This window comes from Marmota flaviventris, chromosome 16, assembly GCF_047511675.1.
Source record: "Marmota flaviventris isolate mMarFla1 chromosome 16, mMarFla1.hap1, whole genome shotgun sequence".
NCBI lineage: Eukaryota > Metazoa > Chordata > Mammalia > Rodentia > Sciuridae > Marmota > Marmota flaviventris.
Genome location: NC_092513.1, coordinates 12,557,581 through 12,629,669, shown reverse-complemented (window position 1 = coordinate 12,629,669; position 72,089 = coordinate 12,557,581). Strand labels below are relative to the sequence as shown.

The window sequence follows — 72,089 nt, the reverse complement described above, 5'->3', positions numbered from 1 at the left end:
CCAATAGGATTTGTAATTCCATCAATTATTAACTGAGGATTTTGCTAGTTCTGACTATTGTAATTTAGTCACTATTTAATCAAGAATCATCTTTTTTATTGTTCACCACACTACATGTTTCAGGTACACTAAAAATGCAAAAATGAATATAGTCATCGAACTTCTAAGGAGATTAAAATGAACAAGGAGATGGTCACCTAACAATTAATTAATGTAGCAAGTTACTGTGATGATGAAGAATCCCAAGATTATGACTGCATTTATATAGCTACTTCTTGTGCCAGACACTGAATAGGCACTCTATGTATTATGCCAATTAATTTCCATATGCAAAAGCTATATGATGGTTCATATTAAAGACCATTGTGCAAATAAAGATAACTGGTTAAGTAACTAATAGGTTCCTCAGGTAGGTCAAAGGGGGTATTTAAACCTGGTTGGGGTCATAAGATGCAGTAGTTAGAATTGGGCTTTCAAGCCAGGTATATGTTACATGCCTGCAAGCTTGTGATCCCAGCAACTCAGGAGGCTGAGGCAGGACGATCACAAGTTCGATGCCAGCCTTGGCAATTTAGCATGACCTTGTCTTAAAATGAAAGACAAGAACTGCCAAAGCTTAAGGATTAACTAAAAGTAATTCTTAAACCTGGGATGTGAAACCAGAAACTGGGAGTGAGGAATAAAAACGTGTTGAAACAACTCAACAGTAACTAGGTGGGGTAGTAATAGTGAGAGCAAATATTTTGCAGAACAGTGCGTGCTCATGGATGGATTTATGACAGTTACATAACACTTTTTAATTAAGACAATGTCAATCTTCACTTTAAATCAAATTAAAATTTATTATTTTATGACATTGAATGAATAAATTAAATTAATAAATGATTGATAAATGAATGAATGTTCATGATGTCCACCAAACCTCTGTCTCTCTGTTCTCTTTGCTCCTGTCCTGTGGGAGGACAGAAGCTGTGAAATGCATATGACAAAGAGGACATTACAACAAACCAGAAGGAAAATCAACTGACAATGAAGAGCTGATAAGGAGGAGGGAGGAGGCAGGCAGGAGGCATTGGTGTAGGGTGAGGCACTCCCTTGTCAGAGAGTGGGAAAGCAGAGGTCAAAGAGTGAGAGTCCAGGATGGGTGGGTGGAATAGCGGTGAGAGAGTTAGACTTGCAATGGGATGTAGAGGTAGCATATTGTGGATTCCCAACTGGACACCCTTCAGTTTTCTTACAAGAGATGAAAATCAAGATGGGGGATTGCTTTCTGATTATTTCTGATTTGTTGGACTATCCCAACAAAGTGCAGTATAGGCTGTATATTTCTGTCGGTGTTAACAGTAGAGCTCAGCTGGGCTCTGTATGGTAGGATCAGGGGAAATAGGTGTCAAAGAAAGACCCAGAGATAAAAACTTTTGGAAAAGGACATACAACGTTAATTTCAGACTTCGGAAAGAAAAAAAAAACACATGTACAAAATTACCAAGGTTTCTAAATTTACATTCATCCTTTCATGGTGGAAAAATAACTTCCATGGACCATTGTCAAGTTCACAGAGCATTACATAGCTTCAGCTGTCAATAAAGCAAAAGTCAAAAATACAATTGTTTCTATTGGGAAATCCAGGTTTATTCAAAGTTTTATTATTTGAAGGACCATAACTAGATATGATGACCATGTTATTAATTATATCAGCATGCAAAAATTTCCCCTGTATGTAAAATGCTTAACCATATGAGAAGCAAAGATAAGTGTCAGCTTTCATTTCTACACATAGGAAGTTTCATAATCCGTGATAAAAGCATGAAGTAATAAACAGAAATGTGCTGGAGTGGGCCAATGCTATGGCAAACTAGGAAACAAGAGAAAACTGTGTGAAGAATCACCAGAGGCAAACAGCAACACAAAACATCAAAGAGACCCCCTTGCCACTCAAGTACATAGGAAAGAGTTTCAGGAAAATGTCCTTTGTCATCAGTTTCACTCTTTGAAAGACAAAATAAGATGCATCAAGCCTTCCTCAGATAGAAATTGTTGCTTGAGCAAAACTTTTGTTTCACTTTTTATATCTTATATTTGTGTATTTCTGATATCAATTGCATCTATAATTCTATCATTTTGCATGTGTCCATAGGGACCATAATGCATATTCGGTTTCTCTTTCATTTCTTGATATGGAATAATTTGAAGGAAACAAAACCATAAAAAATATGACGCTGTGAACGTTTTCTTCATAATGCTCCATATGAACCTATTGCCCTTCCAATGATGAAACTTCACACCACATTCATTTGTGCTGAGTCTGCAATTCCAAAAAATGGTGCAAGAATATGTGCTGGATTGGATTGCCACATGACATGGCAGGAGCGTGATATGCTGCCATGACAAATAGGCAGGAAATGGAGTATGCGTGTGGAGTGGTCTTCCTGTCTTTCCTCATAATTGGGAAAACATAATGTTAGGGAGGAGTGTTGGGTCAGCAGTTCTGTACTGATGTGGCAATGACTAGATGTCCTGCTGTTCCTTCCTGGAAGCAGGAGTGGAAGGCAGGTCATAGGGAAGGTGCTGGGTGCCTACAGCTTATGTCTGGAGCACAGATCTTATGGGTAAAGAAGTGGGACCCAGGAACATTAAGCCTGAACCTTCTGGACCACCTGGCAATCCCCAAATAATATTGGGGTGATTGAGTGGTGAAGGAGCAAATGGCTCAGCTCTGCTTAGGCTGGTGTTTGATGAGGGCCCAGGTCTTGCCATGGAAATCAGATCAGGGTTTAAGTCAATTCTATCAAGAAACTGGATTCCACTACCCAACCCGCCATTAGGCTAAAATTGATGAATCCCTTACTCTGTGTTAGGCACTAGACTGGGGGCTGGGAAGCAGCAGTAAACAGCTTCTGAATGTAGCATTTGTCTTCTGTACTCCCTCTCTTCCTACATTCCTCTAAACTCAAGAATCACTTTGGCCACATGCTTTAAGTTTACTTCTCTCAGAAGCAGACCTTATGCCAAGGATTCATGTGACTCGTTAAAAAGTACCCCCAGGAGAAACCAGGAAGGGCATAAGGAGAACAGATGACTGAACAGGAGGCAGAATGTGATGGAGAAGAAGCCAAAGAAGTGTGTAATTTCAGGTGAAGTTCAGACATGGATCCTCCAGCTCTGAAGGGTAATATACTTCTGGGTTGGCACCAAACCAGAACAAAGGAAATGGGCTTTTGTACCTTCACACCATCAACCATTGTCTATGAGCTCACAGTGACAGACTATTCACAGGCTCCTCTAGCTTCCATTACTGGAGGTTTTACTCAAGCACCCAGTGGAAAGTGTGTGAGTGCTATGGATTGAAGCCACCAGCTGCAAAGCAGACAGAAGCTGGGGGATGAGCATGTGGGCAAGGCACAAAGAGTGTCCACGACCAGCTTCTGGTGTGGGAGGTTGTAGCAGGATAAAAAGAAGAGTGGCATACCCAGAACCAACTCCTCAACATGTGCTCCTCAGACTGGCAGCAGCTGGTTGATGGTGACCCATTGTGTAGGAGTTTGCTAGAAACACACAATCTCAGACCTCACCAAAGACCTTGTTTTTCAGAATCTGCCTCTTACGATTTCCTGGAGGTGTGCATGCACATTAATTTTTAAGAAGTTAGCCCATGGGATGTTTGATAGGAAAAAAAAAAGATTTGTTGGCTTGCTGCACTGGCAGGAAGAACGAACATGCAAACGAGAGCTACAGCGGGATGGATTTGGGAGGTGTCAGTGCAGACCCCTTGGCCCAGCGGGTGGAACTAAAGAAAGAACACATTACCTCCTGAAAGCAGGGTGGGCCCACTTTCCTTCACAGGGCTATCAGCCTGGGTTTACAGATCTCGTATTCCCAGATTCTGCAGAGTCCATTAGTTTACTGGGCACTGAAGTCTTTTGGGGTAGTGAGTGGTGGGTGAGGGGTCTGGAGAAAGAGAGATGAGGAGGCATAGGCATAGAAGAGGAAAATATCAATTAAGGCAAGATTCAGAGTTGACCCTACAATTTGAGCTTGAGAAACATTATGAAAAGTCACAGGTAAATCATTTGATTCAGATATGCATCATAAGAAGTCATGACACAACTCATATATGAACGGAAACCTCTGGGGTAAGATACTTTGGTTACCAAAAGGTCCCCAACTGTACAAAAATGTCTTCTACAATATTGAAAATTCCAGACATTAGTCACGACATGGCCAGTCAGTGAGCAGGAATATCATTGTCTTGGGAAGGCTGCTGTGAGGAATTTTTATAACCATCTGATTAAAGATGACAGATTGAACACACTCATCAAACTCTGGGTTCCTCCTAAAATTACACAAGAGCATAATGAAATTTTCTTATTCTTATCACTCTTATTCTACAACATTATCTCAGGAAGAGAAAGGGAATTGAAGAGAGTATAACACTTAACTTTCCAGATGCTGAAAAGTAGATCCATTATGATGAGTGGGGATGGACTTATTGGAACTAAGAAGGTTGAAGCTTAGAAAGTGAGCTATGGCAAAGACGAGATTCAACCTGATTTCCTTATAGAACATCTCTAAAGTTGAAGAATCTGGACTTGGTAGTTTAGGAATGGAGGATGGAGAACAAGTAGAAATTAGAAAGGTTGGTGGTCTGTTGGGGAAGCAGCTGGACTCTCAGGTTCCCTCCAACGCTGCACACACAGTCAGCATCCTGCCCCCACCCCACCAAGAAGGCAGGTGACTAAAGGTTGATTCCTTGGAAAGAGTAAGACAGAGTAAACCTTTGGATGACAGTCTACCAGACATAGATAAGATCAGGGATGCCACAATGAAAAAGGAGGGGGAAGTAGAAGTTCAAGTTCTGATTTTATAAACCCTGTAGGGCCCTAGAAATTTAACAGCTATTATCATTCGGGGAAAAGATCATAAGCTTCTTTGCAGGTGTTTCAGAGGTTGGAGCCACAGGTTAGATTACAGTCACCCCCAAGAAACAGCCCAACTAGGTCATTCTTCATTCAACACTTTTCACCCCTCCTCCTAGGCTCTCTTCCAAGAAGAACTTGCAAATGGCTTTCTGGTGCTCTGTTCTAAAAAGTAGGTCCACTGACAAGTGTCCACAGACACTGACAGCACACATCTAAGATGCAAGAAGGACATTGAAATAGTTTTCCAGTGAGAGAGGCTCCTACCAGCAGCTACACAAAGGGGCTGGGAAATGAAAGGCAGAAGCAAGCGTGGAAAGATTAGTTACTGCAGAATAAACCTGGACACATGAGACACAGGAGATTAGAATAAACCCATAGGCAGATTCCTTTTTGTTTCTGAAGAACTGTTTCAGGGTCTCTATTTCTCTACAGCTTCTCAGAAATAAACTGTGTGAAAGAGTATTCACATATCCAAATAAACATTTCACAGAAAAGGAAATCCACATCACATCACCGTACATTGTGGAAGGATGTTAGATCTTTTCAGTAATCAGGGAAAAGCAGATTATGAGAAATCATTTTATATGTACTAGATTCTTAAAAACTAAGAAATTTGACAATATCAAGTGCTGGCAAGGTATATATTAGGGATGTCTTTCTATATTGTTGGTGGGAATATATATTTGAAAAACCACATCTGAAAATGAAAGTTAGAAACAACCTAAGTATACATAGACAGAGCATGGGCAAATGCATTGTGATACTTTAGTTCATCCAATAGAATATCAGTGAAGATATGAACTATGGGCTGGGGTAGTGGCTCAGCGGTAGAGCACATGCATAGCACATGGGAGGCACTGGGTTGGATCCTCAGCACCACATAAAATAAATAAATAAAATAAAGGTATTGCGTCCAATTAAAATAAAAAAAATGGATATGAACTATACCTATAAGAAATAACTCCGTTGAATTTTAGTATAAACATTAGAAAATGCAATGATCAAGATCCAGAACACTACATAACTGTAACACACAGTTTACCAGGACTGGGATGTGGTTCAGTGGTAGAGTGCTTGCCTGGCATGCCTGAGTCCTGGCTTCAATCAAAATAATGAACAAACAAAAATTGGTTGTTTTGTATATAGCCTGGAGAAAATTCTGCATTTTTGTGCATATGTTAATTTTCCCTGAAGGAGGAGCCAGCAAACTACAGCATGTAGTCCAACTCCTGTTTTTTGTAAAATTGTATTGGACTTAGCCACACTGACTTTTTGATATCTGCCTGCCAACCTACTACAGGGCAGAGTAGAGGAAGGGTGACAGAGATCTTATGGCTGCAAAGACTAAGTGCATTTCGTAATCTTGTCCAAGCACAGATAAAAAGCAAGTTCACTGGCCTTCCCATGTAACACCAAACACCTATTCTGTCTCTCAGAAATGATTGACTGCTACGTCTTTTCCACTTACAACTCTGTCTTCGTTGTAGTCTTTTCTCTTTGTAGATGAAGTATATTGAGAAACCAGTTAAAGAGTTACCCCTAGTTTCTGGCAGTTCCCTCTTCTAGAGTAAGCTCTTCCATAGTGGGGATGGGATGTTGAATAATGACTTGGCTGAGGCAGCAAACTCAGGGGAAGATTCAGCTTAGTACATGTTTTGAGGGCTGCCACTTGTTAATTCCATTTCTAGGGTCTGGGAAAATCAGGAGTATGGTTCTTTCTGTTCTTGAGGTTCTAACCATTCCTTGAGCAACGACAGAAACAGAAGCATCCCTTTCTAAACTGGAAAGAGCATCAGAGGTATTGTCAGGGAAAACAGTGTTGGCCTCAAGCAGGTGGATTTAATTTGATCCTTCACCATTCATTACTAATGAGCCAAATCCTTTGACTATCTGTTTTCTCAGCTGTAAAACATTCATTTATCTTACTCAAATAATTGTTGGGAAGATTAAATAAGATGATGCACATTGGAGTCTTTAATAAATTAGAGGGATCCATTACAATGGAAAGAATGGAAATTCAAAGAACTGAAGTGACCTCCCTGAGACTGCATATGGTTATTACCAGATGTCAGTGTAACACTCTAGTGGAAGTAATTACTAGAAATATGTTTATAATGTTAACAAGTAATAATATCAAGTGCTTATTATGATGAAATATTCTAATTAACACTGTACCTACATTGTTTAATTTATAACAATAATGCTTCAGTTTTACATATGTAGGGTAAGACTCTTCAAATCTGCCCTACTCCATTATTTTATCCAAGGCTGCTGGAACTCATGATCACTGTTATATTTTAAAAAGGTATATCAAAATTTTGGAAATGCAGTATGCGTGCTTATCTTTCTGTTATCAATATGATAAGAAGAAAGAGGATCTTACTTCAGTATTATGATGCCATCTTAGAAATTGGGCAATGCTGTTTCAATTTAAGTCACAGACCAGAGGTTAATTAAGTCACATGACCAGAGGTTCTTCATTGATGCTGAAGTCTTCTGGAAAAAAAAAAATTTAAGTGGGTTTTATTGCACTCACATCAAGGACAATAGGAATTCATTGTGAGATCAGTGTGGTAAGGCATCCATGACTCAAAGAGATGGTCACAAAGAAATGTACAGACTTGAGCACTGGGGAAATCTACATCCCATCTGAAGTTAATTTTTGATTATTCCCTAATTCCCCCCTCATTTGGGGTTCTTAACACCACTTGAAGATAGGTGAGACTAATACAATGTGTAGTAATTTCTGATGAGTCAAAGAGACATTGAACACAAAGTCACTGCTGCAAAAATGTTGAACTATCATATCAGTAAAGTGCCTTGCCTGCTTGTGAAAAGAGGGAGCAGCACTTTCACAAGGCAATAGGCATATGGGTGTGGATAGTGAAATCACCCAGAAATAGGGTTGAAACAGGGTTCCAAGATGCTGAGAGCAAATATCCCCGAGAAATAATTCACATTGGGGATATTCATTCCTTTGATTAAGACTTCAAGTAAACAAGAGCTTTGAAGGGAGAGATTAAGTATCCAGAACCAGCTAAAAAGAAAAAAGAAAAAGTTGTCACAAGTCCTGACCTGATTGGAATCTGAGATATTCTGATCTTTGCATGATCTCATTAGCTAGTCACTTCAATGCCAAGCCAATAAATCATCTGCACTATTTCTTTCTTTGAGGCTAATGATCTTACAAATCCTATGTAATTTATTACCTGGAACCTGATGTTTAGCAGCATTTTAAACTTTCTTTTCCCATAAAATATTTATTTACTTTTGTTTGTAGCCACATGTTCAATACAGAACTTAGAAATTTAAGGCACATGGAAGAGCCTTCCTCCCTGTGACAGCTCCTCAGGAGCCTTTGACCCTTGCCATCAACATCTCTGCCTCCTTCCTCAGGACTTGCTCTCTGCTTAGACTGCTTGGAGTCCCCGGCTGCAGCCTGAGGCCCTCATGCCCATTGCAGCAAGCCACAGTTAAGACTTTTGTTCCTTTGAGGAGGAAGTCCTACCCCAGAATCTGCCCCTGATGCTCCCCGAGCCTTCCGGACTCAAGATCTCAACATTCCTCTCACAGCTAGTTTATGGGACCCATCCTTAATTGTTTCATGTCCTAAGAAGAGATTCCTCTATCCTCATAGCAAAGGGGATGATCAGGAAGGCCATGCTGTGAGACTCTCTCAGTAGTGTGAGGGAGCATCAAAACTGGGATACAAAAATTTGTTTTCAGTTTAGTTCAAAATAAATTAAGCAGGTGTGCCCAGTGAGCATGTGCTGTGTTTAAGTCTTTGGGCATAAAACATGAAATTTGGGGACTGGGATTGTAGCTCAGTGGCAGAGCGCTTGCCTCACATGTATGAGACACTGGGTTCCATCCTCAGCACCACATAAAAATAAATAAAATAAAGATTAAAAAAATATGAAATATACAGCTCCTTACAGAGGAACAAAGAAATAAACAGGTAAAAGTAAAATTTGAGGGCTGGGGCTGTAGCTCAATGGCAGAGCACTTACCTAGTATGTGTGAGTTACTGGTTTGATCCTCAGCACCACATAAAAAAAAATTAATAAATAAGTATATTTTAAAAACTTGCATACATTTTTCTAAATATATTAATATAGGTAAAAGTAATAGTGATCATTAAGGCTAACAATTTTTGAGTGTCTCCTATGTTCCAGATATTATGATATAAACTTTAGATTATCTGGAATATTTAATGAAATTGGAGAAAGGCCAGCTCACAGATTGCCTTGGACTCAAATGAACCCAATTTAGCCTTCATCTTGTATTTAATGATGACATATTAAAGGATATTAATAAGTCAGAGCTGTGTTAGATTTGCACTGTGAATAAATCAAATTTATGCACTAAGGGCCAACACTCTAGAGATCTGTAGACTATGCCAAAGATGATGAAGACTAGGGCCAGGGAAATAATGTTAGGCACAAAATAGGAGTACACTGACTCAAAACATATTTGAAATAAAAAGCAGTGGGACTTGATAAATAAAGAGTAGATATAAAAATGGATTAAAAATTGTGAAGATTGTTGCTTCAATTTTAGTACATCATTTCATTTCATTTTTCAGTACTGGGGATTGAACCCAGGAGTGTTTTACACTGAACTATAGCCTCAGCCCCCACCTTTTTTATTTGATCTTGAGGCCCAGGCTGTCTTTGAACTTGTGTTCCTCCTGTCTCCACCTATCAAGTAAGTCACTTTGATTTTAGCCCAGGTGACTCATTGATAGTTGGGAAGCACATAAGGAGAAATAGGCCTGGGAAAAGGCTGGGGACATAATGTATCCAGCTTGGGACAGTGGGAACTGGAGTAGCCTGGGACAGTAAGTGGAGACTCCTCGGAGGAGTTTCAAGATGGCGGGCGAGGTCAAGACTGGGGATAGAGCAGCAGAGTATTTGCAGAGCCTTTCCTTTCTTCCTCCATCGCATTCATCTTCCTGCCTGTGTACTTAGTGCACGGTGACTAATCAATAGGGGAAGAGCTGAGTAATCATTTATTCTCCCTCCTCGTTTTTACTCAAGACTAAATAAGGCTGTAGTGAATGCAAGGAGATGCAAATTCTCTGGTCCAACCCTAAAATAAAATGCATGACTGCCTCACAATTCATTAAAATTTCTCTTTGACATTTCCTTCCTAGAAATCGAGGGATTCCCCCAGTGAGTCCATAGAGGACCAAATCCAAAATCTGTGTGTGTGTCATGTTTGTATTTCAGAAGCAAATATTGAATAGTCAGGTCTTTTATCTACCCTTAATAAAAAGAGAGGCAGAAAGCCACAAAGAGTCAAACAAAAATAATTGACATCTGTATTTGGACTGTATCCTGGCCTTATTTGATTATGTATTTATCTTCTGAGTATGTTTTATGAAAGTGAACATCAAAAGTGCTGCTTTTAACATGAAATGTGCTACTTTTTCTAAGCATGATGGGAGGAACTAGAAACATGCTAGATGGAACAGAGATTAAATTAGGATTTGTTAATTAACTGATATAAATAATTCACTTATCCATAAACAATCCACAAAGACAATGGAGTGAGGCATGCCATTAGGACTATCTGAGTCTCACACCATATTGTCAGACCCTTAAGGAAACACGTGGCGGTAAGCACCCAGTTCCACGTGGTGTAGTGAATAAGTGATCCACACGGTGTGCTAAGGCTGCTCTGGAAATGGCAATCTCTCTTGGCATGTTTTGGGTCTGACAAGTCAGGAACTTTATTGGCTTTCTTCAAATAGCTGAGTCATATGAATACTGGGTCTTTGTTTCCACAGCTTACCACAGCTTCTGTGTTGGAGTTATCACTTGGTAACAGGATAAATAACTCGGTCACAGGTGTTACACTCCCTAATGAAGCTTGTTTGTCACACATACTTTCTCACACTCATGGGTGACCTAGGGCTATGTCTATCTTAAAACCGATGAGACGTGCTTTCTGATTTGGGGATGTTCCCTCTCTGTGGCCTGGGCTCACCTGCATTCAAAGCCTTCTCATTCTTTTTCTTATTCTCTTCACACGCCCCGGAAACTCCTTGCCTGACCATTTCTCCCCCACCCAAGCCCTCACTGTAGGAATTTAGATTCATGAAACACTTCTCCCAGAGCCATGAACATGCTGAGTTTCACTGGTAATGTAAAAGTAGATGTTTCTGCTCTGATCAAGATATTTTAAGTAGAGGATGTTTTAGCCAAGACACCCCCAAATTCACAGCATAGATGCAACTGCTTAGCCTATTCCAGCTTCCAGCAAGAGCTTCTTAAATTTCCAGAACAAACCATGCCAAATAAATACTAAAGCTAATTAATATTGATGATCTTTGTTCTAAATTAACAGCATTTCAATATATTTAACTGAAAGTCATTAATAAAATAAGGTTATTGTATGGAATTTATATACTTCTTTTTTTGTGGTACTGGGGATTGAACCCAGCGGTGCTTTACCACTGAGATACACCCCCAACCTTTTTTATTTTTTATTTTGAGAAAGGGTTTTGCTAAATTGCCCAGGCTGGCCTTGAACTTGGGATCCTCCTACTTCAAGTGTCCTGAGTCACTGGGATCACAGGCATGTGCTACCACACCTGGTTTATGCACTTCCTTTTTGACTGATAAATGTATCCTATTTGGATTTCAAAACATGACACTTTGATAATATATTATCAAAATATACTTTTATAATGCATTTCTGATTTTAAAAGTAATGCATATCCATTAGGGAATGTGTGGGGACACTTCCCCCCCTTAGTACTGGGGATTGAATCAAGGGGCACTCTACCTCTGAGCTATGTCCCCAGTTCTTTTTATTCATTTTTTAAATTTTAACACAAGGTCTCAGTAATTTGTCCAGTCTGCCCTCAAACTTGCATCCTCCTGCCTCAGCTTCCCAAGCTGTGGGATTCAGGTGTATGCCTCTGTGGCCAGCGCAATGTATATAAAATCACCACCCAGAGATAAACACTGCTTACATTTTGATGTATTTCTCTCACGTCATATTTACGCTTCTGTTTTATTTACATAGCTGAGGTCATACTGCAAATATAATTTTATACCCTTTCTCCTCTTAACATTATCTCATTCACTTTTTCCTAGGAAACGGGAAATAAAGACAAGGGACTGTGTCGCTGAGGTCATGCTGCAAAAGTAATTTTATACCCTTTCTTCTCTTATCATTATCTCAGCAGTTTTTTTTCCTAGGAAATTAATTGGAAAGTAAAGAGGAGAGACTTCCTGTGTCACTCGTCTCAGTTTCCCTAAAAGTGATCTGACCTTCAATGTGGCAGGTAGTCCACATTACTTGGGGAAACTTAATCTTATTTATTTATAATGGTACATAAAATTTCATGCAACAGCCCTTTTGGCTGACTCTGCTCCTTCTCCTAGTGACCTACTAGCTAGCTGGGTCGCTCCTCTGATCTCCTAGTAAGTCTCCCACCCTTGGAATTTTCCCTCTTCCAGATAGTTTTGAAAATGCCACTTTGTACAAGGCACTTCCCTTCTCCATCACGTCCAGTGGTCTGTCTTTAGATTAGAACTCAACACAGCTGGAATCAGAGGCTCCTCTGTAAGATCTGACTCTTTTTCTCTCTTTCCCTCCCCTAAATCACACTTAGCTCCAGATAGACTTCAAAAAGGTATTCAATCATTTATGCTTCCCATTTGAGTCATTTCCGTGCCTTTTCCTTCCTTTTTTCTTCATATATCTCCATGCTTTCCTGAAGTCCCTAAAAACATTTTTAATCCTTTCCTCCCTCTCTCCTAAGGTAACAGTCAATTTGGCTGTTAATTCTATATTGTCTTTTACAACTTCCTCTAGTTGTTTAATGTGTGAAATTCTTGCCTTCTTATTCTAAGCTTGTGAAACCGCTCTAATTTAGGCAGGAAGACAACTCTCAAACATGATCACAAAGAGCCACTTGGTTATCTGGCTAACAAATGGTGCACTTACCATAGAAAGGACAGTACACCAAGTGCTGAAGGACACCTTACGGGTTCCTTAAAAAATCCTGTGTCATTGAGGAATGACCTGGCTGCAAATGACAGAGGACCCAGAGTGCCTGACAATGCTTAACCAATAGAGACTTATTATTTATTATCTCACATAACAGGAAGAACAGAAACTGGTGGGTAATTTCCGGCATTGGCTTAGGAGCTCTCTGATGGCAGGGCTCTGGTTGCACGTCTCTGAAAATTTCTTGGCCTTCCTCCAAGAAATTGTAACATGTTACAATCCTCCATGATTGTAACATGGCTGTAGTATCTTCTGGGGTCACATTTTCACGCAACCATGCTCGAAATCACGTAGGAGGGGATGGTGTAGGATGTGGAAGTTCTTGCATGCTCCTTTCTTATCAGGAGGAAAAACTTCCCCTGATTTCCCCAGCAAAAGTCTCCCATAACTCATTGCCCAGAACTGGGTTTATCAGTCTGTCCTGTAGGATCAAGTCTTCTCTGAATAATACCAGAACAGAACCAGATAGATGGATTGAGAATGAGACTGCTTTTGTGTAGACCATCAACAGTACCTTCTCTATAGAAGGGATCAGGAAATTAAAGTTTAGAGAGGCTGATAAATACGTGCAAGATGATCTGACTAGTAAGTGGCAAAACAAGATTTAAACCAGACATTTCAGAATCCCAGTCCTTACTCACCACATGGAACAGCCTCTCCAGAGGGTCTTAGCATCTTACTCAATTCACTAAAACACATTTAGCAAGAACCCAGTGGATGCTTACTTCACATTGTTCTTGCTACTGAAGGGGAGCCAAGGGTATTACCTAGTTAGGGATAGAAGCCTAACGCAGTGAAGCAGCTGGGGTACATCGGATTATTACATTGAAACGCAATGACTGGCGCCGCACCTCCACGTGGAACGAGCTCACTGAGGCTGTGAGAGTCAGTGGAGACTTCCCGGAGCCCTGGGGTACAGAGAACCGCACAGATTTGGATGAGTGGGGAGAAGGATGGCACTTCCTTTGAGAATAGCTTGAGGGAGAGGAATAAGTGGGGAAGCGGCACCACTGAAGAGTGACTGGAGCAAAGGGTTGCTAAGTTCTGCCAAGTCTGAGGAAACCGCGCAGCTCCCAGCACCTGGTTAAACACCTTGTCACACAGACATGAGGACAGGTTGAAAAGGGAAGCAGACCACCAAGCAGTAGCATCTGCCCAGCTTTCTGCAGGAGAGAACTGAGTACGGAGGGATGATAAATCTTCCAAAAGGGTCAGTAGCTTCCTAAAAGTTTCCTTTGGCCTAACGGAGCAATGTAAGAACTGGAAAGATCTTCCAGAAATTACAAAAACAAATGAGATACATGGGCTGTCACACACCTGGATCCTGGCTACTCCGGCACTGAGGTGAGAGGATTGTGAGTTCAAGGCCAGCCCTGAATACCTAGGGGTCTCAAAATGAAAAAGTAGCTGGGAATACAGTTCAGTGGTAGAGTACCCCTGGGTTTCATCCCTAGTACTGAAAGCAAAAAACAAAACACCCACAGATAATTTGGTTCTTGGCTGCCAGGGAGATTCTGAAGAACATGCCTATCCTATCCTGCTGTTCTTCCAATAATAGAAAGGGTTTGAATTAAGTCATCCCACTCCTGTGTGATCAGAGACTTACTTAAGTGTAATATCCAGTGCTGTGGACCAAAGCCAAGCTGAGATGCTCACGCAGGTCTCAATCCCAGTTTTGGCCTCAGGGACACCCCAGTGTCATACGGCTCTCTCGTGCCAGCTGAGGAGCTCAGTGATAATACTGCCCTTCTACCCTGTCCACCAAAGCAAAGCCTAGGGAAGAGAGGCTTTCTTACGAGGTGTTACTGACTCTAGCAAGATGAACATTTTCAGATTCACAATTATATTTACTTATATGTCGTTTTCTAAATCTATTTTTTATTCCAAAATTCCTTTTGTTGGATCTAAATATCTGGTGGTTTTCTTAATCAAGTTGTTAAGATCATAATTTCCAACCAGCATGTCTGATCTATCCAGAATTATAAATCAACATGAATGGTGAATTGTCTCTGTTTGCAACAGGATAAGATCTATGATCTAATTAAGGGAAAGTTCTTTGGGTGTGGCTTGTGACAGGAGATTAGGATAAACCCCAGAAATATTTAGAATATTATAGCTTGAGAAATGTAAGAGTAACATTTCTAAGAAGAAAAAATTGTGGCTTTCTCTTCCTTTTCTTATCCAAATTGTCATTTGGTTCTGCCTAGACTCAAAAGAAAAAAATGTGTTGTGTCTATTTCAAAGAGCTCATGGATCATGATTTTCCAAAGGTGGAAGGAGAGCTGTGGGATTTGATACTCAAGGAAAAAGTAGAGAACAGAAAGACTTGAAGCTGGAGGTTGGGGGTTTAAGCCAATTTTGACAGGTTTCTGTAGATATTGCTAAATTCTGACATTTCTGAATGATGTCATACCCCCAGATAGTTTCTTCAACTATCTTTTATAAAAAGCATATCTATTATAATAAGGTCTGAGTAAAATGTTGAATCACACAAAGGATACAAATTAAAGAGAGAGAGAAAAAAAAAAGTTGTGTGGGAGGGGCAGAGCCTTATAAAACCAGTCATTACCATGTCTAAACTGTGACAACTCTCCAAGGAGCATTTCCAGTCAGACAGCAGCTTCGAGAACAAGGTATTTCAGCTCTTTCCATGACCATCTCTATGGGATACATGATTTAATTTTTTCTCTTCTTATAACAGGCATTATTTATGTATTGAGAATTCAGGTGTAGGATGTTTCTACAGGGTTAGTTAAAAAATGTAGTGCTATTTTATTGATTAGTTGTTTGTTTAACTAAAAATATGTTAGTTTAAGATTTGAATTAAATTATAATAGCACTTGATTTTGAATCTCAGAAGCCAGCAAATGCCTTTGTAGCATTAACCAAACCAAAATGAGCCTTTATTCAAGTTTGATGTCATGTTATTGCACAGGTTAGAATATGTATATTCTGCACTGGCTATTATGTTGTTGCTGAATATGATGGACATAGCTGCATATATTAAAATATTTTCTCTTAAGCAATGAAAATATTTTTAAATAAATAAAAGGAAAAGAGAGTTCTGTTTTATTCTAAAATTAACTGTCAGAAGCCACAGAAATAAGGCAGGGATTTGAGCTGGTTCCATCCAACATCAGGGTATGTTTACTGAATTTAGTTCAATAATGGACCAATTTTGTGAAAGAAGAAATCAGCTGAGCGTGTTGATGGGCTGACTAACTAGGTAATTTTATACCCACAAACAGATAGTTATTCATCATGAAAATTATCAACCTACAGAAACTGCTTTTAGTTTGTGGGCAGAATAAGTGGTAATTTTTGATGGGCTGTTTCCTCCTATTATTTTTTCTTAGTTTTCTTTTTTGGGTGGTCAGTGTCAAAATATTCGCATTAGAAAGTCACACAAAAAATTGTTTAAAGTGCTGCAGCAAATTGCAGTCTGACATCCAGGGTCCGTGAGCAGAGGGACTGTGGCAGTGTGCCTGTGGCACCTCCCAGATTCTTTATCATCTCAGCCGAGTTTCAGTGGCACAGTTGACAACCTGCATTTCAGGAACCAACACAAACATCAGGAAGTCCAGCCCTGCATATGAATTCCATTCACTTGTCTCAGTGGTAATATTAAATAAACATTGATGGGAGCATGTATTTGGAGGTTAATGTGGTGAGACTTATTACACTGTCAAGCGATTCACGAGAGGCTACCTGTTCTGGGAAGCTCTGGAACTGACACCACTCCTTGATTTCCATTTTGCATTAATTGTCTTGGTAATTCCCATCATATTAAGCATAAGGTGTGGGCTTGTCTGAGAGTCAGAAACCGATATGCAAACACCATCCTAGATTTCTAAATTGTGAGCCTCTCAAATCTTATTTAAGAAATTTGTAAAGAAATCACTAGATTTGTAATCAGAAAGCTGGGCCAGCATTGCGCCGGATCAGCCTTGCGTCGGACCAAATAACCAATGTGCAATCTTCATTGTTATGTTTTCATTAATTTAACAGGAATTCCTAAGCTTTATTGGGCAAGTAATTGTGTAAATTAAACAACAACAACATCAACAAGTTGCTGAAGAAATTAGGTAACTACAACATAGACATAAAATATTATTATTTATTTTTATTTTATTTAATTTTGCAGTCCTGGGGTTTGAACAGAGGTGCTTTGCCACTGAGTTACATCCCTAACCTTTTTATTTATTTATTTTTTATTTTGAGACAGGGTCTCATTAAATTTTTCAGTCTGGGTTTCAACTTGTAATCCTCTTCTCTTAGCCTCCCAAATAGCTGGAATTGTAGGTATATGCCATTGCACCTGGCATCAAATATTATTTCTATGTTAAATATGATAAATTGAACCTAGTTTAGAAATAGAATTCAGAAGAATTTTTAGAGAAGAAAATGAATCTGGGACAATTTGATTCTATTCTTGTTAACATTTTGATATTTATCAATTTATCTTAAATCCTAACTTAGAATTAACAGCCCTTCTTGATAGTTTGTATCAACACTTAAATTTTACTAATGTCAAAATGACTAAGCACATTATTACAAAGAACTACTATTCTGGTTCTAATCTCTTATTTGAATTTTCATATGGAAACAGAGAAATACTTTATTATGTTTTTAAGACCCAGCTTGTTTCCAAAATACGTTGGGGATAATATATTTAGAAAAATCTCTACATGAGTCTAGTTATAAAATGTTTTAATCAGTAGAAGGAAGAATAAACAATCTACTGAGCCATTCAAGTCAAACGAGGTGATGAAGCAAGAGAAAAGAATTAGTGGTTTTTTTTAAACGTGATAAACTTTCTAGGAGCTTTCTAGATTTTCTACTTTCCTCTTTTTATTTCCTCTTTCCAGCATTTCTCAAGCTATAACTTGCCCAACTCTGACGCATTATAGTGGAGCTACACATCAGCAAGTGAGGGTCACCAGGAAGGGTGGCCTTCTGAGTGCAACCTGGACTTGGAGCCCTGCTCCGCTACAGACTAACTGTGTGACCTTACCTGAGTTATTTAACCTCTATGAGCATCAGCATGCAATCCAGGCACTAGGGGTGTGATTACCTCATACGGATACTATAAAGGTTGAATGAGGAGACGAAAGGAGAGGACAAGTTTTTATTTAATTTACTATTTTGTCTTGACAAACTAGAACTGAATCATATTTCAAATGAGAAACTTTGATGCAAATTTCAATCACTTTCTTAAAAAAGAGGGACTTATCCATCAAAGTTTCACACAAGACACACATGGATTAGAGAGACAAGGGATGACTGACTGGTCCTGGTGGGAGCCCTGGCAGGTAGGGGGACAGCTGCAGGAATGGCTCATCCCAGGGGGCTGCCCAGCCCCTCTCAGTTCTGGGAAGTCATTGTCACAAGAAAGTTTCCCCAGAGAGGATGAATGTCAGAGTCTTTGATGTGTTTATGGATTTTGGTAATTATAGGGTGTGGTATAAACTATGATGAAAGAAAGACAACTAGAAAGATGATTGTCCCTTTGAACACACACACACACACACACACACACACACACGCACACACACCTTGGGAGTTTCCAAGCATTCACTTGCACACAGAACCTTAGGTCATGGAGGTGTGTCTGTGATTTATTTTCAGGTGGCAATAAATGGAGTGTATGTGTGTGTTTCGTGCACCTGGGATTATCCCTGCATTCCTGCCCAGGTGGCTTTCCTGGCAGTGGGGGACCAACAAAAGGGAGCCCTTATTGTATTTCCAATTATGAATTTCCCAAAACAGAAAGTGCTTTTAAGGCAAAGCTGTGGTTATGTGCAATGTCGCACGCATGTGCGGGGAGTGGGGGAGGCATTTGTAGGACCTGGGTGACAGTACTGACTCTCAAACATAAGCCATTTCTAGGAATGGAAACTTGAAAGAGCATTGTACATCTCAACTGGAGCCAACAGGAATATGTGTGCACGTGACATATCTTTGAATATGTATGACTTTTCCTGCATGTGTGTGCCACGTGGTTATGCATACGGTGCACGTGAGTGAAGTGTATCATGACCCTGGAGGCCACCTATCTGGCTGCAATTCCTACTCCTGCCCTTTATAGTTGAATGGCAAAGGTCACTTAATCTCCGTATTTCCTTTGTTAAAAGAAATAGCCTGCCTTATTGCCTTCCTTATAGGATCCCAGTGAGGATGATAAGATTAGTGCAGGTAAAGTGTTCAGAACACACCTGTTAGACAATAAGAACTAAATGAATGCTTTTGTTACTGCAGTTATTATCAATATTCTTATATAGTAACATAAAGCATCACTGCTCATAATAAAATTGTTCATTGTATCTCAGAATTGCAACATAATTCACAGGATCTGGTGAAAAGTGAGACTGCAGGCCAGGTTAAAGCATTTCCAAGATGGACACAGGACAGCTTTGCACCATCATGGGCCCTTTGTGGCAGCACAGATCACATGACCTTGAAGTTTTCCCTGTCCTCCCTCATGTTAGTCCATGGAGGAAGAACAGAGTGGGAAACCCTACCCTATGCAGGGAACATCTGCCGACCTCACCCAAAATGCCACACCATCTTTTGGATTGTTTTTCCCATCTTTATTTTCCTTCTAGATTGAAGCAATGGAAGACCTTTATGTGGCAAACACCATCTTTGCCCTCAATTTCTTCAAGCATCTGGCAAAAGTGAGTCCCACCCAGAATGTCTTCTTCTCTCCATGGAGCATCTCCTCCACCATGGCCATGGTCTACCTGGGTTCCAGGGGCAACACTGAAGACCAGATAGCCAAGGTAAGTTGGCACTGAAGCTTCACATTAGGCCTGAGTGATTCCTGAACTGAATTGTAGAGTTCTTCTTGTTTTAAGCTCAGGTCATCAATCCTAGAAGACAGAGATCGTGCGTGCTAACAAATAACCAGCTTTTACAACACAGATTCCTTAGACTTAAATGTACAAAGCAACCAGGAAACCCCTCAAGCGTAGATAGCAGAAGGCATATCAGAGTTTATTAGCTTTCAAGGCTGAAAATGTTAAGTGACATCTTTCATTTTAATTTCCACATTCATACTATTCAAAGTGAGTGTTTTGCCCACATTCTCTCACTTGGTTTTAAGATAAATATCACCTTATAGATGACAACATTGGCAGTGTGAATGAAGAACCTCTCCCAAGGTCACCCACAGTATTCTAACCCCCAGTTCGGGCTCCTTCCCGTTGCTCTCCCACTGTGGAGCAGCTGTTCCCCTTTCCTATGAAGAATTCCTAATGGCTTTAGGAGAATCACAGAGAGAAAAGAAATGCACCAGGAGAGTGGTCACCAAACTCACAGAGACACATAGGTAGACGTGGCTTCAGAGGACCTCATCATATCATCCAGCCTGGGAGCTCATGTCCACACCATGGGGCTTGGCATCATGAATGGCCAGTCTTCAAATTCAAGGTGGACAAGTGTGCAACAGCATTACTAGAGACTCTCTGTCAAGGCCTCTGCTTTCCTTCCCTGGTGAAAGGACACAGATCCAGGCAGGGGACCCTTTCTGCGGTGGCTGAGGTCTTAATTTGCTGAACTGCTTCAATTGCACATGATCATAGACTTAAGGGTTTCATTCAGCACTTTAAAATTCTCATGATCCTGTTTTTCCTAGACCAGTGAGCGATCTGGACGTGGTTATCATGTAATTAAAATTCCTTTCTGTTCGCATCCATGCTGACATTAAAATCAAATTGCTTTAAGTACACGCAGGCATTGTGCTTTCAGTCACACCAAAATGCCACCGGCTGGTTTCTGGATTCCCATGAGAAATGTACCTGAGAATTAATACATCCCTTTCAGGAACACGGTGACCCATTTAGGGTAGAGCACATTGGCCAATCCCACTGCAGGAGGAGAGGAAAGGACTTATCACTGTGCTTGTGGCAGTTTAAACATCAAGACTATGACAAAACCCTTGCTCAACTTGATACCAGCAGGATTTGGCAACATCCCTTCCCCTTTATCTTCTTTCTCCTGGAAAATAAAGAGAGTAAACTGCATTGAAAACCTTTAAAGACATCAGGGGTTTACGTTTTTGAATGTAAAGGAATCAGAAGCAACACATTTGAGGGCAAATGCTAAGTAGATGTTCCAGGTTGTTAAAGTAAAAAACTTGGTTTTGATACTAAAGGAAAAATGAATGCATTGGTCACTCTGGCCTCAAGACACCTTTTCTGTATATCAAGGTGCTTTCAGAACTTGGGACTCTGCAGATTTTATATAATCTTTTTATAACTTGGTTGCATGTGCAGATTTTCAAATTCTAATGCTTATTTACTTTCTAAATTATAAAAAAAAAATAAACCATGCAGTTCCTTGCTTGGATGAGGAAGCCATGGACTTCAGGGACAGGCCCATAAGTGTTTGAGTCCTGGCTTTGTCACTTACTGCATATGTGCAGGCATGGAAACCCTTGGAGCTGCAGTTTTTTTTCTTATATAAAATGGGAATGAAAATGTGTAACTTGTAAGACTGCTGAAAAGATTAGAGAGAACATGTGGACACCTAGCAGCAGTAGTTGTAACAATAGTTCCCACTGGTTACTGCCATAGCCCGAGAGCTCTCTAGGAACGTCTTCAAAATTCTATGAGGTAGTTGCTGTGATTATCACACTCATTTTGCAGATGAGGAAATTAGGGTAAGGAGAAACCTTCCAGTTGGGGACAGTAGCAGCTGGAAGAGGTGGCAGAGCTGTAATGAAGGAAACTCCTAGAGAGCAGAGGTCCATGTGAAATCAGGGTGCCAGTGAGGAATGTCTTTGCAGCTCTTAGGGTGAGGCCATGGACCAAGGATCTGTGCAGGCCAAGCTGCATCGGTGGGTCTCATGGTGGCCCAGGGTCACCCCACATCCCCACTTCTGCAGGGACATTGTATGAGTGACTTTGCAGTGAATAAGGGTCAATTGTCCCGGAAGGGAGGGAACCAGAGAAGCCATTGTAGGAAACATCCTTCCCTTGTGTAGGGACAGAGTGGGACCTCTTCTTTTCAGAGAGTGTGGCAGGACCTATGACATATGCTGGAGGGGGGGGGGGGCATTTTTAAGGTCCCTCAAGTGTTAACTTTGCCCTCCAGTCCAGGAATTTACCAGCTGGCCAGGCATGGCTGCCCTTCCTTATCAGCCAAGCCCCAGTCATGAGTCCATTTACAGGATCAGCTTCTTACCATGGGTCCCACAAGGAATTGCAGCAGGTCTTGGGGTGGGGACCCTACAGGTGCTGAGACTGACAGGCTGGACAAGTGTCAGTGCTGTGGGGAGGGGAGGTTGCTTCTTAGAGGCTGGTCTTTACCCGCCAGCTTCACTGTGTGATCTCAACTGCCCACTTGCACTATAGATCCATCTTGTGGTCAGATCCTTGTAATCTGTCCCCCCGCCTGGACTATAATCTCTCTGTGTACATATGATTTATGTTAATATTTTGGATGATCCCTGTTTACTACCGAGGATCTGCTTTTATGCTTAAGCTTCTTTTGACTCTTAGTTTTTTAAAGATAAGAGAGAGAATGATATGAGAGAGATAAAAAGTTCTGAGTTAGTTGTATTATTTTCTTTAAAATACTGGCACTTTTTCAAGACAATTTATGGGCTGGGTGATAATTTATGTAAGTTAGGGAACGGGTTATAAATTGTCTCATAATAACAAACATCTTCTAAAATGACCAGTGTGTGAATTAATACAACCGCCTCAGGTGGTTTCCTGTAAGGGAAATTAAATTGCGGACCCTTCCGTGTCACATAGAAGGGGTATTTGGTGGCTCCCCCTACACAAGGCAGGGAGCCAGAGATACTTGAGTCCAGCAGGAGACCGTCTCCATTCTCCCTGTTTCTGATTGCAGGTGCTTCAGTTTGACAAAGTTGGAAACTACAGTATGGCGTCAGGGGCCCCGCAGAATCTCACTGGTTGTGACTTCATGCAGCAGATACAGAAGGGAAATTATCCTGATGCCATTTTGCAGGTAACTGACTCATTTCTTCATATTTCTTTTGAATTCTATTTCTAGGACCTTTTTTTTCAAAATCACAGTGTTAGGCTGGGAAGGAACCTAGGACAGTTTCCTCCAGCCACAGAGAGAAAAGGAAGACTCAGAGTCATGAAGTAAATTTCCCAAGATCAACTAACAACCAAGGGCAGAGCCAGGGCAGAGCCAGGGCAAAATCCACACTCACGACTTTAGACCAAGGCAGTTTCTCAATTCTACCATAACCCTCTACCATTATATATTTATTTTTAAACTATTCTTTACTATAGACACCTACAATACATATGCGTGGGTGGAAATTTCCAGAGGAGAGAGGGTGTGGGGGTGTGACAAATAATTGAGCAATGGTGAAGGCCATTCCCAGTTAGTGTGTGAGAGGCTACTGACTCTCAGAGATCTGTATGTCTGTCTGTCTATCTGTCTGTCATCTGTTCTCAATACTCCATTTCCTTAAAGATCATCAGCTGTCAGGCTACACTCTAGGAACTGGGTAGCGATGTGCTCCTCTTGGTAACCAGCTTCCATGCTTATGCTCATGAGACAGATTACGGGGAGGTGTCTCATAGCTTTCTTCCTGAACATGGTGATGCTCCACCCATCCATCCATCACACAGGACATGGTGGGCTAGAGGAGGTGGAGAAGGTGCCTATAACCTGGAGCTTACACTGAGTGTCCTATAATACCTGGAAGTCCATCTGGGGGGCTCCTTCTCTGCTCCATCTCGGCTGCTGCTGTGATTGAGCCCCGTGTCTGTCACAGTGCTTACAAGCTTTCTGATTGTAGGTGCTTACAAGTTTTGGGTTGTGTACTGGAATTCCCGTTCACTTTTGTGGTCTTCTAAAACCCAGATTTTCCACTGTGTAGGTCACCCTGTAAAATGGGTACTTATAGAAGCCAAGTGAACCGTGTTAGATCATTTCTAAGGTAACATGTCCCCCCTAGCTTTATCGACAGCTTCACAATTAACAAACGTGACAAATAAAAATTGTAGACATTCTAGTTATGCTATGGTGTGATTTGATCTCCCTGTACATTGTGAGATGATTATCACAGTCAAATTTACACACCACCACAACTAGTTACCCTGTGTGTATGGGGGGAGTGAGAACATTTAAAATATACTCTCTTCACAAACTGCAGGAAGCAATATGGTATTTTTAACTATAATCAGCATGCCATACTTTAAATCCTCAGAACTTATTCATCTTTTAAATATAATGAAAATTTCTTACAGAACCTGAAGTTTAGAAACTCAAAAGAAATCTACTTTTCTTGGAGGTTATTGGTGACTCTTGGTTGAATCCAATCCATAAAAAGGGTAAACTTGAAACAAATTAAGTTTTATCTCATTGGCTTTAATGAACCACATCTTATCAAAACCACTTCCTCAGAGATTCCTCTAAAGGACCAAAAAGATATATGCATGATTACAGTGTTTTATTACTATGTTGAGAAAAGCTACCATTGCTTAAGAAATATCTTGCTTGCCAGTCCTCTTTTATAAAAAGAAAATCCCACTCTTCTGTTTAAGGCGCAAGTGAGGGACAAAGTCCACTCATCCTTCCACTCCATCAGCTCAGACATCAACGCAACCACAGGGGATTACTTATTGGAAAGTGTCAGTAAGCTGTTTGGCGAGAAGTCTGCAAGATTCAAGGAAGTAAGTGAAGCCTTTGACTGAGATGACTGGGGTCCCCAACCAGCAGCAGGGCCTCTGTCCAGGGGCCTGTCTACAGTTCATGAAGAGTCAGGATTCCATGCATCCTCCTTGAGGCTGGCCTAATATCTCCCAGTGGCCTAATATCTCCCAGTCCCTCCTGTTTCCTCTGTCAGAGTTTTCCTCTTCCTATCACAAATGTCCCTGTTGCAGAGTACTAATCAGGAGGATGAAGCCAACTTTTTCCAGAGTCACTGTTCCCCACATGAAACCTCTCTGCTTTTGTTTATTGTCTATTATGTGAATAATGCAAGAGAGTAGACAGAGTTTGTGCTGGAACGTGAGGAGGGGGTTACGGAGAACTTGTAATCTGTTCTATGTCCTCCTTCAGCACCACTCCTGCGAAGTTCCATCCCAACTCCTCCCCCAGGCCTCCCAGGCTTGACAGGAAACCCATAATTTAAAATCACACCCTGGCTTGTTCATGATATATTCCATGTAATCCTTGGCATTTTCTTGCATTAAAGGAATACATGCAACTCTGTAAGAAATATTACTCAACAGAACCCCAGGCAGTAGACTTCCTGGAATGTGCAGAAGAAGCCAGAAAAAAGATTAATTCCTGGGTCAAGACTCAGACAAAAGGTAACACACCGAAATATTTTCTTTTTTCCAGGTTGGTCTTTTAAAATCATCCTTGAACTTATGCTTCACTCCCTTAAAAATTGTCCAACTTAAATGATTTTTGTTAAATAAGTTTATTCATGTTTAGCTCAATGATGTTTTAAGAGGAAAAGATGAGACTCAATAATAGAAGACATGTCCAGTACTTAAATGTTCTGCTTTTAGATATTATCAGAGTATAATATCTAAAAATTTCAAACAGGAAATATTAGAATTGAAATAATTGTGGTCTGTGCTCTCTGTGCACATAAACAAAGATAAAAAAGACTTGCCCCTAAGCTTAGTATGAGCCTATGAAGAACACTGACCACGGAGCAGGGAAGAGTCATGAAATTCTTTTCACTCTTTCTTCTTTCCCTATGCAAAGCCAGTACATTGTCAAGTTCATTGGTTTTCTAAGTCACCTGTAGCATTTTAACTCCAGTCCATGATTCTTCTCATAGGCATCCCCTTTCCTTTGCATTTTTTACAAGGACTCAAACTTGATTAAATCGTTCATTCTTTATTATTGAATGAATTTGTTAAGTCAATAAATATTTATGTGTCACATATTATATGCCAGGCAGACAGTGTACAGAGATGAGGATAAAAATGGTCAACCTAGCCATCATCCACCTATAGTCTAACACAGCAGTCGTGAGGTTAAATGGCACAATGCCTTTGAGTGGTGGGGAGACTTCAGAACAGGTGCTCGTTACAGAGACTGCTCCTCACACTGTGTTTTTAAAGATCAAGCCAGAGGCCATCGTTTCTAAGAACCCTCTCTGGCTCACTCCTTTGCAGCCTTCTCAACATTATCAGAAGACTTTTCATTTTTAGCCCAATTAGAGCATGTGGTACAGACTGTTTCACAACGGATTTTGAATGCTTCTTCCAGCCTTCGAGCCTCTTCGAGATGCTTCTTTCTTCTCATCCCTTACATCGGTACTCCTCCTACTTTATGTCCACCACAACTTAAAAACATGTTTTGGAAAACCCGTTCAACTTTCAGATCCAAAGACTGTCTTGAGCAGGTCTAAAGGGACTCAATGGCGAGCTGTAGGTGACCACTGTTACATTCACTGAGCCCCTTTCACTTCCTTCTGGGTTCAATAACTGTCAGAAAACCATGAAACATTGAGCAAACAGTATAAAGAGAAGTGAAAATCTCCTTTCCAAATTTGACAGTAATTTTGTACTTGAAATGCATTATTCTTTCATTCTCTTGGATTTCACAAATATTCTAAGCTTCAAGTAAATTTAGAGGAAAAAAAAATTGAGCATGAAGATCAACATCTCCGCAGAATTTGACAAATGGGGACACTCAGTGTGACAGATACTTACTTGAAAGTTCCAAGAAATCCTCTTCTATGTTGAAGGCTCTCGATTACAAACCCTAACCCCATGTTATGTTTCCTGTAGGCAGAATCCCAAACCTGTTACCTGAAGGCTCTGTAGATGCGGAGACCAGGATGGTCCTGGTGAATGCAGTCTACTTCAAAGGAAAGTGGAAAATTCCATTTGAGAAGAAACTCAACGGGCTTTATCCTTTCCGCGTGAACATGGTATGAGACAACAGGATGCACTTTTCTAATCACATACTTTAGGGCTTTAGATAAGACAAAGATGGAAAAATCAGACACAACTCATTGATTCTCCTCCATGACAAGTTGGTTACAACTCATGTGTGTCAGACACTGACTTTTCCAAGTTACTGAGCTTCATTCAATAATTTCTTAGGAGGCAATATCCGTGGTGGTGAGGACCAGGGATTTTCCAGTCACACATGCTGGAAAGAGTCAAATGCTGGCTCTCCCACTTACCAGCTATGACCTCACTGATCTTTTATGTACCTAGTTTTAACCTATAAAACTAGGGTAACATAATATCAATTTTAAAGGTTGTTGTAAGTATTTAATGAGACTTTACAGAGTGGTAGGTACTGAACAAACAGTAATTCTTTTTTCTTTTTCTTTTGGTACTGAGGATTGAACCACCAGGGACTTTAATACCGAGCTATATCTCCAGCCCTTTTTATTTTATTTTGATTGTTTTTGAGACAGGGTCTCACTAAATTGCTTAATGCTTCACTAAGTTGCTGAGGCTGGCCTAAAACTTGCAATCCTCTTGCCTCAGCCTCCTGAGTCGCTGGGATTACAGATGTGCACTACCATGCCCAGCAAACAGTACTTTATTAGTATTATTAGGTATTCTTGTTATGATCGTTATTGTTGTTTACCTTACTGAATAAAAACTTATCTTGAAAAAGCTAATCAGAATACCCACTCTAAGTGTATACAAATAATTAAAGTTTGTTTTTTTTTTTAAACTTCATTTCTTCGACACTAGAGGAGGGTTCATTCTCTTTTAGGTTTGTTTGTAAATGGCATTTTAGGATTCACCTTCACACTTCACTTTTGAATACTTTCAGACTCAGCATGTACCGGTACAGATGATGCACTTGCACGAGAAGCTGAACATTGGATACATAGCGGACCTGAAGGCTCAGATTCTGGAACTCCCATATGATGGGGATGTCAGCATGTTCCTGTTGCTTCCAGATGAAGTTGCCAATGAGTCCACTGGCCTAGAGTTGGTGAGGCAGTACAGCATCAACCATGCTGAAACTTCTGAGGCTGAACCTACATAGTGTGAGATAAAAAGTAGAAAATCTACACATAAAAATGATTTGCAGTTTCTCCCAGAAATATGTGAATCAATTGATAGTCCACGTGGCATGTCTCAAAATTTCACTCAGAGCCTTCATCATATGTTATACATGTTACTTTCTTGAAGAATTTTGACCAATCTCTTAAATTTTTACATTCCCCACAAGGTGGGAAGTCACAGATTTTAACATTAGACTTACTCAGCGGGTCTTTTTGTTTGTTTTGTTCTGTTTTGCAGCTGGAAAGTGAAATAACTTATGACACACTCAACAAGTGGACCAGCAAAGACACAATGGCTGAAGATGATGTGGAGGTCTTCATTCCTCAGTTCAAACTGGAAGAGCGCTACAAGCTCAAGTCCATTCTGAGAAGCATGGGCATGGAGGATGCCTTCAACAAGGGCCAGGCCAATTTCTCAGGAATGTCTGAGGGGAATGACCTGTACCTTTCTGAGGTGTTCCATCAAGCCACCGTGGATGTCAATGAGGAGGGCACTGAAGCAGCAGCTGGCACTGGGGCCATTATGACGGGGAGGACTGGTCACGGTGGCCCACAGTTTGTGGCAGATCATCCTTTCCTTTTCTTTATCATGCACAAAATAACCAAGAGCATCCTGTTTTTTGGCAGATTTTCCTTACCTTCTAATTGAAAAATTCTGTTTCCGCACAGGATTTTGTAGCCTGAGCTATCAGCTTCAGAATTGCTATGTCAAATGCCAAAAATTTAGAGACTTTTTCTTAATATTTCTGTTCTTCTGAGCAACTTCTGCTGCACACTGAATACAAACTCAGAGATAATTACACAACTGTCAATCATAACAACAACTCTATTCATCATTTGATCTCCTAAAATGAGATGATATACATTTAGTTCTTCCCTGTGGTTAGTTTATATCATAGCAGTAGCTTTTTCTGTTATTTATTATTTTATATAATAGTGTTTTTTTAATTATTATTCAGTCTATTTAATATAACTGATAAAGTTACAGAAGCAAGGGGTCAGTCTATCTAAAGAAATGCATTCACTTGTTTTTATAATGAAGGATAAGTTTGTGTCCCTACCATGCTCTTCCATAAAAATATCTGGGAGAAATCATTGAACAAAAGGCAGATGGTGGCTGGGGTTGTGGCTCAGTGGTAGAGTGCTTGCCTTGCACATGTGAGGCACTGGGTTTGATCCTCAGCATCACATAAAAATAAATAAAGATATTGTGCCGATGTGTACCTAAAAAGTATTTTTTTAAAAAGGCAGATGTTTGTTATGCACATTTCTAGCATTATGTATCACATATGTGTGTGCAGCTCATGTAAAATTACAAACATGCAATAAATCAACATGTTTACGCTCAATTATTCATTTGTTGTCCTTCCAATAGGTCTGCAGATCATAAGACCTTGCATACCTTGCATGTCACTCAGCATTCCATTACTGTGACAGAGTACTTGTTGGTTACAACTCAGTAATCAACTTTAAAAGGGAAAGGTTTATTTGAGCTCACACTTTCAGAGGCTCTGGTTCATGGCTAGTGGCCATGTTGCTTTTGGCCTGTGGTAAGGCAGTGCCTTAGGGCAGGGAGCATGTGGTGAAGTAAAGGTGCTCAGTTCAAGCCAGGGCATGTAGCTCAATGGTAGCACACCTGCCTAGTACACACAAGGCCCTGGGTTCCATCCTCAGCACCACAAAACAAAAATGTTGCATAGTCAGGGTGCCAAAGAAAAAGGAGAAAACAGCATCCCATAATACCCTTTGAGCACATCCCCTCAATCACCTAAAACCTCCCACTAGACTCCATCTTTTAAAGGCTTCCACTGCCGAGGTGGTTTTCAGTAGCACTAAGCTGAGCACCAAGCCTTTAACCACATGGGCCTTTGGGGAACATTCCAGATCTAAACTATAGCACCTCGATGCCCAGGAGTTGAGCATCATGACTCCTTTGCAGGAACCCTGAAGGTACAGGCAGGATAAAAGAGCTGAGGGCATAACCACCCATCTTGCAGAGAGACCCAGCGTTGAGGGTGAGGGAGATGGGGTCCTGTGAAACATGCTTTAGAGCTTCTCACAGCAGCAAAAAGCAGAGCAAATGAGACGAACAGTCTGGGTGAAAGTCCTTTGGTGGCACCAGTGTCTAATCTCAGTGACACTAGGGACAATCACCAGGTCCAATGCTCCAGACACAGAATCAAGGTCACAGTCATTGAGCTGAGAGTTGAGAGCAGAGGAGATGGACTGGGTGTAAGAGCAGGAGGGAGACAAAAGGGACTCCTTCTGAGGGCGATTCTCTGGAGCAGCACTGAATGCTGCTGAGGTCAAGGGCAGAGCAGGACATAATTCAAGACTTAAGAACTAAGCAAATCACAGGTTTGGGGGCATCTGACTGGCAGCAAAGCCTGGCTGCAGAAGTGGGCTGGATCCTGGAAGTGTATTCCAGGCTCCACTCCCTGTGATGTTGACCCTTAGGAAGGAGACTTGGGACTTTGACAATCTGCATCCAAATCCCAGTTCTAACCTTCGAGGACTCTAACTGTGGGTCAAGTATGTTTTTTTTTTTTTTATTTCACTTTGTTTTTCTTTCATTGCAATGTTTTTCATTTGGTTGCTATGAACTCATAATTAAATAAGTGCATACGTATTATGCAATTAAAATAGATATGACATGTAGTGTTTAATAAATGTTAAATGCATATTTAATAAATAATGATCATGATAATTGTTGCTTTTATAAGTATGTGTACCTTGTCAGATAAATCCATTGAATTCCAGAAAGCTGTTCAATAAATTGTTTTTTTGGTCCTGGGATTCAACCCAAGGGTCCCACTAATTTGCTTAGGGCTTTGCTAAGTTGCTGAGGCTGGCTTTGAACATGCTATCCTCCTGCCTCAGCCTCCCAAGTTGCTCAATTAATTTTTAAAACTTGACTTGTACATTCTTAAAAATTTAGGGGATATATATAGATATATATATATATATAGATATATATATATATATATATATATATCTGGAGTGTGAACTCAGGGATGCTCTATAACTGAGCTACATCCCCTATTATTATTATTATTATTATTATTATTATTTATTTTGAGACAAGGTCTTACTAAGGCTGGCCTTTAACTTGTGATCCTCCTGCCTCAGCTTCCTAAGACATTGGAATTACACCAGTTTGTTACTGTATCTGGCTTCTCCTATATACTTTTTGTATCCATTTTTCTATGTATTTATTTTAATAATCCATTCAGCAAAATGGTAGGTACTTGCTTCCCGAATAGTTTTGGTGAGTGTTAAAAGATCTTTCACTACTACTACTGAGGACAGAATCCAAGCACTGGATTCGAGGTTCAAAGCACTCCAGCACTTTGGGGATATGATGTCATAATCTTTTGGCTCTCGAGGTATTGATGGGAAAGTTTATGTCAAGGTAGTTCTTGCACCTTGTACGTCTTATAATGCCCTTTATGGTTCTTGTTTTCCTTTCTATATTTTTAGTATTTTGTTGCATTAAGATTTATCATTTTTAACTGAAGTAGTATTGCTTTGCTTTTTAAGTTGTCCTGTTCATCTCACCATCGGATTTTGCATCTGTAGACCTGACTCTTGCTCCAGTACTCAGAAGCCTTCAGCCAGGGCTATGGACTCAATGCTTGCACTCCCAATGCTCAAAATTCACATATTGAAACTCTAATCCCCCTAACATGATGATGTGTGAAGAAAGGGGCCTTTGGCAGGTGATTAGAGTTAGGCTAGGGCATTAGGGTGAAGTCCTGTGATGCCACTGATGCCCTCACTCGGAGATGAATGGATCAGAGCCTTTTCCCTGCCCTGTGAGGATATACAAGAAAGGCAGCCACCTGCAGCCAGGGGGAGGGCCTCCGCCAGCATCAGCAATGCTGACATTGAGGCTTCCAGCCTTTGCAGCTAAATAAATAAGAATAAATTTATTTGGCAAGAAGACTGCTGGAGTTCCTTATGTGACACGGATGTATGGATATGGATTCTACCTGATCAGTCAAGAAACTGTTCCCATCTTCTTAAAGTCACAGACTGAGTGTGGAAGGGGACAGACAGGCAGGACACTGAAGATAGCAGGAAACAGTTTTATTTGGCTGCAGCCAGGTTCAGAGGGTCTAGCTTTCACGGTAATCAATCAATCCCCCGGAGCCTTGAGTTCAGGCAGTTTCAGAAGTTCATACCCAGCATGTAAGCGGAGGGACTCGGAAGTTCACAGTCTGCAGAAGTTCACACAAAAAGCAGTTTGTTTCTTTTATTCCTCTGGGCAAGTTTTAACCCTTCAAGGACAGCACCTGAGAAGGGGGGAGCTTCTTCTCCCCTTTCTTCCCTCCCCTGCCAGCTGTTACCAGGGGACCCAGTTAGTAACCTCTGCTCTTATCTTTGAAATGTAAACATCTCTGTGAGGCTTGGGCAGAGGCCAGAGGCTAGTTAAGAGAATCTGTGTTTCTTATCACACCCTGCATCTGCAGATGCTTCCCTTGAAAACCTTTACAAATTATAAAGTATATATGTATATTATACACACACACACACACACACACACACACACTAGATAGTTCATAGATGTTTATGAAAAAAATAGTAAAGCGGTGTTCGGCACCTGGAGTGCTTATCTCTTTCAGGTCTGTGGCCAAATTTATTGATTGTAAGAAAGACCAACGGGAAATAAGAAGTTTAACTTTATTGAACTCTTTTGTGTTTTGTATTGAGACTCTTTTGCTGACAGTCCTAAGATCAGTTATGGTGAAGATTTTTGGAGAAGCTTAATTAAGATTTTCTGTGGAGGAGAGGGTGCCACTACATAAGTTTTACTCGTTTTCCCCCAAACCTTTTCTAGATTTGATTAAACCCCTATTTATAGAAATACTGCTTGTTAGAGTCTGTAAACAAGTCAAGATGGCAGCCTGGCATTTTGCGAGAGGGAGTGGTTTGTGAAGTCAGAGAGCCATTTAGTGTGGAGATTCCTTATTGGTTGACTGCTGTATCTAGTTTATGTTAATTAGATAAGCTGTGTGGAATGTATATATACCCCTCCTGTCCTACAATAAACGCTCCCACTCCTGCTGTATCAATCTACACAAGTTGCTCGTCACCCCCGGGTTATTTTGCTGCAGCCGGACTGCAGCAATTGCTTATATCAAGAAGATCATGCATGTGTGAGAACATGATCCCATGGGAGAACAGATGCTTGCTGGTTAAGCTGCCCAGCCGTATTCAGTTATAGCAACCTGCACAGACCAAGACAGCCGTCAACAACTCCACCGCCACTGCCCACTCTGGCTGTCCTCTTCTCCCATAGAATGACTTGATGCACCTGGAACTCTTTTCTCTTTCTAAAGTTTTTTGAATACCGTATAAATCCACACTGTCCAATGCATCGATACCATAAAAACGTTAGACCCAATCTCTCCTTCCCCCCTATTTCTCATCCACTTAGTTCTCTCTCTCTCCCTACCAGCAACACACTGCAATGCCACCAATACAACTGAACAGAGGATCTGATCACCTCTTTCTCTTTTCCCGCCCCCTAACAGACAACGAGATAAAGTGTGAACACGACACAGGCAGTATTTCCATAAATAGGGATATTTATAGTCAAGAGTGGGGAAACAATCTAGAATGGGTTTGGGGAAAATGCGAGTAAAACTTAGTCCGTGACTTTAAGGAGAGAAACAGTTTCTTGGCTGATTAGGCAGAATCCACAGTGATGCCTTGAGTGTCAGTCACCCCAGGACTCCAGAAGTCTCCTGGCTGAGCAGCCAGGGAGCTCAGGCCACTCTTCTGAGCTGCTAAAGCAAACCGCCCTTCCATCTGGAGCCTCCACAGGACACTTCCAGCTAAGAATAGCCCTGGGGCCACCCATGCATGCTCATATCTGCCCGCCCTGAGCCAAGCAGACATCCTGAATTTCCTACCACAGGTTTCATGCCCCTGAGTAACACTCCACCGTGGGCTCCACGCCAACTTTCAAATAGCAAACTTGGAGCCCTTTACCGGAAGGTGTGCGTGCTCCTGTGAAGAGAAAAAAGGAAAGAGCATCTCAAACAGAGAGCGTGCTCCTCTGGATCTCTCCTCCTGTTCCTGTCCTCTCCTGCTTCTCCTCACAATTCCTCCTGCACATGCGCATGAAACAACGGGCCTGTTGTTTTTCCCTTGTAATAAATACACACACGCCATCACTGCCCACAACACTGATACAACCCCCCTGTTGCTGCTGGTGGGGGGCACTGACACCCCACTCACTGGTGTCACCCTTGGGTTCCACACCAACCCCTCAAATACAGAGAAATTTCCCAAGTGCCCACCACATACTATTCTAAGAACAACTTTAACACATTGACCAGGAAACAATTTGTGAATGAGAGTTTCTCTTTCATTACTCATAGCAATTCCAGTAATCTGAAGGCTTCTGTTTTCATTTTTATTTTCTAAGTCTACCAGGGGAAACCATGTTAACTGTCCTTATTTGGCAGGCGTCGCAGGGGATTAAGCAAGAAATTCTGTCAGGACTCAGGCCTCTACATGCAGACCACATGGAAAATGTGGGTAATTAAATAATGCAGGCAAGGCCTCAACTGTCTCTTTGTCCTTTTATTTAAACTTCCTGCTAAGATAAGCCCAAAAGAAAGAGCGAATCAAAGGGTGGGGTTCCAAAGAAGGAGGTGCAACAATTTTTTTTAAAAAAATTTCTTCAGTTAAAAGTTCCCTAATTCTTCAGCCACAATCTCTTACTAAAGGAACAACTTGCCAATTCTGCTCTGGCAGAAGAAAATAAGGTACTGTAAATATTTCTGTGATTAAAAATGTTTATATGTGTTTTTCTTCTTTGTCATAGAGCTTAGATAACTAAGGATATAGACTATCTTGCCCCCCCCCCTTTAAAAAAATCCAGAAATAATTAATTAGGCTCCATCCCCTAAGATTTTTTTCTGTACAAGTCAAAGAGTCTTAAACTTGGGCTGGTTCAGTTTCTCTTCCTGTTAGTCCTCCTTTATCACCCAATCTCTCTTACCTTTAAAATCTTAAAGGCAATAAGCTGCATTGGTTATTAAAAAAAAAAAAAAAAAAAAAACATTGGGGAGTTGGGGGCTGCAGTTTTGGCTCTGTGTTAGTTAACTGTGCATCCTCAGCCAGCTCATTAGCCTCTTTGGTCATGAGTTTCTTAGTGAATAAATGGAAATATGTTAGGAACTTTAAGGTTCTTTCTAACTCTGATATGTTAGAAGTCTGTCTATCTATGATGAGACATTTTTATGAATGACACTATTTTCTTACTGTCTTATTTTTCTTCAATGTGTGTGTGTGTGTGTGTGTGTGCGCGCGCGCACGTGCGTGTGCACCGAATGCATGCAGTCAATTTATAGCTCCTGAAGACTATAAAAGAACTATTCATTTTGAAAATTATTTCTGGTAAAATCTAATCACGAAATCATGCACCTTTCAGAAAGTGCTTTTGACTGTTGAATTAGATGTTTGGCTTATTATTTCCTAAATTTCTTAAAAGAAGCAGGGGTAGTTGTCCTTGTCTGTTCCGGATTAGCCTTGATACATGATTGAGGTTATTGGTAAGGATAAAGATAACTGGAGATAAACTTTTCATAAGTAGTTGGCTCTTTCTTTAGAGAGCCTTATTGTTGTCAGGAATTTGTTGGAGGTGAATGACTAGAAAAAACATAAATTGTAGGTAGAATGATAAAAATCCCAGGCCCTAAAATATTACTTTCTCTCCCCTTCATGGTGAACGTTGTTGTTTGGCCACAAAGCCAAATGTTTTCCATGTTAATGTAATTCATGAATTTTAAAAAGATAAAGCTTACTATCTTGGCAGTAGCCAAAACCTCATTTGAATGAATATACTCTTAAAGGAAGTAGAGAAGTTATTTCTAAGATGGCATTTTGTTTGTCAAGAAAAAGTAAGGCAAGTTTCCAATATTTTAGGAGGGTGTAGAAATACAACAAATCTAGAGGGTGTGTATGTGTGTGAGTTTCTTTTAGAATCATATTCTTTGGCTTGTGATCATCAGGAGCCTTGGGAATAGCTGGAAGCCACACCTAGGGCGTGATCGAGAGGCTGGGAAGCTGTTTGGTTAAGTGAAAGCGTCTCTGGGAGGGATCAACAGTGTCATTGTTAACTCCAGGTCACAAAACCAAAACTCTAATAAACCTCACCCTTGATTCCATTACTTGACCATACAGAAGGCTGGCAAGTTCTTGTTCTAGTTTCTCAGAGAGCCAGGAAACTGTCATGGCAGGACCAAATTCCACACATCACTGATGCAAGTGGGCATTCCTAGACCTAGGAATCTGAGTTATTTTTAGAGAAATTATTTGTTCATAAATTGGCAGTAGATTGAACTTTGCTATGTCTTTGATAGAGATTGCTTTAAATTTTTAATTTTAATTTAATCTTAAAATATCAGGGTTATTGAGGTGAAATTTTGTAGTTGAATGTAATACCAAAAAGTTAAGAAAAATAGGAGTCCCTTGTTCAAGGACAGTAGTGAGAAGAAAAGCAAGCTAGTCTTACTTTCTCACTTCTCTAAGCATTTTTCACTTAATTGTGCCTGATTTCCAGTTTCAGTAAATAAAATCATGGCTAAAGCCCAAACACTGAACATTGCATTTATTTTTTTATCTCTTTTTTTTTTATTAGTTGTTCAAAACATTACAAAGCTCTGAACATTGCATTTATAAGTACCTGTTTTGTGCAAGGTCCTGGACAAGGTGCTGTTGGATGTACAAGGCTGTATATGAAGAAGATTTTATTCCCATGGTAGTTGGAAAGATTAGTTATAAATACACCAATGGTGCTGCTATAAATGTCAATTAATCAAGTGGAAAAAACTATGCTCTGAGACTTAGCTGTGAAGTGATCAGAATCAGTTAATAATGATGCATGTTAGCACCAAAATTCAAGGCAAGTCTCTGGACTTCATTGTTTTAATATATAAAATAATAATCTGGATTAGAATTTCACTAAAATTCATTCAGCTCTAGTGAATATAGGTATACACATACATATATGGAAGAATATACTTACAAAGGTTAAATAAATGAGAAGGATTTAACATTAGAATGTTCTCTATCTTTTGCTTTATTTTTCTTAGGGCTTCTCAATGGACTCTCTAGCAACATCCATCAACCAGTTTGCCCTGGAATTTAGCAAAAAGCTAGCTGAATCTGCTGAGGGTAAAAATATCTTCTTCTCTCCCTGGGGCATCTCAACCTCATTGGCCATGGTGTATTCGGGCACCAGAGGTTCCACTGAAGCCCAGATGGCCCAGGTGAGTGGGAAAGGTCAATGGTCCCCCTAATGCCCTTAAATTACATGCTTTCTTTGTATTTTCACTTTTCTTCTGAAAACCCAATAACCCTCATTTTATAACACTATTGTCCAAATTAAGAGATACACTTAAAAAAAAATCTTAGAACACAAAATGAAGCCCAGTGAAGGAAATCATTTTGAAAATTATTGCTAGAAAAACCATTAAAAAAAATCTGTATCCTTTGGCAAAATGAAATGGAGAAATGATGAGGTTATCAATTTTAGTTCAACACAAAACCAATTTCATTTTGATGACTAAAAGGATTTAAGAAATGAGTCAAACTTTAGATAATAGAACTATTCAGCATGCGTTTACTCTCAGAAGAGTTTTTTACACACACAAACACACACACACACACGAAGAATCATTCTGTTCCTCATGCCTTGTTGGCTGTTTCTTTAATTACTGGTTGTCTAAATGAATTTAAAGAGCCCAACAACAACATTAAAGTAAGAAAACAATATTAATGTACAAAAAAAAGATTGTTTTACTGTAAGCATTTGTAGAGCATATACATGTATATATATACATATGTCCAGCCATAGATAGCAAAATACCTGTTCATGTGTGTATACAATCACATATATATGAATAAACACATAAATAAATATGAATATGTCATTATAAATTGTCAATAAATAAGTGTATTTTGTTACTAAAAATTAAAAAAAAAATAAGTTCAGCCTTAAATATTACAATAATCAAAAGGACAAATGATAGAATTCTTCTCAAAATGGTTTTCTCTGTGCCTACTGTGGAAGTGGGTACAGCCAGTCGTGTGTTCTGTGTACCTGGCCTAGGATCCCCCTGACTCTTGTAGCTCACAAGACATTGTGTGGTTTGAAAACAACCACAACGACAGGAGCACCTTGGCTCACCTCTAGGTAATGACTGGTTTCCTGGTTAGAAAGGATTAAGTGACAGGCTTATTCTCAAGTGAATTCCAACTTGGGGACATTTCATGTAAGTACATCTCTGTGTGCTACTTGTCCTTGCTTTAGATATTAATAGCCTCATTTGCAAATGAGCCTGATTAATTGGCCCTGCACATTTTTTTCTAAGGTAGTTGTTCCTTGTTCTGTTACTATGTGTCAGTGTGATCCTCCAAAAGATACTCTTTATTTCTTACTGTGAGCTGGGCCCAGGATGTGGGCAATGGAATTATCTTTTTTGCCTTCTGTTCTCTATTGTATAATTTGGGGGAAACAGGGATGGCCATATCCTTCCTGTTAACTTTCAAAGGAAATGTTGGGGTGAATGCAAAGTTTATGTCTCTGTATCTTAAGATGTGTTAGACAATGAGAAATGAAACATTTATCTAGAAAAAATAACTAAAATCCCTGAATTTTCAAGATGATTTTGGCAATGATGGCTTTTGCTTACATTATTGAAGTAGTGGTCTCAATTTAACACCTAGCCTGCTTTCTTTTTCTATTTTTGTATTTTAGTTGTCTATCCATTATACGTGTTGACGATCTATTGAACGTATTATACATTAGATATTAGACATATTGTGATAATTTTATACATGTCAACAATGTGTGATGGGCAAATCAGCATAATTAGTACTTTCCTCTCCTTAAGCATTTATTGTTTCTTTCTGTTAGAAAGCTTGGAACTACTGTCTTCTAGTTATTTTTAAAATGTGTAATAAATTTCTGTGAACCAGCATCCCTGGACTATGCTTCAAAACACTAAAATTTCTACTTCCATTCTAACCAGGTGTTGGCAGTTATGCAACCTCCCCACTCTCCCACCCCCATCTAAGCCTCTAGTCACCCTCGTTCTGCTAAGGAGAGAGCAGAAACCAACTCCATCTCAGTTTCTCCTGCTGACCCTCACAATTTGTATCACTTGTGACAACACCAGGTGCATGGGGTTTTCCCCTACACACCAAGCAGTCAGTGTGGCAGTGAAGGCCAGCTGCACGTGGTCTCATCTAATTCAATTCCTACATTGTATCTGGAGACAGTCTCCGATCCCACAGGTTGAAGGCTTAGTCCCCAAGACTGCCTCCTCCACCCCAATTCAGATGGCAGTTCTGGCTGCTGCCCTACACTTTTGACCATCCGGCTATGAATCTGCATTCCCACACCCCCTCCTTGGGGTTCTCTTAATTTGCCAGAGTGGCTTTCAGAACTCAAAGAAACACGTCTATTGGTTTATCGTAAAGGATATTACAAAGGGTACAGGGCAAGATGTGGCGCCAGGGCACAAGGCTTCCACACCTCGCCCAGTGCCCCACCCTCCAGGAACCTCCTCGTGGTCAGCTGTCAGAAGTCTCCCACCCCTGTCCTGTCTTTGGGTTTGTAGTGGAAACTTCACCGTGCAGGCATGGCCGCGGTGTGGACAGCTTGTAGAAATGCTATTGGACAAGGAGTGTGATCCGCTGCTCTTGGACGGAGGGGAGCCCAGCCAGGCTGGCTGCTGAGATTCCTTCTGTAGGGACAGGGGACCCCTTTGATTGGGGTCAGGATCTGCTAGGCAAGGTAGACCAGAGAATTTCTTTATGGACAGCTCAAAGACAGAGAGGTGAAGGGAGGTGAGAGTGTGTTTTTGGTTTCTGTGATTCATCTGCAGGAAGAGGAGTTCTGGTTTCTGTGGCCTGCCTGGGGGAGAAAAGGCAGCGGGTGAAAGGAGGGCAGCAGAAGGTCAATGGGAGAGAACTTCTCTTTCTGAGGCAGCTTCTGAAGCCAAAAGTGCCCCAGCAGTATTTTAGTCACTTGGAAATTACATGGACTGTGGCAGCAGTGAGCCGGGAACGGTGGACAAAAGCAGAATGAATCTATTGTAGTATCACATCTAATCTCCCTTCTCTGACACTGACCTTGTTAGCTAACTTGCTCATATGAGTGCCTCACTTATTTCACTTACAATGTTCCACATCGCTGTCTGTGTTGTTGCTATGAAGTTTTGCTTTCTTTTATGGCTGAATAATATTCCACTGTGTATATAGAATATTTCATGTGCACAATGTAATATTTCCCATTCAGGTGTTGGTGGGAACCTTTTCAGACTCCATACCTTGACACCTAGTCTTATATTCGAAACAACCATAGATACAAGTGACATATGGAAAAGGACAGAATTTCTTTTTCTTTTCTTTTCTTTTTTTTTTTGGAAGGGGTGGGTACTGGGGATTAAACTCAGAGGCGCTTTACCACTGAGCCACATCCCCAGCCCTTTTTATTTTTTATTTTGAGACAGGATCTCATCAAGTGGCTTAGTGCCTCACTAAGTTGCTGAGGCTACCCTGGAACTTGCAATCCTCCTTCCTCAGCCTCCCAAGCCACTGGAATTACAGGTGTGCACCATAGTGCCCAGCTTAAAATGAGATGATTTTACCTCAGGCTAATCCCATCATCATCCCAAATTTCCTATAAAAACATTAAAATTGAAAGACTAGCAACATAAATTAGATTTTAACAATTTAGTTAAAAGCAGCCCTTATTATATTAGTTTAATTAACACATTATTAAAGTTAAATGAAGGCCTCCTTCTTCAACCATCTATATGTTCTGCATTTATGAGAATGACAGACTCATATTTACAATGTTTATTCCATATGATTATTCATATGCAAATTGTACTCACTTGTCTTTTTATTGGTATTACAGGTACTCCAATTTAACAGACACCAGGACAGCAAATCTTGTCCTGAAAGTGAAAAAAAGAGGAAAATGGTATTTATTATATTTTACTATCCATTTAACAGTTGGGTGGAAAGAACTTTTAGAACATGTATTTTAGTAGTTGATTTAAGCAACCTTTCATGGGTAACCTTTCTTAGACACTTGGTAAAATTATAGAAATGCTCTTCAGGAAAGAAAATATTGCACTTTTCAGAAGAGTCTCTTATCTCATCTATTTTTTTATTTCTCTTGAAAATTCTCTATATTTTGAACTTGCTCTTGCCTGCCTTTGCAAATGAATGTGCAGAAAGGAATAAATATGTTCCATAGACAATATAATGTTCGCTGTGATAACGTTGAAGAAGACATTTTGGTCTATGTTAGAATTAATTTCAGCTTTTGTTTGTAATACACCAAATTATTTTAATTAGCTATAGGTTGAACACATATATGTAGCTCTGGTTCAACATTTTTTAAACTCCTTTTCTTTTAAAGGAATTCACATCCAGCAAGGTTGAAGGAATATGCTCTGACTTCCAGGCACTTTCTGCAGAAATCCTCAAATCCAGCCATTCCTATATACTTAAAACAGCCAACAGAATATATGGGCATAAGTCATATCCATTTAACAATGTAAGTGCAAACGGCTTATTTTAAGTTAACGGGAAAGAAAGAGCCATGTGAACCCAGTTAGCCCATTAATTCCAAAGAGGCATCCAGGAGTAAAAAGTTCCACATTTCTCTAGAGATCCCAGGGACAATTTTAATGTGGTCAATACTTTCTGGTAAACCATTATCTAGACCAAGCACTTAGCATCTAGTTGTAAAGGAAACCAATAATAGGTCTCAAACCAGGTGCTTGATCAGGGTTTTATAAGCTGAAAAAAGGGTGTAGCCCAAGAAGTGAGAGTAGGGAGTAATTTTCACATCAGGACTTTAGAGAGACGCTGGGGATATGGAACATGCAACAATGCCAACTTACCCCTGCGCTAATGATTGAATCTTCATCAGTTCACTGCCTTGTCCTGTGAACTCAGAGGGGGGCAGGCAGTCATGTGCCTCTCTTGGTCTGTCCCTCACTTCATTGGCACAGATCAGAAAGGAACAGGAGGACCCAGGCATTGAACCCAAAGGGCAAGGAAGTTAGAGAGGGCAGCAATCAGGTAAAATAAATGCTATTTTGTGGTTTCCAGCAGTGCTATCCCTGTCCATATCAGGGGAATTCTGGGGAGTTCAGGACTTTGTATTTGTTATTACAAAGGGCACAAAACCAGCCAAATAGGGTCTTAAAGACAGTTTCACTAATGGTAGGCTTATGAGCTCCTGTTTGATTCTGAAGTAGGTGAGATGACTGAGCTCAGTGGGCACTTGGGAAACAAGGGGACATGGACATACAAACATCTTTTTACGTGTCCACAGCTCTGAGTTAAGACAGGGAGTGGTGCTTCCTGAAGAGTCAAGTTTTCTTTTTGCTAGATTAAAAATTCTGCAAAACTTGGCCTTCATAATCTCAAACAATTTCCCATAAACAGAATTAACTTGCTATTTTTATTCCTTCAAGCCCTCTATGAAGGTATACCACAACTATATACAGTAATGAATTATGCTCCCAAGGCAGGGGGACCCATAGTGGCAACCACAACTATATACAGTAATGAATTATGCTCCCAAGGCAGGGGGACCCATAGTGGCAACCACAACTATATACAGTAATGAATTATGCTCCCAAGGCAGGGGGACCCATAGTGGCAACCACAACTATATACAGTAATGAATTATGCTCCCAAGGCAGGGAGACCCATTGTGCTGACTGCCACCAGATGAAAGGACAAGGCCTGACCTGTTTCCTTGGAATGCTGGGTGAAACCTTTAACCACCTTACAAATCAGATTTCATGGCAGAAGATATTTTCCTCAGGGACCATCCTAATTCCCAGGGCTTTAGAGTTCACTGAAGGCAGGTGCCAGACTCAGGGAGCTAACTGTGATTGTGTCCCTGACACAGAAAGCCAAGCTCAACTCCCAGTACCCTTGGCCAAGGGGGTCACTCCTGAGATTTATAGCCTCCTCCCTTTCCATCTTATCCTCATGTCCCAGTATGAATAAAAATGGAACCAAAGAAGTTGTGGAAGACCCAGCACAGTGGGAGGCAGATCTTCCTTCCACACCTGGAGTTTTGCATGACTAGTGGGTTTAAAGAGGGATGTGTTGAGATTTTGACCAAACTGAGAGTGAGGAAAGGGAGATGGGAGGGATGGGGTAGGAGTTTACCATTGTTCATCTCTGTATTCTTATTTATTTATTTTTTTAAATAATCTAAATAGATTTGATTTCTCAATTTTGAGCAAACTCTACAAAAGAAGATTTTACCTATGTCTTTCAGAAATATTTAGAAGATATGAAAATGTATTTTAATGCAGAACCACAGTCTGTTAACTTTGTGGACGCTTCTGATCAAGTCAGAAAGGAGATCAACTCTTGGGTGGAAAGCAGGACTGAAGGTACACTGTCACCAAGGGGCTGGGTGCAGGGTTCTCCCAGCATCGCTGCATAATTGAATTTGTGCCTTGTGTAACTGTGTGTATCTCTTTTTTTTTAACATATATTTTTTAGTTGTAGGTAGACACACAATATCTTTATTTTATTTTAATGTGGATGCTGAGGATCAAACCCAAGGCCTCAGGCATGCTAGTTAAGCGCTCTACCATTGAACCACAACCCCAGCTCCTAAATGGAACTATAGACATAGTGTAAATATTCAAAGCTTCTATATGTGTTTATTCCCATACTCTTTAGACTTTCAACTTTCCCAGTAAGTTTCAAGTGAAACCCAGAATCCCAATCACTACTCTACCCAGTGGACAAGAGAAGGATCACAGCCCACTAATTCCAAAGAGGCATCCGGGTTTTAAAAGCAGGAAAGTGCAAAGAAGGAAATGTGAAATGCTGCTGTAGTTGTGGATTTTAAATAAATAATAACTACTAACAAATAACAAAAATGGGGCATTAAATATGCTACATTATCTTAAGTAGTTTTCAAAATAAGGTGGTGTGTTAGAGTATGGGCTGAGAGGTGATCTGGAGGCAAGATGTCCAGGTGCAGTTGGCCAGCCCCCCTCTGAAGGCACCAGCAAGGCACTTTCTCATGGTCTCCTGGCTTGTGCTGGTTGCTGGCAATCCTTGCCATTCCTGGTGTGCCCATGTATCACTGCAGCCTGTGCCTCTGTTAGAACATGGCTGTATGTGTGTGTGTTTCTGTCTGTCTGTCTCTCTCTCTCTCTCTCTTTTTCTCTTCTTTCTGGTACTGGAGATTGACCCTAAGTGTGTCCTACCACTGAGTTACATCCCTGATACTTTCTTTTGTTTTCTATTTCAAGGCAGGGTCTCCCTAAGTTGCCCAGCCTTTTCTCAAACTTTGGATCCCTCTGCCTAGGCCTCTCTAGCAGTTGGGATCACAGGTGTGTGCCACCAGTACTGGCTCTGTGTGTCTTTTGTGACTCTATCTTCAAAAGGTGTTCTCCTCTCTTTACATCTATGTATCAATTTCCATTTATTAATAAGGATACCAGCCATTGGATTGGGGCTTACCCTAATCCAGTAGAATTTCTTCTTAACTTGATTAAATGTGCAAAGACTATTTCCAAATAAGGCCACATTCTTAGGTACCGAGGGATAAAACTTGACTGGTTCTTTGGCAGGAGTAAGGGAGACAAAATTAAACCTACAACAGTGTGATATTCTTGCAAAAATGCGTAACTGAATATTATCTTGAGGAAACAAACAAACCCAAACTTGAGAATTCTGGGACATTTTACAAACATGGCAAGTATTTTTCAAAGAGTGCCAAGGTCATGGAACAATGAATGATTGAGGACTTGTTACAGATTAAAGGAGATGAAGAAATCACAATCAAATGTAATGGAAGATCTTGATTGACTTATGGCCCAGAAATTAAAGGATTTTATAGGAACAGTTGATAAAATTTGAATATGATCTGTTAATAGTACTGGAGTGATAGGAACTTACTGGTTTGTGTCATTGGTAGAAATAAAATGCTATTTTTTAGGAATATTTTGTAGTCATCATTTTTACCAATGTGGCACATACCAGGATGTAACAATTCCACTTTTTAGTTACTTATTTTTAGAAGATAAGAAAAAATTAATTTTTCTGTGTAAGAGTAAACTCAACACCTGGACATACTTTATTAGTTTTGCTTTTCAGTTAATTCTCCTTGCTTACCATATTACCTGCAAATAATAATTTTGTCTGTTCTTTTTACACAATCATATCTTATTTAGTTTTCTTACTTTATGACATGAGTTACCATTTTGATAAAAATATTAAATAATGGTACTCATAACAGACTATGAATACTACTAGTATTTTTTTGGTAAGCATAATTATGAAAGTGTTTTGGAGAAAAATATTCTTTTTCATATTAAGGAAGTACTCATTCTTTTTAATGTACAATGACATAATTTAAAAATTAGAAATAGTTGATGAAAATAGATCAAAAGTATTTTTATATCCATCAAGATGATTTTTCTCCTATCACCCATTAGAACAATGGCCTCAGTTTGTTTGGGCTGCTATGATAAAATACCATTGCCTGGGAAATGTGTAGATTGTAGAAATAATTTCTTACAGTTCTGGAGGCTGGCAGGTTCAGAATCAAGACGCCTGGGTCTGTTGGGAGCTTACTCTTTCCTTCTAAGAGGACACCTTCCTGCTGTGTCCTCCTGTGTAGAGGGACAAGCAGATCCCTGGATTCCACTCACAGGAATGCTAATCTATCCTGGGGGTAGAGCCCCCATGACCTAATTACTCCCCAGGACCCCATCTCTACAGTGTTGGGTTAAGTATTAGGTTCCAATATATGAGTTTCGGAGGAACACAAATATTCACACCACAACAATAATGCATTATACTAATAGATTTCTTGATATATGTTTCTTACATTCTGACATAATATATATTTATTTTTTAAATTTAACTTGAATTTTTTTATTTATATTCACAAGAGAAATTGGTTTATAGATGGCAATTTTGTGCTTCCTTGGTTGTGTCTTCATACTGGGGATGTGCTAGCTTGATATAAGTAATCAGAGGGCTTTTCATTTTTATGCTGTGAAACTGTAATAGTCAGCTTTATCAGTAATTTGAAAGTTTAAAATAAGTTTAAAAGAATCCATCTTTTTAAATGTCTGGGATGTATTCCCTGTTTTTAAAGGAGGTTTTCAAATTCTCTAAGAAGTAGTCACTTGATTGTTCCGATGTTTATGAGGCGTGTGTGTGTGTGTGTGTGTGTGTGTGTGTGTGTGTGTCCTTTCCCCTTGGTTTTCTACTAATTCTTGCATTTTCTGTTAATATGAAAATTCATCCATATCACCTTTTTAAATGAAGTACTATAAGCTATATTTTTAAAAATCACTTCCATGTCTGTATTTGGACTGTTGAGAAGATTTTGAATAGTTTCTGTTTCTGGGGGAAGCCAAATCAGGTTCTATCTCCATTTATCAAACATGTTGACTTTATAACGCACCTCTAAACCTGATCTTGTGCATTTTTAATAAATCTTTCAAGGTGCTTTAGTGGAGAGTTTGGACAGAATGTATCAGGGGCTGCCTGTCAAAGATCACTTTAAACAATGGCTAGATCAATCTAATATGCACAATTGCAGAAAGCAGTATTTTAGGGGCAGGGGGAGACACTGTCACAATCTTTCAGATTTAATCAGAGAAGTTCACAGTGTGTGACTACAAACAGGTGTGAGAGAGAAGAAGCATTTCTGTCTTCTCAAAATAGAGGTACAAATCAACTTGTATTAGAGGGAAGTTTTGTAATTGAAATGCAAATTTATTCTTAATATGAAATAATACTTATTGGCTACTCAGCATATTATTTCTTCTGTGTTTCCCTGTTTTCTCATAGCTACTCTAAACAGAAATAGTACTTAAATTCCTGAATTGACCTGTTTCTGGAAAATCTGAAATAAGAACTTTGAAAGAAAATTTTATGAGTCTAGAAAGATGGAAGTCTGGTTTTATAATTAAAATAGACACATTTCCACTAGCCATTTGAAATGTGTCCTTTTACTCTTGCAGGAAAAATTCTGAATCTCCTACCGGATGACTCTGTGGACTCCCTGACCAGGATGGTCCTGGTGAACGCCCTTTACTTTAAAGGAATCTGGGAACATCAATTTCAAGTGCAAAATACCACAGAAAAGCCTTTCAGAATAAACAAGGTGAGAATTTGAACTTGTGAAAGATCAGCTTGAATTGTCATGTGGCTTTGTAACAGGACCCTATTTTAAATTTGCTCTTCTTTCTGACTATATATTCCTCTAAACTAGGACTCTTACTAGGGAAGGGATGGCTGGGCAAAGCTCTTAGTTCTCTCTCACACAGAAATTCCCCTGTCACTGTTTTTCTCTGACTATGCACATATTTTATCATTTGGTCCCATGAGCTGGGTAGGGTGTGTTCTATAGTTATTTCTCAGTTGAGAAATACAAGGTGGCCAAGGGACTGGAGGCATGAATGAGTGGGAAGGAGATCAGAACCAGAACCTAAGACCCTTCACTACAAGTTCTGTTCTTATTCTACTAAACCAATGCTATCTCCTACCCCATTCTTACCCTTCCATAAGTAAAAGCAGTTAAAATGCTAGATCTCATTTCATTAAGGTTTCTTTCTAATAGACTTGTCCCTATTACAAGCAACAGAAACTCACTTCAGAAAACTGACAAAGTACTTTAGATGCACAACTTTAAAGAAGGAGAGCTTCATTGTAGCTCTTGGTTTCAGTCCATGGTCACTTTTCCTGTAATTTTGGGCCTGTGATGAGGCAGGACATCATGGAGAGGGTGTGTAATGGATCTTACCACTTACAGCCAGAAAAGAAAGAGAGAGAAGCAACTAGGATGGCAGTACCCCCTTCAAGGGCATGCCCAAGGACCTAGGTTCCTTCCCCTAGGCCCTAACTCCCAATGGTCCCACCCTCTCCTAAGAGCAACAGTGACTGAAGATCAACACATGATCTTTGGGAGCTATTTAAGATGCAGTGATACTAGAAAGGAATGAGGCTGGGTCCTTGGATATGAGTGGAAATAACATCTCAAATGTCAGGATTTTTTTATCAAGTTTTTCAACTCTGTACTTCTGTCAGTCTTCTCTCGGGCCAAAGTGTAACTTTCTCTGCTTTTTGATCCACAGTAGCCATAATGGCTACCTACAGCCTTCTCATTTCTAGAGACAGGCTGATGCAACCCATCTGAATTTTTAGGAAGGGAACTGCTGGCCAAGGTTGGTTCCAGTTGTGCAGGCCAGGGTGGTCTTATCACACAAACAGTGCTGCTGAGGACCTCCCGCTGCAACTGTGTTGATGTGTGCAGCAGGGATCCTCTATGGATGGGGCAGGCAGAACACACAGCGCAACAGGCTAATGAGAAATGAGCTGAGTAGTTACTTGAGTTGGAATACTTGGTTACAAGTGATAGAAAAGCATTTTAAACTAGCTCCAACAAAATGGGAATTAGATTATGTCCCTAAGAGGAAGTGGGCAGTCCAATGGGTGGGGTCTGTAGAGTCTCAAAGGTAATCTTAGTTGTCTCTCTCTCACCTTCTCCTTCTGCCCTCACCTCTTCTTCCTGCCTCACCCTCATTCTGTTATACTGAAGATGGAGTCTATGTAATTGACCAGGGAATGTAGCTGCTTCATTCTTAACCTTCTAGTTCCACTCTCCTATTAGAAATGGAAAGTCCTAGCTGTTGGTTCTAACAGCTTGATACCATAAGGATTCTGGTGGGGGGGTCAGACTTGTGCTCACCTGGAAACAGGCACAGTATCCTGGGGTGCTCCCAATAAATGGCCCTGGTCACATGGCCATCAGCTTAGCATAAGGGTGGTACCTTGGGATTGACCTCAGCTCTATGCAGAATGGATAAATAACATGTGTGTACAACATCTGGATTGCAGAAGGTTTTGTTTTGCAATTGACTTTTATTTTAAAATGCTTTATTTTTAGAGCATTTTTTAAAAATTTAGAAAAATTTTTTTCAGAAAGTACCAAGTTCCCATATCCGGCCCTTTAACACGGGTAAACTTTGCAGTATTATTAACATCCTGCGTGGTACATTTGTTATAACTGGTTAGCTCATCTTGACAGCTTAGTATTAACTCTATGGAGCTGATAATATTTCCGGTTCACTCTTGGTGTTGTATTGTTCTGTCATTTTGAGAAATGAATAATGTCACATAGCCACCACTGTAGAATAGATCAGAAGAGTTTCACCACTCTCTAAATGCCCTGTGCTCCACCTGCTCATTCCTTCCACCCAGGCCCTGGCAACCATTGGTCATTTTACTGTTTCCACAGTTTTGACTTCTCTAGCCTTTTCAGGCCAGCTCATTTCCCTTAACAATATGCACTTAGGGACCCTGCATGTATTTTTACATCTTGATAGATCCTTTTGCTTTATTGCTAAATAATTTTCTATTGTGAAGATGTGTCAGAGTTTGTTTAACCATTCAGTTATTGAAGCATGTCTATTTCCTACTAGTTTGGGGTAATAATGAATAACATTGAGATAAACACTCGTGTGCAAGTTTTGTGTGGACACAAGTTTTAAACATATTTGAGTGAAGAGCGAGAAGCACAATTGCTGGATTATATGATAAGGCAATGTTGATCTTAGTCAGACACTGCCAAATTGTCTTCCAAAGTGGCTCTTCCATTTTACATTCCCACCAGCAATGAATGGAACATATCTTTGTCAGCCTGCAGTATTGTTATTGTTTGGATTTTTGCCATTCTAATAGTTGCTTTAACTTGCAGTACTCTAATGAAATATGACTGAGCATTTTTTCATAAGCTAGAATTGCCCATTCATATCTTCTGCCAATGTTTAAAACTGGATTATTTATTTTATTTTTGTTGAGTTTTAAGAATTCTTTGATATTTTAACGCCAGTCCTTTGTTAGATACATCTTGCACATGTTTTCTCTCAGTCTATTGCTTGACTTTCCTTCTTAGTGCATTTCAACTTTTATGATACTTTCTCAAATGTTTGCATGTGAAATATATCTTCTTCAGTTTCTGGATCATTGACAGTTACATAGTTAAAATTATATATTGTTCAAAATATTTTGTAGAATCCACCTTACTATGACCTATAGAGATTTCTGGAATAGTGTTAGAGATGGAACTTTCCTTCCCATTCACCTCTTACCAGTGATACTGTTCAGAATTTCCAAAAAATAAGGTCTGGATAACTTTATTTGGTATTTACCAGAGCATGATCGGTTTCACCAATGTCCTAGACAGCTGGGAACCAATGGTGATCAAGAATTAAGAACTTGGTGGAACATCTCTTCAATGACTTTGCTACCTATTTTTTTTATATATATAGACTACAAGCAAACCAGTGCAAATGATGTTTATGAAAGAGAAGCTTCAAGTTTTTCGTATTGAAAATCCACAAGCCACAGGCCTTCAACTTGACTACAAGGGCTCTGACCTCAGCCTGCTTGTGCTACTGCCTGATGATGACAGCGCACTGAAGCAGGTAAATGTGTCCGTCTCTCCGAGGTGAAGATGGCGCCTGCGTTCACCCTTGTCTTCCAGGGAGAAACTAAGGACTCAGCCTCCCTGCTTCTTAACTCCTGAACAGGAAGGCAATCAGCCAACTTGCCTTGAGCTCTCTGTACTTTACCTTAACAGTATCATTTAAACTTTGCAAAGCTCTATAAAGTTGATATTACTATTACTTGGAGAGGTTAGGGAATCCATAGACACCTCTAACATGGGCTGGTTACACAAAGATACACATGTATAACAGAGATAGATTCTCTTTGCCAGGTACAGAGCTGTATGGACTGATCATAGGAATCTTTCAGTCTAGGTCTCCTGGTAGAAACTGTGTAATTCAAGGTGTGTGTGTGTGTGTTTGTGTGTGTGGGTGTGTGTGAATGTGTGTTGTTGAGGATGAAGGGCCTCATACATGCTATGCTAAGCAGGTTCTCTATCATTGATCTATACCCCCTCCCCAAGATTAATTGTTCTAATCACTTTTGTGTGTGCATGTGTGTGTGTGGTATGTTCTACAACTTTTTTTTTTTACATTTTTTTTCTAAGTCAAAACTTTCACGAAAAAAAACCCCTGTATTGGTGCTATTTTCAGATATTATTTAAGCTGTTTATTAACCAGATTTCTATTAGGCTGGTTGTAATTTTGGCCAGACCATGTTCCTGAGCAGTTATATGCCTAATAGAATGAACACTGGTGTCTCGTGCAGTAAATGGCTTTTCCTTGCACTGGGCCTTTCATCTGTGCCAGACTCTTAGTTGTAAGTTTCCACAGCCCTACCGGTATGTAGAAATGATTTCCAAATTATTTCGTAAATGTGTGAAACTAAAAAGAATGGTAAAAGACCAGTGTGGACCAGTACCCATGAGTCTCACAGCCTAAGATAAGTTTCTCTTCTTAGGTGTGCAGGGTCCCAAGCTGAAGATACTGTCATGTTATTAATATGCATCATATATAAATATGTCACTAACAGCCAGTGAATGCTTGGGTATAGGAAACTCTCAAAGTAGCAAGAATGTGTGCTTTTGAAACAAACATGTCATTTAAAGATTCAAACATATACATATATGAACACACATGCATATGTACATATACATTCATATGTACACATTCATTTATTTATTATTTAAAAATTCAGAATATAAAGAGGATAAAATTACCCTCATATTTAATATTGAAAAAAACTATTCCTAAGATTTAGGAGCTTTCATTTTTAAATTTTTCTTTTATGGCATAGTTTATAGTTATTGGGTTTATATTATTGTGATTTTTAGAGTATAGAAATTTTATTTTGCCCCAGATTTTGGTTTCAAAGAATTCTCTCCCTTGTTGACTTACAAAACAAAAGGTTCTGCAGGTCCACCCCACAAGGCTATCATTACACAACCAAAAGGATTTACAGCTGTGTGCATTTGTTACCCTGGGTGAAGGGAGTGATTGAAATTCATCTGTGGGATCCCTAGGGGTCGCTTTTCACCATTTCCCTCTCCTGACTGTTTGTTGGTTCTGATCCGCAGCTGGAAAAGGTGGTCACCTCTGAGAAGCTGAAAGAGTGGACCAGTGAAGACATGATGGAATTGTGTGAAGTGCAGCTGCATCTGCCCAAGTTCAAGCTGGAGGAGAGTTATGATCTCAAGTCCACTCTGAGCAGCATGGGGATGACAGATGCCTTTAGCCAGAGCAAAGCAGATTTCTCAGGAATGTCTTCAGAGAGAAACCTGTTTCTGTCCAATGTTTTCCACAAGGCTTTTGTGGAAATAAATGAACAAGGGTCAGAGGCTGCAGCTGGCACTGGGAGTGAGGTGGCTTTTCGAAGAAGATTCCCCTCCATTGAATTCAATGCAGACCACCCATTCCTCTTCTTCATCAGGCACAACAAAACCAATAGCATTCTCTTTTACGGAAGATTCTGTTCCCCCTAAACCCTGTGTCTCTCACCTAATAAGACTATCTTATGGTGTGAAAAATGCACCATACGATAGAAAACACAGTTATCATGAAAATAAGTGTAGTCTACACCTCTTTTCACTTTTAAATAATGATCTTGTCATTTCTGTATATCTAGAGATAATGAAGCTTTTTATTTTTACCACACAAGCAGCAGTTTGTCTTAATGTGACTTTGATTTACCTTGCAGAAATGCTATGTTATTCCATCTAATAATTCACAGTTCTTGAGCTACCTGATCATTGTATTAATGTCAATTGCATTTCACATTCATTGATTAGTGTAGAAAATATTTATAAATGCAACATGATATTGAAAAATAAGACATTTTCAAGAATATCATTTGATGACTTAAAAATCCAACATAAAATTAGCTCTCCCTATCTGTTATTTTAAAAAATACTTATATGGACATTAGTGAGAAATCTAGTGAAATGCAAGTGAAATCCATGATTTATTTAGTAGCAGTGTACCAATCTTGATGTCTTAGTTTTGACAAATGTACCTTGATAATATAAGATGTTAACATTAGGGGAAATTGTATTGGGGGTGTATGGGAATCCTATTATTTTTGCAATTATTCTATGAATCTAAAATTATTCAAAAATAAAAATTTGTTTAAAAATAATTATGTGTAAAAATTCAGTCACACTTGCAGCCTTAATTTTAAAATTATTATGAGCTAGAAGAGTAAATTTCTCATTTATATAAATAGGTGTTATGTTATTTATAACATCATATTTTAATAAAACTAAAATTTCCTTAAAATTGGATGTGATTTTACAATTTATTTTATGCCTTATTATCTTCTAATACGAACTTGTTTATTGGTGGTCTCATCAATTATTGTTCTAATTTTAGAGACCAATTTTTGCCATTCAGGTTTGCTTTTTTCCTATTTATCTAATAAAATGTAAAACTGGATCTCATGAAAAGCATACCAATTAGTATAAAATCTATATCCTGAATGGAATCTTGGTCCTGTGTTATAGGATACAAGAATAGTTCTATGCTTTAGCAAAAAAAAAAAAAAAAGATACAAATTTGTATCATACCTTTATGAAACATTTTGCTTTTATCCATAATATCCTACATTTACTAGCAGTGAAAGCAATCCCCTGTGTTTGCGTTCCAGTAAATTAAAAGCTGATAAATGTTATATATCACCGTGAACTAGTAAGTAGGGAGTTAATTATGTGTTTGGATATCAAGTCAGATCAAAGGAAGACCCGCCTACCACTACTCTCAGAGGTTGACAATCAGAAAATAACAAAAGCAACATATTTTAAACAAGCAGCAATAACAGGAAAATGTTGATCCTAGAAACTTCAGTAAGATTCACTCAGGCAGTCATTCAATCAAAAAGTGTTCATTGATCAGCTTCATAACAGAAACAGAACCTGCTGTTCCCCTGTGAGCAAGGAGCTCTCACACTCTAATGGGGAAAAAAGTGAAAGTTAGTGAAAAGAATGTTTGTAAAATAAATTGTAATATTCTTGGAGGTGTGTGTGTGTGTGTGTGTGTGTGTGTGTGTGTGTGTTGTTTAAACGAAGAAGCTTTAAGTAGTGGGATTTGCTGTTACACGTTCTTCTCCTTCAGTGTAAATGTTGATAGCCTGTCTTTTAGAAGAATCGCGGACCTTCAGGATCAGCAGGTAATTATCCCTACACACCTCATTTCTTACCACGCAAAACCAGCGTCGGAGAGGAGTCTCAGTTCTCTCGGAGCATTATTTATTTATTGTGAAGGACTTCTTTTATAGGTGGTATGCCCATTGAAGTACAATACAGACGTGTGCACACGTGCACACGTTAATGCACAGAAAGTCCTCTGGCGGAGAAAGGAAACGACCCCACTCTTTAATTCTTATAACTTGACATTACTCGATTTTTGTTATATTGGCACGCATCGCTCTTTTATTTCTGTAATATAATGTCTGAGAAATGTCTTCTGAGCTGGGCTTGGAGTGGAATGGAAAAGGCACCAGAGCAGAATTACAAACTGCAAGGAGTGACGTCACCAGAAGGGCGGAGTAGAAGCCTTCGCTCAGCTCCCCTGCCTGCGATCGGAACCGCCCCGGGAAAACCAATCACAACTATCCAGTGGCAAAATCACCAGCTGGTATAACCCTGAATTTAAAATAAAGGCTGTGACATTTCGTGGGGTCGCGCAGCAGAGGAAATCTTTGAGCTGACGACAAGGAAAACGCGCACCTCTGACTGTAATCCACCCGTTCGAGCTGACCCAGAGGCAGGAAGTCCCCCAGCCCCGGGGCACCCGGTCGCAGTTTCTAGACTGGGAAAAGTGAGATCATTGAGGGTCCTCGCCTTAGTTCATCCGAAGCGTGGCTAGTGCTGGTAGGACTGCCAGGCCATCCAACGACAAAATGTGGAAGTGGGGCTGCTGGTCCCCTAGGTCCCCTAGAGAAACACAAAATTTGAGAGGCTTCGTAATAACCAGCCACACTGCAAGAGGCACTCCACTGCCCAACTGCCGGCCTTCCCACGACCTGGGTGAGTCCTTAAGGTCCTCTTCAGGCCCATTTAATTGGAGCATCCAAAGTTAAAAATAGTTGCAAGCCCTGCAGCAACCTGGTCTTGGGGCGCCATCTCGTGTCATAAAAGAGGCATTAACTCTGAGTTAAGGGAATCCTACATTCTGCACAAAACCACTAGACAGACTTAACTTTAAAAACACAGACACAAACCAGGCTGGACGGTGAAGATTGAAACAAACAAACAAACAAACAAACAAACAAAAAACCCCAACTTCTTCAACAACGCAAAACCATAAAGGGGCATACAAATATTCTCACCAGATGAAGACAGAAGACCTTGCAGACCAAGAATTCAAAATGACTAGAGGAAACTCAGCAAACTCCAGGACACAGAAAAGCAATTCAAAAATTTATCAAAGAAATTTATCAAAGAGATTAAAATAATTTAAAATGAAACAGGAATTCTGGAGCTGAAAATTTAGAGTGAATGAACTTACTTTAACAATATAGGATATTTGGGACAACGTTGAAAGAGTCTAGAGGTCTTTTGGAGGTCAAAAGGGACTTGAAAACAACAAAAGGGTGAAATGTTTATTTTATGAAACAATAGCACAAAAAAGTTTAAACCTCAAGAGAGATCAAGTATCTAGGTACCGTGTGCTAGTCATCTTTGCATCACTTTAACAAGATAATTAACTTACAAAGAAAAGGGGTTTATTTTGGCTGGTAGTTTTGGACCTGTAGTGGCACAACATGGCAGAAAATGTGTCAGGAAAAAAAAAAAAACAAAAACTGCTCCCTTCATGGCTGGGAAGTGAAAGAGGAAGAAGAAAGGTTCCGGGTCCCTCTGTACCTTCAAAGGCACATCCTCAGTGACTTGAAGACTCTTCACTAGGCCCCACCTTAAGTTTCCATCACCTCCCAACAGTGCCAGTCTAGAATCAACCTTTAACACATGGCCTTTGGGGACATTCCAGATCCAAACTACAACATGCAGGAAGATTAAAGTACACCAAACAGCTTCAACACAAATAGCACTACCTTAAAAATTACTATTGAAATATTAAAAGTAAGAGAAAAAAAGAGGTTCTCAAGGCAACAGTAGGGGAAAAAATGCAAATAATACATACAGGTTGCCCAATGCACTTTACACCAGACCTCTCAGTGGAGACTGAGAAGACAGTGGATGATATATTCAGAGTGCTGAAGATCAAAAACTGCCAACCAAGAAGGCTGTCCTTCAGAAATTAAGTGGGGAATTTATCACAAGATCTGGCCTGCAAAAGATGCTAGAATAGTTCTTTAACATATAAAAAGCAAAGAGTGGAAGGTATAAAATACACTAGTAAAGAAAAGTACACAAATAAATTCAGAATACTCCAATGTGATAACCATAGAATGTAATCCACTTATAGCCTTAACATGAAGGCTAAAAGAACTATTTAAAAAGATTGTAACTATGAGAAATTTTTAAAGGCTAGGTGATATAAAAAGATGGGAATTGTGGCATAAAACTTCAAAGTGTGAGTGTATGGGTGAACCTAAGTTGTTGATTTTTTTTCCTTTTGTTTGTAGTCAAAAATATCTGTTTAGAATAACTTGTATTTATAAGATGTAGTTTGCAAGCCCCGTGGTAATCACAAAGCAAAAACTTATAATGGATACACTAAAAATAAAGAGCAAGGAATCAAAACATACAACTAAAAAATCCCTTAACTACAAAAGAAGACAGTAAGAAAGGAGGAAACAATCAAGAAAACTAGAATACAAGCATCAAAATGCCACTAGCAAGTCCTTACTTATTACACTGATTGCCTTAAATATAAACAGGCAGACTGAAATTTCCAGTTAAAAGATGGTAGAGTCAATGAATGAATCAAAACAAAACCAAGACTCAAATATATGATGCCTACAAGGAACTCACATCACCTGTAGGGGCATGTGTAGACTAAAAGTGTAGGGAGTGGAAAAAACGTTCCAAGTACACGGAAACCAAGAGGGGGCAGGGGTGGCTATACTTATATAAACGTACCTTAACTCAAAAACTGTCAAAGTAGATAAAGAAGGACACAGTGCAATGAATTTTCCACTTTTATACCTCTGGGTAACCTCTCCCCACTTCCAGCACGATTGCCCCCAGACGGCAGGCAGCGTTTTCACCCTCGTTTGCCATATAAACTCCGGAGAGTAGTGACTTCTGCCTCTTCCTTCCAGCGCTTGGGAAGCTGCGCCGCCCGGGAAAAGCACTGCGGGTAGGACCCGCCCCTCTCGGTGTTACGCCCCGCGCTGCTCCACGTCTCCATCCCCACAGCGCACCCCCAGTCCGGCCAGGCAGCGGCGCCAAGAACTTGGGGTGTGCGTGCGGCTTAGGGAGCTGCTCCCACACGTGCGCTTCGGGTTCCAGCGACAGCACTGGGGAAAGCGCTGCGGCGCACAGGAACACCCAGCGCGCCTTTACAGGCTCCCCGGGGCTCCGCTTCTGCACTGTGTCACCAGCTGGTGCTCAGAGGGAAAGGGCATGGCCGCATCCTGGCTGAGAAAATGGGCGCTCAGCTGGGGTGAGGGTGTGGAGGTGGAATAAGTGTCCCAGCTGGGCTCAGAGCAGGAAGAGGGTGCTGACTGTGTGCGCCCCGCCGCCACCGCGGCTGTCGCCACCGGTAGTGGAAGTGGCCCGGACTGTGGGTGACGATCAGGAGCACCTGACCCGGTACTAGCGCACCTCGCGCCCCAGGAGGAGGTGTTCTTGGGGAAGAAGAGCGGTGAAAATGCCTGAGGGGACTGAGGCCCCGGAGATAAGGAGTTGGAGTTAGGGGTCCCAAAGAGGCTCCTCAGCGCCTTGTGAGAGGAGGAGGCCGGATTCACAGCCCGAATTCACATTCCTCCTCCCCCTCCTCCCCCTCCTCCCCCTTCTCCCCCTCCTCCTCCTCCTTTTCCTCCCCCTCCTCCTCCCCTTCTCCCTCCTCCTCCCCTCCCCCTCCTCCTCGTGAAGGCGTTCCTCCACCCCTTGTCTGACAGGGTCAGTGCTGGGGATGCTGCGGCAAGGCCACACCATCTGGAAACTGGAACCATTAGGAATGTTAAGTGTTTTGTTTATGATACTCATGACCTGGATAACAGGGCGTAACTCAAGCAATGATAAAAGTACTTATTGCCTGAGAGACTAAGGATACAATGGAGACATGCCGTGAAGTGCGTTTCAATGTCTATCAGGATACAAACAATGGTGTTATTCCTCAAGGCTAAGCAACGAGAAATATTTCTCCCATGGTTAACAATTTACACTAGCCCCGCCAACCCCATTCTAAAGCCACAACCTGTACAATAGCCTAACTACAGAAAAACAATTGCTGTGCCAACAGTACAAGAACCACCATATGTAGCTTATGGTATCCCCTTGAGGACAAGAGTCTAATAAAAATACATTCCCCATCCAATAGACCCTCCTTTGCTTTACGCAGAAACTTATGATGAAAATGGAAAACACACAGTTAATATAAATGACAAATGAGTTGAGGTGTAAATCCTGCCCTTTAGTTAAAGATTACAAAGACATAAGAATTGGTGTGCTTTGACCAAGGATCAAAGAAGTTCTTTAAGAAAACAGTTGAATAGGTCATATGAAAAAAGAAAATTACCTTGGAATTAAAATAGATTAATGTAAAATTAACATAGATATATTTTAGAGGCACTTCAGAGTAGTAGGCTTTTAAATAATAGACTTTCACTACTTTAAGTGTGTTTTACTGGGATTTTAGTTTAGAAGTAAGAAAGCTTACCAATAATCATAAGTATGCTTTAAAGTTAAAGGTTAATGAAATAATTATAGGTATGCTTTAAAGTTAGAAGTGAATAATAGGTCAGGAGTCATGTAGTCTAGTTGCTTTGCCTAGCACCTAGTGATTGAGGTGAAAACGTAAAAGCTTAATCATGATGTCTAAGGTTACAGAAAAATATTTTGAACAATGTACTCAATATCTTAGGTAATCAACGTATGTCAGAAAAGATTGTAACTCTTGAAAATTATGTAAATCAAAAAAGTTTCAGGCTTTGAAGCTATCCATTAACTACCTGAAAAAACACCTATAAAAAAAGTATAAAACTAAAGATCTCTCCAGAGGCAGCATGAGATGTCTTCTGGAGGTTGCTCATAACTTGCAACCTGTCGCCCCGACTCGACTCTTCTTCTTCCACGGACACCACTCCTCCTTCAGGACTACCCTGGACCCTCACTCCTCCCCGCCAGGCTGGACCTCGGCCTCCTCCTCCTCCTCCTCCTCCTCCTCCTCCTCCTCCTCCTCCTCCTCCTCCTCCTCCTCCTCCTCCTCCTTCTCCTCTTTCTCCTCCTTCTCCTCCTCCTTCTCCTCCTCCTCTTCCTCCTTGTTTTCCTCCTCCTCCTCCTCCTTTTCCTCCTTCTCCTCCGCCTCCTCCTTCTCCTCTTCCTCCTCCTTTTCTCCTCCTCCTCCTTCTCCTCTTCCTCCTCCTTTTCTCCTCCTCCTCCTTTTCCTCCTCCTCTTCCTCCTTTTCCTCCTCCTCCTCTTTTTCCTCCTCCTCCTTCTCCTCCTCCTCCTCCTTCTCCTCCTCCTCCTCCTCCTTCTCCTCCTCTGCCTCCTTCTTTTCCTCCTCCTCCTCCTCCTTTTCCTCCTCTTTCTCCTTCTCCTCCTCCTCCTCCTTCTCCTCTTCCTCCTCCTTTTCTCCTCCTCCTCCTTTTCCTCCTCCTCCTTCTCCTCTTCCTCCTCCTTTTCCTCCTCCTCCTTCTCCTCCTTTTCTCCTCCTCCTCCTCTTCCTCCTTCTTTTCTCCTCCTCCTCCGTTTCCTCCTCCTCCTTTTCCTCCTCCTCTTCCTCCTTCTCCTCCTCCTCCTCCTCCTCCTCCTCCTCCTCCTCCTCCTCCTTCTTTTTCCTCCTACCTTTCTTATAGCTCAGTTTTTGAAAACAGAGGTTACAGAAAGTAGCTGGGAAAATTAAGGGGCAGACATTGGCATTTCTGCCTCTGGGATCTAATTATGCTGATGACAAAAGCATGATTTCAAACTGTCTTACCTTTGTGTTTCCAGCCCAGTGACTTCCCCTGCCCTCTTAAGTACCAGAGTTCCTTCATCAGTGAGACACTCAGCAGCCAAGGGGTCCTCTCTCCAATACTATAAAAAACATTCAACTACTTTGTGTAACTTTGTCGTTTAGTTTTTCATATTGAACTGTTTCCAAATTATAAATACATACAATCCCATGCAACAAACTAACCAATCCAAAGACAACTTCTTTTCTAATTCCACCTCCAAGAAGTAAAGTTACTAGTCATGTGTGTATTCTTCCATACTTTCTCTGTGCTTATAAAACAGGTATTCAGATGGGTATTTTTTTCTTTTTACAAAATTGGATCATATTAGAAACATTATTATTCATTCTTTTTCACTTCAATATTAAAAGCATGCAATATAAGGTTGAGAGCTCCACAAAGAAACATTTAATAATTCATGTGTATATTTACACTCAATGAGCAAAAGCATCGATTATGACTATTAACAGAGAAAAATATAACACTTGAAAGCCTTTATTTATGCAATATTATTTTTAAATCCAAAATTTCAAATTTGTCCTACCATCATGGACACTCTGTGTCCATGATGGCAACTTTGCTTTGAATCTTTTGAAAAATCTGGGTGAAAACAACTTGAAAAACATACTTTGTTTCTCCCATGAGCATGACCCCTGCCTTGACAATGATCTTCATGGGGACAAAAAGAAACATCACTGCCCAGATGTTCCAGGTACTTAAAGTTATTTCAAAACAAGAAGATCTTCTGTAAATATATCAACTGAGATGGACTTAACTTTTCAAATCCCAAAGAAATTGCCCTTAAGACACAGTTAGTGTCACAGGGATGCGGATGGGGGGTTGGCAGGATGGAGTATGGGTCCATCCTGGCTCCTCAGGGGCCAGGCTCACTCATGTGGGTGCTGCAGCAGCTGGACTGGAAAGTCCAAGAAGCTTTCACACATATGCTGGTCCTTGGTGCTGGCTGACAGCTGGGGCCTCAGTTCTAAAGGAACAAAGATGCCCTTCCATTCCTCTAGGACCCTATCACATGGTCTTTCTTGGGTCAGCTTAGACTTCTTCACACTGTTTGAGGACTTTTGAAGACTAAGCCTAAAAAAGTGTCACTTCTCCTGCATTCTTTTGCTCAGGACAAATTATAGGACCAGTCCAGATCTAATGGGAGGAGCTAGAAATTTCATGTTGTGATGTTAGGAGCTGCATGTGTATGCAGAGATGAGACTTAGAGTTGGCAGCCACGTTCACAGGACAATCACCACAAATAGCAAGCATTAGAAACCAGGGGGAACTCTGGTTTCCTCCAGGAAGTGATTATAGGAAGAAGGCCTCAGAGAGTTCTTGGTGGAGCAGCTGTTAAAGTTTGGACATGTCCCTTACAAAATTTAGGTGGTGTCATGGTGACAGTATCAAGTAGTGCATTCTTTAACAGGTGGTTAGGCCATGAAGGCTTCTCTCTCATGTATGGAATTAATGTGCTTCATGTAGTATTCAGTTAGTTTGCCCTTCTGCCCTACAACATGTGAGGACTCAGTGTTCTTCCCTTCTGGACGATGCACCCCTCCCCCAGACTACTGAAACTGACAGCACCTTGATCTTGGACTTCTGGATCTGTGACAATTAAATTTATGTTCTCTATAAATTACCCAGTCTCAGGTATCTTGTATAGCCGTACAAGACAGACTCAGATGGTGGTTTTTAAGACACACCTCACCTTTAATTAGATGAGTCATCTTTTAAACAGTATTTACAAGGTGGAAAGCTCTTAGTGTTGAGTTTTGCACTGTACCCATTTCTTGAAGTCAGGGAACACTAAAAATATTTATTTTATTCTGTTTTGTAAAATTTATTATTTACTTCAGGCACTTTCTGTGAGTAAGGTCAGAGGTGAAGGTGGGGGTATTTACCCAGGTTTCCAGTTGCTTCTCATGAAATTAACAGAACTGACAGCAACTGCTTAGAACTGTCAGCAGGCACTTTGGAGAAAAGTCTTCTGACTTCCTCTGGTAAGTCACACTTGTTTTTCAGTAGGGAACTGAAGACAGTAATGTGGTGAGAAGTGGTAGAAAGAATGTGGGCTGTGAATTTAGACTGTGGGTCTGCACTCAGCTCTCCAAAGCTCAGAAAGCCTCTGTTCCTGTTTTCTCATGTGTAAAATGGGCCTTGCAGCAAATACTGTATGGGGTTTTGTGAAGCTTGAGGGAGATGCTATTTACATTAGAACTAACAAAGAGCCTAGCATAATTGGATAAGGTTGGTCCAAACCAAGTGGTGGTGAGAATAAATATTTCTGGTCATTGTGGTGCTTTGTATCTTCTGATACTTGCATAGCTTTTTACACATGTAGCTATTTTGATTTTTTTTTTTTCAGGGAACGAACATCTTTCTGGGTTTATTTTTGGCTGATTATAAGGCTGTATTTGTTGGCAATGCTTTCATGAGCTCTTTCATTTTTATAAAGCAAAACTACCCAAGTAATTTCTTGTATGTAAATGCAAATTAAGCAGATAAAACAAGAGTCCTGGGGCTGAGGTCCTTGCTTCTGTGGTAGAGTGCTAGCCTAGCAAGTGCAAAGCCCTGAGTTTGATCCTCAGCCCCACATAAAAAAATAAATAAAGGCATTGCGTCCATCTGTAACTAAAAAACAAATATCAAAGAAAACCAAGAGTCCTTATCAACTTCTTTCCAAACTCATTCTCCTAGTGTAAGAACTTTTATGGATTTTATATATATATCCTCCCTCACATATACAAATTTTGCTTTGTGGATTTATTTTTACCAAGTATCAGTATATTATACAAATTGTTTGGTAATTTGTTTCTTTTTACTTCAAGTATACCTTAAATCCAACCCATCCTAGCATACATGGATCTATATCTCTCTTTGTAACTATTGTTTGATATGCCTAAGTAGCAAAGCAATTCCCATCAATGGGCATGTAGGGATGATTGTAATCTGGGTCATTACAAGCAATGATATTCTTGGATGTGATTTTGTGCATATGTTACAAAGATGGATTTGTAAAAGGGAGGAAGGAAAGAATGAAGCTTTGAAAATTTAATAAATATCAGTAAACTGCTTTTCACATTACGTTCCCACTAGGGTATTAGTATTCATTTCCACCCACTGTCATCAACACTATCTATTGTTATTCTTTCTGAATTTTTATTATTAATGGGATTAAAGAATTCATCTTATGAATATCAAGCATTTATATCTCTTCTGTGAACTGTCTATTTACATAACCTTCACCTATTTTCCATGGGGCTGCATGCCTTTTTGTTATTGATTTAGGAATTATTTATATGTTTGGAATATAACAATTTTTCATTGTTTTTCAAACTTATTTTAAATTTTAGTTTTTCAGAATAAATTGTTATAAAGTGAAAGTCATCAAGCATAAGGTCAAATATTGGTGAGATTTATATGATAGTGTGATTATACGACTTATTTTACTTATTTTCAGTCTTAACTACTTTCCAGGTTACTATCCCAAATTTCCATAAAACACAAAGAATTGCCTGATTTTCTTTTCTTTTTTCTCTCTTTTTTTTTTTTTGGATATTTTAAGAAAAGCATTGTTATTTATAATGTCATTTTGATACTGGAATATTTTAAAATAAAGAGACGAAAAATCTTTGTTAATTTTTTCTCATTTATTTGTTGTTTCAAGAACCCAGTAGCAATATAAAACTAGATGTTTATTTAGTTTGATTGGTCATAGCTCATAAAGTAGTCTCTATTTCAGTGACTTAAAATATGTTTACAAGTTGGAAAGATCCTGGAGGGGTGCAGTAAGTCACCAGTATACAAGTAGTCAGCTTGCTTTTGCATCATTTTCTTAGACTGGGAAATTTTAAAAATTTCCGAGGCATTGAAAAACAAACAGAGACAGAAAAATTGGCAAAACATGAGTTGTGAGAGGATGGAATAAAATGATGTATACAGATCACTCAGTATAGTCCTGGAAACATACTGAGAACTTAATAAAGTTCCAGGAAATGATAATTTTGATGGTAATTCATCAAGGACTCCAGTGAGGGGCAGCCATTAATTCCTTCTCCAGGCTACACAAAGAACAAGGAGGCATGAGCAGACAAGAAGGTCCTACAGCAGGTAAAATCTCAGAAGTTGTGTTTGGAACTACTGGGTCATATTTCCTCTCTGGTATTATATTGAAACAGAAGTGTAAAATCCTATAACTTAAAAGTGAATGCTGAAAAGGGCCATTAAATAATTTTGCTATAATCAATTGAAGAGAGAGTGTGAACCATTCCCCATTCATGAACAATAAATTGCTTATTTTAATCCATTTAATTTCCACTAAATTGTCTGCTTTTATAATGGCATAATATTGTTATGTATTAATATCATTATAATTTCATAGACTATGTTAACTGAATATCTTTTGAACATTTTTCCGGAGTTAATGGTAATCTAAGACATCCGGAAGGGTGCCTTTGACCCTATGTGTCAATGTAATTAATTAAAATTTAAATACAATTCAATGTTTAAGCTCCTCAGTTTTCACTAGCTGTACTTCAGGTGCTCAGTGGCCCTTTTTAGCAGCACCATTTTGGACACTGCAGATTTATAACATTCCCATCACCACAGGAATTTATGATGCAGAAGGTGAGTAAAGAAGTACATATTTTCCCTATAATTTATAGAAAAAAGACCCTAATTTTTAGTCTGTTTTAAAACACAGCCAGCCACAGTATGTGCTATGTTAAATCTCACTCAACATATTCACTGATTTCCAAGAGTGACATTTTGTGGTTATCACATCTCAAAGTATTTTTAACTGTTTTTAATAATTCATATTACACATATGGAGCACAATTTTTCATATCTCTGGTTGTATACAAAGTATATTCACACCATTTGTGTCTTCATACATCTACTTAGGGTAATGATGTTCATCTCATTCCACCATCTTTTTTACCCCTTTTCCTCCTCCTTTCCAGTCCCTCTCCCTGCCCTCTCTAGAGTTCATCTAATCTTCCCATGCTCCCCCTCCCAACCCCACTATGAATCAGCCTCCTTCCATCAGAGAAAACATTCAGAATTTGGTTATTTGGGATTGGCTAACTTCACTTAGCATTATGTTCTCCAACTCCATGCATTTACATGTAAATTCCATGATTTTATTCTCTTTTGTTGCTGAGTAATATTTTTTTATCCATTCATCTACTGAAGGGCATCTAGGTTGGTTCCACAGTTTAGCTATTGTGAATTGTGCTGCTATAAACATTGATGTGGCTGTGTCCCAGTAGTATGCTGTTTTTAAGTCCTCTGTGTACAGAGGAGTGTGATACTTGGGTCAAAAGGTGGTTCCATTCCCAGTTTTCCAAGGAATCTCCATACTGCTTTCCATATTGGCTGCACCATTTTGTACTCCCGCCAGCAATGTATGAATGTGCTTTTTCCCCTCATCCTCGCCAAGACTTATTGTTGTTTGTATTCATAATAGCTGCCATTCTGACTGGCATGAGAGGAAATCTTAGAGAGGTTTTGATTTGCCTTTCTCTAATTTCTAGAGATGTTGAACATTTTTTCATATATTTGTTGATTGATTGTATATCACCTTCTGAGAAGTGTCTGTTCACTTCCTTGGCCCATTTATTGATTGGGTTATTTGTTTTTTGGTGCTTTGCTTTTTGAGTTCTTTATATACCCTAGAGATTAGTCTCTATCTGATGTGCAAGTGGTAAAAATTTGCTCCCAAGGTGTAAGCTCTCTATTCACCTCAATGATTGTTTCTTTTGCTGAGAAGAAGCATTTTTAGTTTGAATCCATCACATTTATTAGTTCTTGATTTTAATTTTTGCACTATAGGAGTCTTATTAAGGAAGTAGGGACCTAACCTGACGTGATATGTTTCTTTTGAGATGTAATGTTAAGTCATTTATTTGTTGACTTTTTCTTCTTTTAAGGAATGAACTCCATGCAATGAACTTTCCTCTTAATACTTCCTTCATAGTGTCCCAGAGATTTTGATATGTTGTATCTGTGTTCTCATTCACCTCTAAGAATTTTTAAATCTCCTTGATGTCTTCTGCAACACATTGTTCATTCAGTAGCATATTATTTAGTCTCCAGGTTTTGGAGTAGCTTTTATTTTTTATTTTATCATTGATTTCTAATTTCATTCCTATATGATCTGATAGAATGCTGGGTATTATCTCTATTTTTTTATATTTGCTAAGAGTTGTTTTGTGGCATAATATATGGTCTATTTTAGAGAAGGATCCATGTGCTGCTGAGAAGAAAGTGTATTCCTTCTTTGAAGGATGAAATATTCTATATATGTCAGTTAAATCTAAGTAATTGACTGTATTATTGAGTTCTATGGTTTCTTTGTTCAGCTTTTATTTGGACGATCTATTCAGTGGTGAAGAGGTGTGTTAAAATCACCCAGAATTATTGTGTTGTGGTCTATTTGACTTTTGAACTTGAGAAGAGTTTGTTTGATAAACATAGACACTCCATTGTTTGGGGCATATAAATTTATTATTGTTATGTCTTGTTGATGTATGGTTCCCTTAAGCAGTATGAAATATCCTTCTTTATCCCTTTTGATTAAATTTGGCTTGAAATCTAGTTTATTTGATATGAAAATAGAAATCCCTGCTTGCTTCTGCAATCCATGTGAGTGGTATGATCTTTCCCAACCTTTCACCTTTAGTCTGTGGATGTCTTTTCCTATGAGATGAGTCTCTTGGAGGCAGCATATTGTTGGGTCTTTTTTTTTAAAAAAAAAAAAAACAATCTTCCAGTCTATGTCTTTTGATTAGTGAGTTTAGGCCTTAACATTCAGGGTTATTATTGAGACATGACTTGTATTCCCAGCACTTTTTGATATTTAATTTGACTTGGTTTCTCCTTTGATTAGTTTTTCCTTTAGTGCAATACCTTCCTTTGCTGATTTTTATTGTCATTTTTCATTTCCTCTTCATGGAATATTTTGCCGAGGATGTTCTGTAATGTAGGCTTTTGAGTTGCAAATTCTTTTAACTTTTGTTTATCAAGGAAGGTTTTTATTTCATCATCAAATCTAAAGCTTAATTTTGCTGGATATAAGTTTCTTGGTTGGCATCCATTTTCTTTTAGAGATTGATATATGTTGTTTCAGAATCTTCTAGCTTTTAGGGTCTGGGTTGAAAAATCTGCACATAATCTAATTGGTTTCCCCCTATATGTAATCTGATTCCTTTTTCTTGTGGCTTTTAATATTCTCTCCTTATTCTAAATGTTAGGTATTTTCATTATAATGTGTGTTGGCATGGATCTGTTGTAATTTTGTACACTTGGCGTCCTGTGAGCCTCTTGAATTTGGTTTTACAATTCATCCTTCATGTTTGGAAAATTTTCTGATATTTCATTGAATAGATTACTCATTCCTTTGGTTTGGAACTCTATTCCTACCTCTAATCCAACACTTCTTAAATTTGGTCTTTTTATGCTATCCCATATTTCTTGAATGTTCTGCTTATGGTTTCTTATCATTTTCACTGTGTGGTCTACATTCTTTTTACGATTATATATTTTGTCTTCATTGTCTGAGGGCCTGTCTTCCAAGGGGTCTAATCTGTTGGTGATGCTTTCAATTGAACTTTTAATTTTATTTGTTGTTTCTTTCATTTCAAGGACTTATTTTTTTTGTACCTCTATCTCCCTGTTGAAGTAATCTTTTGCTTCCTGTATTTGTTTATGTAGCTCTTTGTCAAAATGATCTTTTGCTGCCTGTATTTTCTCTCTTATATCATCCTTTAACTCAGAGAACATTTTAATTATGTACATCCTGAACTCCTTCTCTGTCATTTCTTCTGCTGTGCTGGCCATGATTCTAATAATGTGGTATCTTGATTTGTTTGGGGCACTTTCTTCCCTTGTCTTTTCATATTGCTTGTGTGTCTTCCCTTTTAGTACTGTGGATCCTAGGGTTTACCATTTTTACCCTGTAGGCTTAGAGTGCCTCTGTAAGGATCCAATACCTCTACTTTGAGGTGGAGGACAATGTTATCAAATCACAATATAAACAATATACACCTTAAAAACAAATGTTTGCCAATAGGACATTTACAGTTTGGTTACAATGTACAGAAATGGTGAATTCAATTATTATCTACAATATACTCAGTAGGTTTGTAAAAGGGTTTACAGTTTCTGATGATGGACAAAGAACCCGGGGTAAGGAGTAGGATGATATGCTGAGGAGGTAGGAGGTGAGAATATAGAGTTGTTATATCTTAGGGAATGTGGAAGAAAAATCTAAAGAACAAGATTAGTAGCAGGAAAGGGAGAGGAAGTAATTTTGGGTAGTCAATAAAGTGGGAAGTCAGTAGAGTACATAAAACAAACACACATATATATATATATATATATATAAAGAAAAATTTTAAAAAATGTTAAAATAGTAGAAATTGGTGGGAACAAAAGGAAAAAAGAAGAAAGAAAAAAAAAGAATATACAACACAACTCTAATATACTATTCTGATGTCCCAGTCCTCAAAATCCTAATTCATGCAAAGTACTTGGTTTCACATATGTTGGGGATGTGAGGGCAGGAGAATAGAGAGGGAGAGGAGAAAAAAAGAAATCTTGAAGGAAGAAATAGGATTGTTTTGGTTGGAATTCAGTATCTTTCCTGTTTCTCTTCTCACCTAATAGGTGGGGTCGTCTGTTGTTAGCTGGTATCTCCACCCTGAGGATGGTGAAGGTAACCAGGGTGACACTGTGCTGGGGTAGTGGCTGCTGGGGAGAGGGGGGAGTTAGAAACTGGGTACCTGGGAGTTCCAACTGGGATTTGCTCCCACTGAAGATGGTAATAAAGGTGACCTGGGAGTTCCAACTGGGATTTGCTCCCACTGAAGATGGTGATAAAGGTGACCCAAGATGGAGGTGCCTGCTTTCAGCGGTGGGGTGTCGGGTCGGGTGGGGGGATCCAAGCAATGGTGTTGGACAATAGGTTCAATGTGTAGCTGTCTCTGACTTCAGAGATTGTGAGGTTCCCTGGTGCAGGCAGGCTACTGCAGTGTCCCAAGATGGCAGTGACCAGGGGAGCCCCACTTTGGTAGATGGGGGGTCCATAGGGGAGTGTCAGCCGGAGTTCCTGTTCTTGGGAAGCTGCTGGGTTTTCTGCATGAGAGTGGCAACAGTGATTTCTGCTTGGTTGGGTGGCCTAGAGTTCTCTGCGGCTGCTGATGGTCCTGTTGCGGTACCTTCTAGTCCTGCGTGGGCGAGTAGTTGGGAGATCTACTCTGACGCTGAGGCCTGGAGCCCTGCACAGGCACGGTGCCTTGAGTCCTGTGTGGAAGCAGGAATGTCGCTTGCAGAGAAGCAGTATTCTCACTACTTGAGTCACATGTCATTGAGCGACACAGAATGCTGCCTCCCTCTGGACCACCATCTTGGATTCCCGCTTACCTGTTTTTGATAGCCAAAAAAAAAAAAAAACAAGTAGAATAACATCTCCCACAAGAATGATACATTTGTTACAACGGATGAGACTTGATTGATACATCATCACCCATAATCTAGATTTTTTTATTAAAATACACTCTTTTTGTATGTTCTGTGGGTTTGGACAAATGTATGATAGCATGTATCAAGCATTATCGAATCAGACAGTATATTTTCATACCCTAAAAATCCTCTTTTCTCCTACTTGTTCCTCCTTGCTCATCCCCAACACCTGGCAATTAGTGATCTTTCTACTGTCTTTTTGGTTTTGCCTTTTCAGAATGTCATACAGTTGGAACCGTACAGTTCGTAGCCTTTCCAGTTGATTCTTCCATTTGGTAATATGCATTTGTGTTTCTTTCATGTCTTTCATGGCTTGTTAGTTCATATCTTTTTAGTGTTGAAATTATATTCCTTTATTGGGAAGTACCACAGTTTACTTATACATTTGTTTATTGAAGGACATCTTGGGTGTTTCCACTTTGGGTACATATAAATAAAACTGTTATAACCATTTGTGTGCAGATTTTTTTCAATTCCATTGGGTAATTACAATAAATATGATTATTGCATCATGTGGCAAGGGTATTTTTAGTTTTATAAGAAACTGCCAGCCTGTCTTTCAAAGTGGCCACAGCCTTTTGTATCCCACTAGCAATGAGTGGCCACTCCCACTGCTCCATATTTTCACTAGCATTATCAGTGAGTTTTCACTTTCATTTAGTTCAAAGTGTTTTTTAAAATGCCTTTTGGGATTTCTTCTAGGGAAGGTCATCTAAGAAAGAGCTGTACTTGTCCAAGGTCATGCACAAGTCCTTTGTGGAGGTGACTAAGGAAGGTACAGAGGCTGCAGCGGCCACAGGCATCATCATTTGCCTGTTCTCAGCAGTCACCCCTAGTTTTCCTTCCTTTTCTTTATCCAGTACAGCAACACCAATGGTATTTTCTTCTGTGGCAATTCTCCTCTCCACAGGAACTGATAATACACATTGGATGCATCCTTTCTCCTTTCTCTTACTGACCTGCTCTTTCTCTAACACCTCACAATGTACCTGCAGCTCAATATATAACTTTATCAGTGCAGAGGTGATTAATCATATAATAGAGGTCCAGTTTTGAAATCCACATTTAGAACCTTCACATGAGTGTGTGTGTGTGTGTGTGTGTGTGTGTGTGTTCACATGTAAATGTCTTCTAGGGTCTGACATTTTTGTTTTGTTTTTGTGATGTTGGGGATTGATCCCAGGGCTATGTGCATGCTAGGCAAGTGCTCTACCACTGAGCAACATCCCCACCCCTAGGGTCTGAAATGATCATTCTCCAAGAATCTTGCAGGCATTTCGGCAGAGGTGGCACTGATCACTCAGCCCAACATTTCTTCTTGGGTCTAAGTGTTGTTCCCAATCCTTGACTCCCATGCACATGCATTTCACCTGTCAAAGTGACAAAACTACTTCCTACCTTTACTTTTTGTAAGGTGCCCTCCTCCCCTTCCCCCCCACCCCCGCTGGTCTGTGGTGCTCCTATTCTCCCAGGCACAAGAAGATACCTGTTCCTTCTTTTCTGTAGTAAGTTGCATGGACATTGTGACCCATTTTTAATGAAAAAGAGAATAAGTGAAGAGCCAGGAGGAGATGTGGGGAGCAGAGAAAACCTCCATTCCCAAGCTTCCTGCCAGTTCTTCAGAAGCCAGCAGAGAGGCTAAGAGAACAGGTAACTCAGACGAGTGAGAACCCCATCCAGTTCCCTCATGTTTTTAATCACAGTATGCATTTGGAGGGACTAGTGGGTCACACATCTACTCAAATGTATAATACCACTTTCTCTGAAAATTTAAACATAGCTGTCAGGAGGCAGAGATAATTTAAACTATTCTATTCACTGTAATGTAGTTTTAGACAGCTTCATGGGCAAACATCAGATGTCTTTTTAATTTCAAATGTTAACAAAATAAAGCTAAGCTTTCTGTAGCCATTTGTGTTACTTGCTTGAAATGTGACTTGTGTGTTCAGCCACAAGGGAGACCGCTGGGTTGGTGGGGTACTGTTCTGAGGGAAGCTCTAGTCCTTGCAGTCAGCAGGACCCTGGGACCCTCCAGCTTCACTGACCCGGCTCCTATTTTCATTCTATAGCTGGTTCACTTTTCCCTCAGTAGGCAAGCCAGCAACCTGCCTGCAGGGAGGTAATGGGGCTGAGGCCTGTAAGGACATGCTGACTTTATAATATGGGCTGCTGAGGGGAAAGGGAGTGTTACAGGTTGCTGGTTTCAGCACACTCCTCCTTCCCCTCCATTCCCAGCACTTGGACTTGGAGAAAAGACTCAGGGTGGTGGATAATCAGCTTCTGTGATTCTTCCACTGCAGAGAGAGCCTCTGAGTGCTGCAGCCAGTGGCGGTGGGCTGATGCCCTGCTCCTTGGGGAAGGAGGTCCTCTGCACAGCCTTGCTGAGAGTTCAGTTATGTGCAGGGTGGGAGGGTGTAATGGAGAGCTCTACCCACCCAGGCACACAGGCAGCTTTCTTCCCCTCCCTGGGGACCTTCAGAGTGAATCTGTAGTGAATTATGAAAATGAACGATAGTGTTCATATGTATTACAGACTCATCATACAGTAAGACCTTAGCCAGGAAAGCCACAACACATA

At 39.9% G+C, this 72,089-nt stretch overlaps 2 protein-coding genes across 3 annotated transcripts; both read left to right on the top strand.

The window, feature by feature from the left end:
• The first annotated feature begins 15,558 nt into the window (after positions 1-15,558).
• Positions 15,559-29,285, top strand: Serpinb2 (serpin family B member 2). The gene is made up of 8 exons (XM_027922900.2): positions 15,559-15,577; positions 19,550-19,726; positions 22,803-22,922; positions 24,479-24,607; positions 25,132-25,249; positions 26,690-26,832; positions 27,699-27,863; positions 28,175-29,285. Exons 2-8 carry the CDS (start codon positions 19,559-19,561, stop codon positions 28,583-28,585), a joined length of 1,254 nt encoding a protein of 417 aa, XP_027778701.1. The 5' UTR covers positions 15,559-15,577; positions 19,550-19,558; the 3' UTR covers positions 28,586-29,285.
• Positions 29,286-34,611: 5,326 nt separating this feature from the next.
• Serpinb10 (serpin family B member 10) lies at positions 34,612-53,064 on the top strand. Of its 2 annotated transcripts, XM_027922898.2 has the most exons (8): positions 34,612-34,715; positions 37,047-37,223; positions 40,883-40,948; positions 41,393-41,530; positions 43,280-43,397; positions 47,004-47,146; positions 50,313-50,468; positions 52,007-53,064. In XM_027922898.2, exons 2-8 carry the CDS (start codon positions 37,056-37,058, stop codon positions 52,409-52,411), a joined length of 1,194 nt encoding a protein of 397 aa, XP_027778699.2. In that variant the 5' UTR covers positions 34,612-34,715; positions 37,047-37,055; the 3' UTR covers positions 52,412-53,064. The 2 variants fall into 2 exon arrangements, with proteins under 2 accessions (XP_027778699.2, XP_027778700.2); XM_027922899.2 differs by lacking the exon at positions 50,313-50,468.
• The last annotated feature ends 19,025 nt before the right edge of the window (positions 53,065-72,089 follow it).

Excerpts from the sequence above, each read along its gene's own strand:
- Serpinb2 (XM_027922900.2), top strand. The coding sequence starts at position 19,559 with ATGGAAGACCTTTATGTGGCAAACACCATCTTTGCCCTCAATTTCTTC. Across the intron at positions 25,250-26,689 it reads GGTCAAGACTCAGACAAAAG|GCAGAATCCCAAACCTGTTA; the intron begins GTAACACACCGA and ends TGTTTCCTGTAG. Across the intron at positions 27,864-28,174 it reads AGTCCACTGGCCTAGAGTTG|CTGGAAAGTGAAATAACTTA; the intron begins GTGAGGCAGTAC and ends TCTGTTTTGCAG.
- Serpinb10 (XM_027922898.2), top strand. The coding sequence starts at position 37,056 with ATGGACTCTCTAGCAACATCCATCAACCAGTTTGCCCTGGAATTTAGC. Across the intron at positions 37,224-40,882 it reads CTGAAGCCCAGATGGCCCAG|GTACTCCAATTTAACAGACA; the intron begins GTGAGTGGGAAA and ends TTGGTATTACAG. Across the intron at positions 47,147-50,312 it reads AGCCTTTCAGAATAAACAAG|ACTACAAGCAAACCAGTGCA; the intron begins GTGAGAATTTGA and ends TTATATATATAG.